This window comes from Piliocolobus tephrosceles, chromosome 12 (genome assembly GCF_002776525.5).
Source record: "Piliocolobus tephrosceles isolate RC106 chromosome 12, ASM277652v3, whole genome shotgun sequence".
In the NCBI taxonomy this organism is placed as follows: Eukaryota; Metazoa; Chordata; class Mammalia; order Primates; family Cercopithecidae; genus Piliocolobus; species Piliocolobus tephrosceles.
Window position 1 is genome coordinate 120,598,033 of NC_045445.1, and position 72,089 is coordinate 120,670,121.

At 36.1% G+C, this 72,089-nt stretch overlaps 1 pseudogene; it reads right to left on the reverse strand.

Moving 5' to 3' along the window:
• Positions 1-21,088: 21,088 nt before the first annotated feature.
• Positions 21,089-58,453, reverse strand: LOC111535953 (annotated as a pseudogene).
• Positions 58,454-72,089: the final 13,636 nt, after the last annotated feature.

Consider the following 72,089-nt stretch of genomic DNA (forward strand, 5'->3'; position numbering starts at 1 on the left):
TTTAAACTACAGACCTAATATAATGCTGTTAAGGCATAGGACATTCAAGAAATGTTGGCTTAGTAGAAGGAATTGAGTAATTAAACCGAATATGTCTAATTACTCGTGTCTTTACTGCTTCATTGCCATGATGCCTGGCTTCTCTCTCTGATTTCCTTGTCCTGAGAAAATAGTGATGTCTCAGTGGGCTCCTAATAAATACTCAGTTTCAGTTGATGTTTTCTTATCAATCTTTGAGCCACATTTGTGCTTGACAGGTTTTGAGTTAATAATCCTCTTAACTCTTTTTCTATCAGTTAGGCTAAAGCTATCTGGATTATATGACAACATGTAAATCACATATAAGGGATCATCTTTTAGAAAACGCAGAAGAGGAATAAAACTATTATATTGGAAATAGTTTTACATTAAAATTTTAAATTGGTTACCTTAAGGTTTTACCCACTCCAAAAATAGGTTTCATTGAGTTCATACAGTGTTTAAAGATACTTTACCCTAGTTACCAACACTTAAAAATTCAAACTTCAAGATGTTAAATCACACATAAATGGAAAATGTAATATATTTACTCTTATATGGTGAAGGGCAAACTTTCCTTTTGCCCTCTAAAGGTTCACTAATAAATTAACTGACTAAAATAAAATTAATAGAAAAGGCATACAAATGTATTAATGTGCTGTAGAGTCATACAAAATATAAGAACTCAAAGAAATGGCCAGATAGTTGCTTTTCTATCATCTTGAGGTTACAGAAAGAATGGAGGCTTGGATCCTGGCAAAACAGCTTATGGTGGCAAAAGAGGATATAGAAGGGAGAGAAGAGGAGGCCTGACTAGCAAAGGTGGTCTTGTGATGTAGAGGCAACCTCACAGGTAGCAGCTCTCAGAGATACTAAATGATAAAAATTACTTTCAGACTTTTAAAGGTGTCAGACTCTCACTTAATTTTTCATAGATCAGTAAAAAAGGGGGACCACAGAGAAAACCTGGCTGTATCAATGCAGATTTTCTCTACAGATACAAATCTCTCTCACAAAAGACAGCTTTGTAGAGCTACTTCTGTTTTCAGGCCCTCTGAATAGCCATCTCAAAATATGTCAAAGAAGTATATTGTTGGGGGTCAGAAAACAATACCTAAAATGAAGGCCTCCGAAGTATCTCGGAAGTTTTTCTCTGACCATTTCCTGCCCTCCTATCTCAGTCCCATTCTCCACAGAGGTTAGCCATAGAAACTAGAATTCCCATTCTTCAAGGCAGGTCATAGACACCAGAGCTCCTTTTCCCCAAAGCCAGCCATGAAACCTAAAAATACTATTCTAACTTTCCCTCTGTCTTTCTGTGTTGAACTTGGCCATAAAGAAATTTTCTGACCTATCTTGTTTGACTTTAGGTCATAAGACCCCCATTCCAAAAAGGGTCCCCCCCCCATACCCAGAAGGATAAAATACAGGCTCAGAGAGGCCAAGAATGATCCAGATAGGCCATTTTTTTCATGGAATTAGAAAAAAACTGTTCTAAAATTCATATGGAATCAAAAAAGATCCTGAATAGCAGTCCTCAGTAAAATGAAGAAAACAAAGCCTCACGCTACCCAACTTCAAACTACACTACAAGGCTACAGTAACCAGAACAGCATGGTACTCGTACAAAAACAGATATGTAGACCAATGGAATAGAATAGAGAACTCAGAAATAAAGCTGCACACCTACAACCATGTGATCTTCAACAAAGCAGACAAAAATAAGCATTGGGGAAAGGACTTCTTATTCAATAAACAGTGCTGGGATAGCTGGCTAGCCTTATGCAGAAGACTGAAACTTGACCCCTTCCTTTCACCATATACAAAAATCAACTCAAGATGAATTAAAGATTTAAATGCAAGGTCACAAACTATAAGAATCCTGGAAGAAAACCTAAGAAACACAATTCTAGGCATTGGCCTTGGCAAAGAATTTATGACTAAGTCCTCAAAAGCAACTGCAACAAATACAAAAATTGAAAAGTGGGATCTAACTAAACTAAAGAGCTTCTGCACAGCAAAAGAAACTACCAACAGAGTAAATAGATAACCTACAGAATAGGAGAAAATATTTACAAACGTGCATCCAACAAACCTCTAGTATCTACAATCTATAAGGAATTTAAATAAATGAACTAAGTGAAAAACAAATAATCCCATTAAAAAGTATGCAAAGGACATGAACAGACACTTCTTAAAAGAAGATATACCTGCGGCCAACAAACATATGAAAAAATGTTCAACATACTAATCATCAGAGAAATACAAATCAAAACCACAAGGAGATACCATCTCATACCAGTCAGAATGTCTATTATTAAAAAGTCAAAAATCAAAATGTGCTGGTGAGGCTGCAGAGAAAAGGGAAGGCTTATATGCTGTTGGTGGGAATATAAATTAGTTCAGCCACTATATAAAGCAGTTTGGAGATTTCTCAAAGAACTTAAAACAGAACTACCATTTGACCCAGTAATCCTATTACTGGGTACATATCCAAAGGAAAATAAATCATTCTGCCAAAAAGGCACATGCACTCATTCATTAATTGCATCACTATTCACAGTAGTAAAGACATAGAATCAACCTAGATGCCCATCAACAGTAGATTAGATAAAGAAAATCTGGTACATATGTACTATGGAATACTATGCAACCATAAAAAGAGAATGAAATCATGTCCTTTGCAGCAACATGGATATAGCTGGAGGCCGTTATCCTAAGTGAATTAATGTAGTAACAGAAAACAAAATACTACATGTACTCATTTGTAAGTCGGAAGTAAACACTAGATACACACATGGACATAGAGATGAGAACAAGAGATATTGGGGACTACAAGACAAGGGAGAGAAGGAGGGAGGCAGGGACTGAAAAACAACCTATTTGGTACTATGCTCACTTTTTGGGTAACGGGATCCTTTGTACACCAAACCTCAGCATCATACAATACACCCATGTAACGATCCTGCACATGTACCCCCTGTATCTAAAATAAAAGTTGAAATTATAAAAATAAAATAAAATTTTGGACTGGCACAGTGGCTCACGCCTGTAATCCCAGCACTTTGAGAGGCCGAGGCAGGTGGATTACCTGAAGTCAGGAGTTCAAGACCAGCCTGACCAACATGGAGAAATCCCATCTCTACTAAAAATAAAAAATTAGTCAGGCATGGTGGTGCACGCCTGTAATCCCAGCTACTCGGGAGGCTGAGGCAGGAGAATTGCTTTAACTTGGGAGGTGGAGGTTGCCGTGAGCCGAGATCACATCATTGCACTCCAGTCTGGGCAACAAGAGCGAAACTCCATCTCAAATAAATGAATAAAATAAAAAACAAAAAAAAATCATTTCAGTGCAAAAAAATATATAGACAGACATTGCTGAAATATATAGACAGACATTCAGACCCCACTCAGTCTGTTAGCATTTGATCATACTCTTTTTGTCAGATCATATTTCTACATGGCTGTTCATGCTTTGTTGAAACCAAACATAAAAACTGACAATTTCCTCTGTGCCTTTGGGTCTTCATTCTGAATGGTCCCATGTATACATACTAAATAAACTTGTATGCCATTTCTCCAAATAATCTGCCTTTTGTGAGTTTATTTTTCAGTGAAGCTTCAGAGAGCTAAGAGGAACCTGCAGCCCTTGGCTCCTACAATATTTTGGGATGAAATATTTTGGTTTCCTTCACTCTCATGACAACAATGGATAGGTGTTCCCTGGTTCACCATAGTCCTGGATATTCTTTATTGTCTTACATCTAATCTATTTCTTCGTGTGTGTATTAATTTTCTAAATTGTTATTATTTTTAATTAACACATAATAATTGTACATATCATGGGGTACTTACTATGTGATATTAATATTTCAGTACATGTACACAATGTGTACTGATCAAATCAAGGTAATTAGTATATCCATCACCTCAAACATTTATCATTTCATTTGTGTTGAGAACAGTCAAAATCCACTCTTCCAGCAATTTGAAAATACGCAATAAATTTTTATTATAGTCATCCTATAGTGATATAGAACACTAGAACTTATTCCTTCTATCTAATTGTACTTATATATCTGTTAACCAGCCTCTGGCTTTTCCCTTCACCCCCACACCCTTCTTAGCCTCTAGTAACCACTATTCTACTATCTACTTCTATGAGATCAGTGTTTTTAGCTTCTACATAAGTGAGAACATGCAGTATTTATTGTTCTGTGCATGCCTTATTTCACTTAATATAATGTCTTCCAAGCTCATCCATGTTTCTTTTTTAAGGGACCTGCTTGGCTGCTTCTGCATTAGAACCCTTAAGATATACTGGGAGCATATGGGCAGGGATCATATTCCATCTATTTCCAAATCCTTAGCAATTAGCACAGTATCTGCCAAAATAGGTGTGCTGTAAATGTTTGTTAAATTTACTGTTTAGAGAGAAGGAAAAATGTCTTTTGGAAAATAATGTACTTTTCAACTCAAAGTAAGAGAAGCCTATAAAATATCCCAACTGCAGCAGAAAACTAGGCAGCAGTAAAAAGGATGGCACAATTGAGAGTTGTAACAGACAAGAGGTTTGTGACTTTCAGTGTCAGTGTCAGTTCTGGTATCACACAAACAAGTGCAACAGCGATTAGGAAGAGAAGTAGTAACAGTGATTGACCTAGTAGTACAGCTGATTAATTCTGTATCCAGGAAGAGAGATTTTAAGGACTGAAATGAAAGCAACTGCAAGTAGAAGGACACTGACAAATGACCACAATTAACATTTCTGATAGCCTAAAGCAACTAACACAGCATGATAAAATGTGGAACACAGAAAGTACAACAGGTGAGAGCTACAGGCTTCAATAGAGGCTTGAGACCTCAATCTAGATAAAGGCTCTACATATAGTGCCTTCTGGACGTTGGCAACACCAACATCCCTTAACAAAGAAGAATTTGTTTAAATTTCATGCCAGATATATATTACATAATTTTCTGCACTTAACTAAGATTAACTTAACTAGCTAACTGTATCTGTGTGCATACACACAGACACACAATGTAGATTCTCTCAGAAAAAAATTTTGATGATTTAATTTTCAAATAAATATTGGAAAGACTGCCTTCAAGCATTGTTAGAAAGATATAATTTAAAAAGATGAACCCAAATGTATGTCGTATTCAATATTTAGGTGTTAAATAAGATAGGTTAGGAAGTACATCACAGACAAAAAGGCACCATACTATCAGTCCATTGACTGTCTCTCCCTCTAGTTTTTGCTTTGTATTTTATTTTCTCTCTGCTTGTACTGAATTACTTTTCTTTTATCTAATCATCTTCTGCCATGGGTCAATCAATGTTTTCAAGTCATAGCCAAGACCAAGTTGCCTGTTTAGTTTTCTATTCATTTTTGAAGCTCTTCTTTCCCCCAAGAAAACCCCATAAATTTCTTAATCACACACAGGCAAAAACATTTTTGATATAAATCAAATAAATTTTCAACTTAAGAGGAAGTTCATCACTATAAATAATAGGTATGGGTAGTATAAAAGTCAGTGCTGGCGGGGCATGGTGGCTCATGCCTGTAAACCTAGTACTTTGGGAGGCCAAGGCAGGAGGGCAATTTGAGCCCAGGAGTTCAAGACTAGCCTGGACAACAAAGCAAGACTCTATCTAACAAAACAAAACAAAAGTCAGGGCAGGTTGCTCAGTATTGGTATCCTTTCAGGTATAATTAGGATTACATTTCCCTGACACTGCTGAAGTTCGGCTTAGATTTTTGCATTTATTTGGGCAATAAAATGTGAAATGTAAATGAAATATGTCTCTTCTGTGGCAGATTTAAGGGACAGTAAGTGATTTTCAAAAGTCTCTTCTCTCTGTCAAGTCTATCATGGAAGAAGTTGTTGAGAAAGTACTTTTATCAGCCTGGGTCCCTGAGTGTTTAAATATGAGCAAAGCCTTTAGTTCCTTGTCATATAGCATGAGTAAAAAATAAATTTTTGGGCCGGGCACAGTGGCTCACGCCTGTAATCCCAGCACTTTGGGAGACCGAGGCAGGCGGATCATGAGGTCAGGAGTTTGAGACCAGCCTGGCCAACATGGTGAAACCCCGTCTCTACTAAAAATACAAAAATTAGCTGGGCATGGTGGTGCACACCTGTAATCCCAGCTACTCAAGAGGATAAGGCAGGAGAATCACTTGAACCTGGGAGGCCAAGATCGTGAGCCAGTGCACAAGATCGTGCCACTGCACTCCAGCTCAGGCAACAAAGCAAGACTCCATCTCAATAAATAAATAAATAAACAAACAAACAAAAAATGTGTTGTCTTAAGCCACTAAGGCTTGGGGTTTGTTTGTTACAACAGCATAATCTACATAATCTAGCCCATTCTTACTGATATGACTAAATTGCAAAGAGTTGTGGTAGTAAAACTCCACGGTGGTATACAGGTAATTAAAAATATTATTTGATACCTCAGCTCAGAATTTCTGGATGACAAACATGTAAACTAGAGGGAAATTTGCATACAAATAACACTGGGCCAGATGACCCAGGAAAGTGAATTTCAAACTGTTCCAAGGTGATGTTTAAGGGTTTCTCTGAATCTCTTCAGAGATCACCTGAGGGGACTGGGGAGGGGGAGGGTTCTTTGTAGACCTTAATCACACAAAACATCTGTTTCTGGGATTATCTGAGATAGTTTGTTCAAAAATACGGTTTCCAAGTATTATTATAGTTGAGCAAAGGATCATATGGTGAAATAATATTGGGAAAAACATTCTTTTGGGGATAATGGATAACATAAAATGCTGTTGGTAATACATATCAATTTCTCACCAGTTGCTAAATATGCCAAGCTTATCCATACCTCAGCATCTTTGCATGAGCTGAAACATGTTTCCTCTCCTCACCAATCTCTGCCTCACATATTCCTTTGCAATCTTTAATATGCAGAAAAAAATTCTGCCTTCTCTGTAAAAACCAGCCCAGATGTATGTGTGGAAATACATGTGCACACACACTAGAACATATGCCACTTTTGAAAATCCCCTATCATGTTCCTTCATCAGTGCATTTACCACATTATGGTGTAATCAGTTTGTAAATCTCTCTCCTTTGCCAGATTATGAATGGCTTACAAAGACTCTAGAAAGATATAAGTAGTTTGAAATGGCTAAAATTATATTTAAACAATAAAACATAATTTAGCTTCTCAATTCATTTTGCTCTATTGTTTTAAGCAAATTGTCAAACTTTAACTAGAATTCCCAACTCTTTACCATATTCTGTCATTAAATATTTAACATAAAATCCTCATAGGCTGTAAAATTAGATGCTATGTAAATGATTTACTACCACACTTTTATAGTTGATTTTTTTTCTATTTCTGTGTTTAAACTATAATTAACAAAGGAAATAAACAATCTGAAATAACATAAAGACTTTATTCTTTTTTTTTTTCTTTCTTTTTTTTTTTTTTTGAGATGGAGTCTTGCTCTGTCGCCCAGGCTGGAGTGCAGTGGCCGGATCTCAGCTCACTGCAAGCTCCGCCTCCCGGGTTTACGCCATTCTCCTGCCTCAGCCTCCCGAGTAGCTGGGACTACAGGCGCCCGCCACCTCGCCTGGCTAGTTTTTTTTTATTTTTTAGTAGAGACGGGGTTTCACCGTGTTAGCCAGGATGGTCTCGATCTCCTGACCTCGTGATCCGCCCGTCTCGGCCTCCCAAAGTGCTGGGATTACAGGCTTGAGCCACCGCGCCCGGCCAAGACTTTATTCTTTATGATTTCACATGTGCTCTACCCTTTCCTACCAACAGAAAGACTTCTAACCAATCCTCTATTCACTTTTGTTTTGACTTTTACAGGTTGTTGCTCTTACTGTAAATTCATTTTTTATATGTTCAGTAAAAACACAATTTTTAAAATATGCCAACTATACAAACTATCACATTGACTCCATTTACAGAACACCTCTACCTGTCAATAAAAATGTTTACAGTTAGCAAATAGCAATTAACAAAAAACCTCTTATTTTGGGAGAGGGTACGAGAAATAATTGTAATTTTGATATGTATTTGTCAAATGAAAAAAGCAATAAACTGTTTTGGTTTTTATTCCCAAGTACTTATGTGAAAAGAAAAGGCATGAGGATTCCCTCAAAGTGATAGATGCAGGTGGCAGATAAGGTGGAGGGTCCCCAGAGAATCTCTGACCTGCCTGTGCACTAGGAGAATGGGGTGGAGCCATGGGATGTTCATGCCTTGTGCACGGGGCTTGAGCTGGGCCTCTTCAGCTCATGTATGGTGGCCTGGAATTTAGTCTGTGAGACAGGAGCCCACTGGCAGAATCCCCTCTCACCTTGCTGAGAGTTTTTTGTGTTTTTTTCCTATTTTTCCTTTCCGCCCAATCAGTTCTGCTCTACTCACCCTTCAATGTGTCCACACACCTAGTCTTTCCTGGTTGTGACAAGAACCCAGTTTTAGCTGAACTAAGGAGTAAAGTTCTGCAACAAAAGTTTTCTTTTCATTTCAAAATATAGCAACTAAAAATAAGGTGGCCTATACTATATCGTCCTTAGAGATATAGTGGTGTAAGTGGTGGAAATTTTTATATTCTATTATTTCCATAAAGAACTGAGAAGTATTAAGAAACTATATTTTAACTCTTAGTTTCAAACAGTAACTAACCATTCCAAAAGAGGAACACTAGAAACCTAGCTCACCTTATAAACAATCCTGACCAAGGGCCAAGCTTGAAGTACATTGGTCAAAGTAGAGCATTTAAAAACATAGCTAATTAATTTCTTAGCTCATTTATTTATTAATTAGTTGGGTTTGGTTCCTCAGTAGAAGTAAATAGAATGTTAAACGAATAAGAATTTAAAAGGTGATAAGTACATTTTTGTAGAAGGTAATATTCTATCTGGGATGTCATATTTATGAAGGTAGTATTTTTATAGTATAACAACAATGACAAAGATGACTTTTAGTAAGAATGTTTAAATAATGATGATATTGGAGATCAGTAATTATGTATGTCCTTCAGAACAGAATGTAAATTTTTCCCAGTAACAAATTGCATTGACAAAATTCTACAATTCAAAATACTACATCTTATTTGTTTTTTATATTAATGAGTAATACGTAACTGTGTTTTTATTTCATTATTTCAATATATATTTGTGGACTCCTACTATGCCTCACTCAGGTACAGTAAACATTGGAAACTTAAAGATCAATAAGTCTCTTTTACTTGCATGAGCTCAGTAAATAAAGATAAATAAATATCTGAAATTTGGTGTTATTTGCTTTATAGTAAACATACGCACCAGGTCTGATGGTGTCTCAGCAGAACATAGAACAGTATAGCACTCTGGAACCATGAAGTTATTCAGGATGACTCCAGAAGAATATGAGGAAGGGGAGGGGTGAGAGTAGGACGAAAAAGCACAAGGTACCCCTAGGTAGGCAGAGGCCAGGCTGTAAACAGCTATGAAGCCTTGCCAAGGTGTTAGAGGTTTTCCTATAGCCAGTAGTGGGCTACTGAAGAATCTTCGTCAGGGAAATGGTATGACACGATCAGAACTGCTTTTTAAAGTCATCACTCTGGTGACAGTGGCAGTAAATGGTAGCAGTACATGTCATAATTATGATGGCAATGTGATAAGAGATGATTTAATTTTTCTTTTTTACCCTAGAGTTCTCAGATTTTTGACACTGAATCTGTTACTTGGTAATATAAATAGATGTGTTCTTTAAGTGAAAAAGATAACTTACATCTAATTGTCTACTTTTTCCAATAGAAAGCAAGCATAATCAAGACTGAGTATAAATACATATAATTATGATTTTCCAATTAAAAATGTTAACAAAAAAAGACTGAGCTACGTACATCTTTTTCACTGCTCTAGTCCCAGTGCCAAATATATAGGAAATAAATATTTGTTGAAGGAATGAATGTTAGTTTAAAGACTAGAGAGATTAAAGTATTTTCTGCATAGAATTTGGTGACTACAACTTAGGATGCTACTGTGTTTTCTACTGCAGTGACCGATGCAATCAATAAGTATAGGAACACAAAAGAAGCAATTGGGTTTCAAAAGAAAAATAACATGTACAGCTTTGAACATTTTCAGTATAAATTCTCTATGGAAAATTGAGATGAAAGCATCCAGTAAGAAACTGGTTAAAAGAGTAGGGAACACAGGGAAAAATCTGGGCTTGAAATATAAACTTGGGAATCCTTAACTCCCAAAGTGGTAGTGTAAGCCACAGAACTAGACGTTATTAGTTAGGGAATGTATAGACCAAAAAGACCAGAAACCCTAGGGAAAATCAGTGTCTTCAAAATCGCCTGAAGAAGTGCTTCTAATATCACAGAATTCAGTATCATCAAATTCAAGAAATATGGCTTTTCAAGAGAAGAATTGGTGAACAATGTCAAATGTGAAAGAGAAACCAAGTAAAATAAAGGCAGAAGATAAAACTTTGAACTTGGAATTATTTTGTCATATAATTCAGGCTTAGAGCAAAAAGAATGTTAAGTGTTACCCAAACCACCTTTACCTGGATTTCCCAAATGTTAAATTTGGTGAATAAAAACTACTTTGTTATTCTCTACTTATTTGTATGTAGGTATTCATGCACGTATATATGTATCTATCTACATATTTTTGAACTATCTGGGACATTTGAGAATAAGTTGCAGTTATGATGCTTCTAAATACTTACAATGTGTTTTCATAAAAACAAGAACATTCTCTTACATAAACATAATACAGTTATCAAAGTCAAGATAGATATTGACATTAATGCAAAAACAGTCTTTTTTTTTTTTTTTTTTTTAGACAGAGTCTCTCTGTCACCCAGGCTGAAGCACAGTGGTGTGATCACGGTTCACTGCAACCTCCACCTCCAGGGCTCAAGGGATCCTCCTGCCCCAGCCTCCCCAGGAGCTGGGACTACAGGCCTGTGCCAACACGCCTGGTTAATTTTTGTGGGTTTTTTTGTAAAGAAGGGTTTTCGCCATGTTGCCCAGGGTGGTATTAAACTTCTGAGCTCAAGTGATCCACCTGCCTCGGTCTCCCACAGTGCTCAGATTACAGGCCTGAGCCACTACATGCTGGGATTACAGGCCTGAGCCACCACACCCAGCCTGTAAACACTCTATATTCAAATTTTGCCAATTATTCCTTAACATCTATTACAGAAAATAAAATTCGGTCCAGTATGCAATTCAGAATTACCATTTGAACTTAATTGTTCTGTCTCACGCATTTCCTTTAATCTGGAAGAGTTTCTCAAGCTTTAAGTATGTTGATATTTTTGAAGAGTATAAACTATTTTATACCATGTCAATCAGTTCAGGTTTTTTGTCTTGTTTAGATTGACCTTGTGCATTTTTGTCAAGAATACACCAGATATGATGTATCACTTTCAGTGTATCATAGCATAAAGTACATAATGCATATTTAACTCACTAATGACAAAGTTAACATTAATTATTTGGTGAAAGTGATATGTGCCTGGCTTCTTTATTATAAGGTGGATATTTTGTAATTAATAAATATCTTAATACTATGTAAATACATTTCCCCATTTTTACTAATCTAATTACTTTTTAAATTTTAAAAATGTTTTCACTAATTTTTTTGTAGAGATGGGGAATCCCATGCTGGGGTGCAGTAACATGATGATACATAGCTCACTGCAGCCTTGAACTCCTGGGCTCAAGTGATCCTCCTTCCTCAGGCTCCCGAGTAGCTGAGACTAAAGGCATACGCCACTAGGCTTGACTTACTTTCTTTCTCTTTCTTTCTTTCTTTTTTTCTTTTCTTTTTTTTCTTTCTTTCTTTCTTTCTCTTTCTTTCTCCTTCTCCTTCTCCTTCTTTCTTCTTTCTTTCTTTCTTCCTTCCTTCCTTTTTTCCTTCCTTCCTTCTTTCCTTCCTTCCCTTCCCTCCCCTCCCCTCCCTCCCTCCCTCCCTCCCTCCCTCCCTTCCTTCTTTCCTTCCTTCCTTCTCTCTCTCTCTCTCTCTCTTTCTTTAACTTTCTTTGAAACAGAGTTTCACTCTGTTACTGAGGCTGGAGGGCAGTAGTTCAATCTTGGCTCACAGTAACCTCTGCTTCCCAGGTTCAAGTGATTCTCATGCCTCAGCCTCCCAAGTACCTGGGATTACAGGCACGCGCCACCACACCTAGCAAGTTTTTTGTACTTTTAGTAGAGATGGGGTTTTGCCATGTTACCCAGGCTGTTCTTGAACACCTGACCTCAAGTGATCCTCCTGCCTCAGCCACCCAAAGTGCTAGTGTGAGCCACCAAACCCAGATCCTGACTTTGCTAATTAAAAATAAATTTATTATTCACAAATAAATAAATATGGGTCTCACTATGTTGCCTAGGCTGGTCTGGAACTCCTGGGCTCAAGCAATCCTCCTGCCTGAGTCTCCCAGTAGCTGGGATTACTAGTGCAAGCCACTGCACCTGGCTCCTACATTGATTTTGGTATCTGTTGATAATTCCTAACAGAAACAAGTACTGCTGTGATAGCTACCAAATAGTGATTTTTTTACTTCCATCATCTCTTATATTTATAACAATGAACTTTGCTTTCTCCATCATTTACTTATTTACTCTTCCATTAATAGGATTCATGGATTATTTTTCTGTATGGTTTATAATTCACTGCTCTCATCATTTATTTGGATTCTCAAATTGTCTCAGATTTGGCCAGTGGAAGCCTTTTCAGATTGGTGCCTGTGTCCTTTTGAAATGTGCCTTTCAATTATCTGTGCATTCATTTACTTTATGGCACAGTGGGATGTCCCAGGCTCATCTTACACTTTCCCAGTTCCAGTGCTGCAATCTGCCATTTATCTAAGGAGCTCTTATTCCTTTTAGAAAAGAATAGTATTTAGAAACCAAGATATGACTGTAGGTGCACTCATTGCTACTACCCTGGGTGTGCTTATTGTCTCACTAGAGCAGTCATTGCTCTGGACTCACTCAGTGGAAATTATTAGGATATATATATATATGTATGTATCCCTCTATCTGTATTAAAATTACATATTTATAATTTAACTTTCAGTTCTTTGATCAGGTTAGCAATATAACATCTCATGATAATGTTAGAGCTGAGCTACGTTCAAGGCTTTTTAGCTAGTGACTCATCCTTTGTGATTAGAATTCTTTTCCATACATGGTGCCTAGAGACATCTAGGTACACAACGCCCGTTGTCTATCCCTAGCATATATCCCTGAATGCATGAACTATAACTTGAAAATAAGTCTCCCATTATGGCTTGTACTTTTTATGGCCTTAAGGACCAGAGGCTATTCTCAAACACATAGATGGAAAACAGATGTAGCCCCTCAAATACTGGATTATTTATCCTTGTCTTTTGTTTATATCCCTTTGATTAAGGCATTGTTACTGCGGGTATAATGTTCTCTATTTCTCAGACAGTTTTTGGCACTAGGAAATCAAGGAAATACATTTATTTGCAGATTATTTTGCATAAACTATTCAAATTTTCTAGTGCTTTTATATTTCCAATTTTTATTGTTGGTGCATTAAAGGAACATTTTCTGAATGGCCATATTTTAATGGAATTAATTCAACACATGTGTTCTGATATGGTTTGGCTTTGTGTCTGCACCCAAATCTCACCTTGAATTGTAAGAATCCCCACGTGTCATAGGATCACTGGGGTGAGATTTTCCCATGCTGTTCTCATGATAGTGAATAAGTCTCACGAGATCTAATGGTTTTATAAAGGGGAGTTCCCCTGCACATGCCCGCTTGCCTGCTGCCGTGTAAGACATGACCTTGCTCCGCATTTGCCTTCCAAATGATTGTGAGGCCTCCCCAGCTATGTGGAACTGTGAGCCAATTAAACCTCTTTCCTTTATAAATTACCCAGTCTTGGGTATGTCTTTGTTAGCAGTGTGAGAACAGACTAATACATGCTCATTCTTATACACTTTCAGAATCAGCCACAACATGTCCGGTTATGCTACCATAACAAAAACCCCACAAATCTTTGTGATTTAGCATAAGAAATTTTAGTTCTTGCTTATGATACATGGCCAATACTGGTCATCAGGGGAGAAATGGGAAGTCTGCATTCACTAAGCAAACCAGACTTCAAGACTCTCCCTCTCATGCTAAGCTTTCATGATCACCCCTGCAGGAAGGAGAAAATGTCTAGAATGATAGAGTATTTCTTGTCTTCTGCCCAGGGGTAGCATATATCACTTTCACCTTCTTTTCATTTGCAAAGCAAATAATATGACCATACCTCAATTCAATGAGTGAGTGTAATTCTACAATGTACCTGTAAGGCAGAAAGCAGGAAATATTTGGTGAACCGCTCAGGTGACTACCACAATTCACGTTCTGGACAAAACATCAACTTGTCTCCATCCTGTAGGCAAAGTGGATTTACTCTTTCCTTGAGGAACAACACAGGTTTTTTCAAGTCCAGTAAAACTTAAATACAATTACCTCTGGCTGAAGATCAGTAATCTCCACTACACCAGATGATGTGCAGTAGCCCACATCAAATCCTGATTGCTCCTCTTGATTTGAAAACTTATGACCAAAAGTAGGATTATCTTCTCTACACTCAACCAATATATACTGTGGAACTGGAACAGGGACAAGATATATACAATAAGTTCTCTTGTATAGAAAATAGAAGAATGGAGGGGGGTGGGGGGGTATACAGCAATAATTTATCCATTTTAATTCTATGATCTTGCTGGGAAGATCTTGCAAGGGACTTCTGTACATTGGGTAGATAATTTTTTTTGTCGAACTCCAATTCTGCTCCTTAGGATATTGTCCTTCTCAGCAATTGGTTCTTCCCCTGAAAGGCCCTTCCTTTTCTGTTATTCATTTTGTTCACACCTACATTGGCCATCTGAGAATATGTTCTCTTTGTCCAGTTATTTTCAAACTGCTTTCTTTTCATATAAAATGGGAGAACCAAATGTGATTTTGTCTGTTAGTCTCTTTTATTCCAGGCTCTTTCCAAAAACAATCAGCAAGCTTCTATTTAATTTCACTAAGTTGTCTGTGCCAATGGTCACACTCATTTTTTGCTTAACGAAATTCTTCCATTTGTTATTGTTCCTTGATTTTTAGACCCTGTCCCTATACCTGTGAACTTAATTCTGTGTACCATGATACTACAATGTTGTTTTCTTTTTCCCAAGATATTTTGTTTAGCTGAAGGGAGTTTCTTTGTATCACAAGCTTTATTGTGAGGTTCAGATACTTTGAGATAATTTGAACAATTCATATGTTTCAACAATTTGTGTGATTACCAATTCTTGATTTAATCCTTCATGCAATTCACTTCTGAGTTTTAATCAGCCCATTGTTGCTCAAAGAATTGCTTATAAATATCTATTACTATTTGGCTTTGAGAATCACTTGACTTTTCAACCCTACATGTACTTAAATTTAACGATTTTCTATAGACTTTTCATTCTTGCTTGTAAATCATCTGACTATTCTGTGTGCTTACCAACTTCTTGTAACAGCTTGTAAACATAAACAACAGCAACCAACACTCATTACTAACATTTTATTCTTTCTTTTCTTTCCTTGGGGCTGTAAGTTCATTAGGTACCTGATCTAATTTTTATGTTATTGCAGTTGAGAGTTTTGCCAAATATTACACTGGTGCATATTATCAATCAGCTTCCTTTTGTCTTTCAGTAATAATTTCTTAGCCCTTCACTGTCTTGTGTGTAGGCTATTTTAGGGGTTTTGCTATAGGAGAGCCATACTCTTTGGAGAAGTTCAATGCCGTCCAGGATGGGCAAGATTATATTGCAATAACAATAATCCTTGCTACTGGAAGAAAATAAAGTTTATTTCTTACATATGATATATGTCAAATGTAAATTGACAGGGGATCTTGGCTTATTGTAACTAAACAGGGACCTGAGATGACAGAGGCACCATCTACTTTTATGATCACTTTAGCAAGGGAAAGATAATGTGGCCTACAATTCCTTAGCCCTTCAAGCTTTCACACTGAAGTGTCACATGGCACTGTTATATTTCATTGACCAAAACAAGTCATGTAATCATAGGGCAGGAAAGTGAGCCTACTATAGGGCCGGAAATTAGGTAACAGGATACAATTGCACTAGCGATTACAAAAGCACTAGTTGTTATAGCACTTTCTTCTACTAGTGAATTCACTTTTAAAAGTCAAATTCTTGCATACACATTGACGCAATCATGCATAGTACTATACCTAATCGAATGACACTCAGTTTATTTAAAGGTGATGAGAGGTTAAATGGAGCCACTAGGTTGATCAAAATAAAGCACTGCAGTTCAAAAACTGGAAAAACAAAGAGTGTTGTTAAAAGATCCGAGTGTCATTTCCCGAGAAATAAAGAATAATAGTTGTTTATTACTGGGGTGCTAACTTATTATTGCTAAGATATAAGATATTTTTCACTTCAGTTTTATATTCAATTTCATTTGCATTAAAGTCATAAACATTAAACTTGTACATATATGTAAACATATATGTGTATATATATACACATAACCACACACATACATGTATATATACACATACATATATATGTAAAACAGAATTTTATGAGAATCCTTGAGAGGAAGAATGTTGTTGAAATTAATGTTTTTAGAAATCAAAATACTATGATGTTTAAAACTATCACAAAGAAAGTAAAAATAATTTGAGAAAAGTACATTCTGGTATACACAAGAGCATAGTAGACAAAGAATACACTAAGGTGAATAATAAAGATGAGCAATGGTCTCAATAATTTCTCAACCAACACATTGTTTCTTGTAGTAAATTACATTTCCATTCTTCATTTTTTAATCAGACGGAGCAAGTGACTCCTTTGAACCACAAATGTTTAATAATTCCAAGCACTAGACCTGGCACAGTGGCTTATGCCTGTAATCCCAGCACTTTGGGAGGCCAAGATGCACAGATCACCTGAGGTCAGGAGTTTGAGACCAGCCTGGCCAACATGGTGAAAACCCGTCTGTACTAAAAATACAAAAATTAGCCAGGTATGGTGGCGGGCACCTGTAGTCTCAGCTACTTGGGAGGCTGAGACAAAAGAATCACTTGAACCCAGGAGGCAGAGGTTGCAGTGAGCTAAGATCCTACCACTGCACTCAAGCCTGGGCGACATGAGCGAAAAATAAAAAAAAAAATTCCAAGCACTGTAACATTTAACCATCAAATGTTAAATACATGTATTATGGGAAATTATATTGCTTTAGTTATTGTAGACTCTAGATTCTAAGGACTATGTTTGTCATAGAAAATTAATCTTTTTCAATATTCTTTAAACAAAATAATTAGCCTTTGGATAATTAACCCACTGCTATACACACACAAACACACACACACACACACACACTCAGTAGACAGAAAGCTAGCTAGATAGCTAGATGTTGACAGATAGATATATTACATATTTATATATTGTATGTATATTAATTTGTAAATATAATTTAGATCATCTTACAGGCTGTCTTGCCCAGCAGCATTTATTAAGATTTAAAAGCAGAGGATCTGGAAACAAGCTGCCTAAGTTCAATTCTGATGCCATTAAGTCTTAGCTGTGTTGTTATCCTTCTTGTGGTTCAATTTCCTTATCTGCATACTTCGTATCATAACATCCTTCATTTCACTTTTGTAAGGAGCAATTAGAAAAATAACAATTTCACAGGAAGCATTCAGTATCTGTTAGTTAATATCATTATTATTTATGCAAAAGCTACAGGCAGTTTATGTCTACTTTTCTCTGAAATCTTCTTAAAATAAAGGATATCTTTAGCATACTCAATGAAAATACACTGAAAAGCCTTGTTCTTCTATGATGTTCACTTGTTAAGGTCAATGAGTACATGAACGGGCTAGTAAGTGCAAACATCAGTCATGAGTCTGCTGCTTATTTCATCATTGTTCATGAGTACAGGTTAAGCATATCTACTTGCTTCATGTCAATACTCAATGGATTCTACTAAAAGAGGAAATAAAATGAAAAAATGCTACAGACTACTACATTTGCTACAGACGGCTACAGACTGCTACATTTGGGCATTAAGAAGAAGGGAATTCTGTCATGCATTACAACATGGATGACATGTTTTGAGGACATTACGCTAAGTGAAATAAACCAGTCACAGAAGCACAAATGACGTATGATTTGTCAAATTCATAGAAACAGAGTAGAATAATGGTTTCCAGGGTCCGGTGATGCAGGAAATGCAGAATTGCTTTTTGATGGCTATTAAACTTCAGTTTATTTAAAATGAAGAAGTTCTAGAATTTTGCTGCACGTTTGTATATAGTTAATAGTACACTTAGAAATTGTTAAGAGAGTAAATCTAATGTTATGTGGTTTTCTTTCCACAATAAAAAAAAATTATAACAATAACCGAAAGAGCAATAAAGTATGACAAAACGAAATGAGAGGAAAAACAAAACACATGCACATACATACACATACATGTACACATACAAAAATACACACTGGGGGCCAGGCCTGGTGGCTCACGCCTGTAATCTCAGCATTTTGGGAGGTCGAGGCAGGTGGATCACCTGAGGTCAGGAGTTCGAGACCAGCCTGACCAACATGGAGAAAACGTCTCTACTAAAACTACAAAATTCACCCGGTGTGGTGGTGGCACACACCTGTAATCTCAGTTACTCGGGAGGCTGAGGCAGGAGAATCGCTTGAACCCGGGAGGCGGAGGTTGTGGTGAGCCAAGATTGTGCCACTGCACTCCAACCTGGGCAACAAGAGTGAAACTCCATCTCAAAAAAAAAAAAAAAATACATACTGAGTTCCAAACACTACTGTTTCTGAAATATTTATCAGGTGAAGAGAAGCATTATTTGGCAAATTTGCATAAAATATTTCCCAAACATATGCCCCCTTTCAGCAAAACATGTCTTTACAAAGAGATTTCCTGAAATCTATTATCCTGCATGTATCAGTAGCAACATTAATCCACTTAATTTACAAAAAAGGCAAATATTATGTTTAGTATATACATATACACTTTTTTCATTCTAATAAATATAGACGCATTTCGTAATTCTAAAGTTTTACTCGTTAGAGGTTTTTATGGAAAATAGGAAAAGTATGTGTAGTTATGAATGTCAAAAATAAGACATTTGTTTTTCATTTCCTACAACTGCGAGATGACGAAAAATGAATTTATATATAAATATATTCATGGTGTATACTATATTTATAAAACTCCACAAAACATCAGTCTTTAACTAAATAGTGAAACCATGTGTTCCAATATTTCACAGCGTTCTCCATAGTTTTCTGTGCAACTGTCGAAGTGTTCCTTCTTTTATCTTCTGTTGAAATGCTTTATGGAGATTAAAGCTTAACTTCAGAACTTCAGAGTAAGCAGCAGAGAATGAAATAGCTTGGAAGAGACAGAGATGTGCAAAATCATAAGCTGTATGGAAAGCACAGGATTGAAAAATGAAGTTGAATGTGGCAACTTAACAGACACAGAAGAGTTTTTCTTTATACAGTACATCCAAATTTCTTTTAGAAGATGTTTTTTGAAAGAATTCTGGTGACGGAAAAATTATTTGAAACTTGGAAATAAGGCAAAAATATGGGCAGCAAGTCCACTCGATGTCACATGGTGATAATGGCCATCTGAAGATTATGTAAAGAAATGTATTTAATTTGTATTAAATCTTAATGAATTTATATGTATATATAAGAAAAATGAGTTGAATAAAGTTTACAGTTATTGTTTTTATAATTTCATAATTTCATAAAACACTTGAATGTACCTTTTGGAAACTTATACTTACACTGCCAACTGTTATGGGATATTGTGAAAATATTCATATGGAAATAAACTGTTTACTCCTGACAAATCCAGTATATTCTTAGGCACATGTCTTTTAGGCACATGTCTGCCTGAAAGTTCTCATACTTTGAGAATAAAATCTGATTGGATTAAATTCACATTCTCTGGGAAAGAAATGGCCTACAATTCTTGACACCTTTATTTCTGAATTTAGATAGATAACAATAGAGACATATTATTCAGCTATTGACACAATTTCTTAACATCTAACTTTATCAGGGCAAAAGGTATTTCTTTATTATTTAACAGATAGGATACTATTATATACAGCCTATCATAGACTTGCAAGGTCAGAAATGGACCTTTGTATTTTATTAATGTTTTGGACACTTTTTTATTTGAAGATAGGAGAAATTATTCATTCTGTCAACTTAAAAGACATAATACAGCAGTACTGATTGAAAATAGAAGACATTTGACAAAAGATAAGAGTTAAAACAATTCATACCTTAATTTAGGCATTTCTCAAACTTTCAAAATGCACTAATATTATTTGACAGAAATCATTTAGTTCTGCACTTGCCATTGATTACATTGAGGTTATGAAACTTTCAAAATGCACTAATATTATTTGACAGAAATCATTTAGTTCTGCACTTGGCACTGATTACATTAATGTTCTCTACAGCTTTTTAAATCTCTCAATATAATTCTAAATATAAACCTCCTAAATAATGAATATTGGGGTTTAATATTCATGACGTTAATCTCCTCCCAAAATTGAACCTTGAAATCAAGTTGTCTCCTTTCAAAAGCATTGTTAGGAAGTTAAAAATTTGACCAAATAAAATAAATTGATTTTTAAGACAAAATAATGGTCAATTTGATTGAAGTTTTACAGTGAAACATTTGTTTTGTTGTATTGATAGAATTTTCCAAGTGAATACAATACATAAGATAGAGAAATAGTAACTAAATGGGAAGAATGGTATATTTTTAAAAATCAAATTTTATATAAACATTGGAATTTTATCTTTCATCTAATTTATCAGTATTTTAATGCATCTTACATTTAGCAATTTGGTTTTACCAATTTAATATTTCAAAAAATGTATATAATTAAAACATCATAAGAAAAAATTTGTTCACACAGCCTTTTTCATTTTTTTTTGAAATTTATAGAAGACATGATAATTGTTCATATTTATCTTTAAAAAAATCAGATTAAAAACCTCAGATTGGTTTCATCTATGACTTGAGCTAATGCTGAACTTAATGCCTGAAGTTGCTTCTTGACACGTGCATTTCTCTATGTTTCTGTTACACGTTCTTCCTCGCTTCAATGGTTCATTACCCCTTCATTTGATAATTCAGCACTAGCCTCAGCATTACTCTCATCATGTTCACCATGTTCGTTTTCTGTCGGAGGCATGACTGGTGATGGAGGTGGAAAGGGGGTAGACATCACAGTTTTTAACTCTTCTTTGGTCTTTTCCAAGTCTTCCTGGGTTGCAAAAGCTTTGTGTTGCCACTCAGTAGCTTCCTCTTCCTTTTTCTTCTTGGCTTCTTCTAGAAGTGCAATCTTGGCAGTGAATTCAGCAAGTGCTGCTAGCTGCTCCTGATTCTTCATCTGGTCGGCAGCTTGTTTTGCTATGGCAGACTTAGCCTCTTCAGCAGCTCAATGCTCCTTTTCAAGCCGCTCTGCTTCTTATTTTGCTCGTTTTCATTTTTGATCCAGTTCTAGAGCTTTTTGAGTCTGTTCTTCTAGTTCTTTCTGGGCTTTAATTGTCAGTTCGTCAATTTATTTTAGACGTTCCATTAGCTCTTCCTTTTCATGTTCTATTCTTTCCTTTTCCTTTTCTGCTATTTCTCTTTTCTTCTTTTCATTCTCTAATTGTGCCCTTTCCAACTGCTTCTGATGTTTCTCCTCCCTAGTCTGAGCCTTCATCTGTTGTACTTTAATAGTATCAGGCTTCCTTCTTTGCATGTATAGTTTATAGTTTCCCATACATAAGGCCAAAATCCCCTTATTGATTCTCAGACGAGGTGCATAAAAAACAAAATCAGGTGCCTTTTTGTCTGTTGGCTTTACAACAAATTTTTTGTCATTAAATGAAATATTTCTGATTTCACTCCAGGGAAAACCAATTTTAGGTGTTAACTTGTCATCATGCTCATAAACATTCAGACTCAAAGCATCAACACCTAGCCACAATTCAGTTCCCTTTCTATTTTTATTCTCATATTTATTATTATTATTATTATTATTATTATTATTATTATTATTATTATTGAGATGGAGTCTTGCTCTGTCACCTAGGCTGGAATGCAGTGGCGTGATCTCGGCTCACTGCAACCTCCACCTCGTGGGTTCAAGTGATTCTCCTGCCTCAGCCTCCTGAGTAGCTGGGATTACAGGCGCAAGCCACCAAGCCTGGCTATTCTTCTGTATTTTTAGTAGAGACGGGGTATCCCTCATGTTGGTCAGGCTGGTCTCGAACTCCTGACCTCGTGATCCGCCCGCCTCGGCCTCCCAAAGTGCTGGATTAAAGGAATGAGCCACCACGCCCGGCCCCCTTTTTATTTTTTATTTCAAAATAATTGACACCATATATTTCTAGATCTTGTGCAATCTTCAGCTATTCCATCAAAGGATCCTCCCTTAGCGTTACTCTATGTTCTTCATGCCCGTTCTGTATTCTTTCTTTCCACTGTTCTTTTGTTAGTTTGTGTTGTTCCAATACGCGCTGGGGTAGGAATCTATCATTAGCCAGGTAGCCTGGCTTATGAATCTCTTTATTATAATCTCCATACTTGGCTTGGACTGCACAGGAAGCCAAAATAACTGCAGTTTTTGGCAGGCAATATATTTCATCCTTTAAGATGGCTTCTTAAACTTGCAGGAAGAGTCTCTGGATTATTTCTTGAATTAATTCCTCAGAAACATCTTCAGGAAAAATTTAGCTCTAAACTTGAACTGTAAACGATTCTCTTTCTTAACATCTTGCTGTGTCACCTTTTTATTTAGTTTAAGCCATGTAGGATAACCTTTGCTGTCTACATACAGCAGCCCAAAAAAACAGACCTCACGCTAACCAACTGTTTTCACCACCTGGTCAAAAAGTTGTTTGCCAGTTGTATTGGGCACAAAATGACGTTCTTCATGCTGAGAATGTTAAAGCAGTTCGTGATAAGTACAAGAGTGTGCAACAGATTCGACAAGGCAATACAAAGCAGTGTATCGATGAGTTTGAAGCAATATGAGAGCTGTTATTTTGCATATATGTTCTGTATAAGCTGAACCACCAACAGAGAAAAGCAGGCCTTTGCGGATATGATGGAATGCATCCCACCTTGTCAAAGCACTTACACCAGTTTGACTGTGCTAGCTAAAAGACAAATTTAAGGGGAGCTCTTCAGCATTAAGGCAGTATGAGATCATGCTTGGTTTTCTTTTACTTTTGGTCCAGGGAATGGAGAATGGTGTTCTATTGCCTCCTTTCACATTCTTTCTTTTTCTTTTTATTTTCTGTTGAAGATTAACACTAATTAGCATGTCTGACAAACGCGTATGTGTGGTTTCAGTTCTATGTACATTTTAAAGGATAATGGTGAACATTTTAAGGGGTTTCCCTTGCCTCTTTCATATTTAACCTGTATATATTTCCCACATTCTGTCTCACTCACATTTTCTCAGTGTGCCCTTCTCATATCTGCCATGCCCATAGCCGTAATTCCACCATCATACAGATCAGGCAGTGTTTAAAATGATGGTAGGTAGCAGAGTGGACAGTCTTGGATCATTATGTAGAATAAGGCTATGAATCATGAAAGAGATTAGAACATTTAATAATGTATGTACAGCTGGTGGTTAGTTTTTTAAATCCAAATTTAATTACCTAATTGGATATTTGATATTTGGTTATCTAATCACAGTCATCTTTAACAGCTACACTGATTGGTGGATTATCTCCTGTAATCCTTTGATGACTTTTTTTGCCTACCGTTTCACAGAGGTTTGGACAGCAGTAGTAGTTCCCTAGGACAGTTTATTGATGAAACAGTCTCTGCAAGAGTTTTAAAGTTTTGTTCTTTTGTAGACTGATTTAGAAAAACAGATGATAATAAAAGAAAATATACATTTGTTGGTAACTGATTTTAATTATTTTTTAAAACCTGGACCTTTCTGGAAGGGCAGCATATAAAAATGTCAGTCCTGAGGAGGGAACAACAATACTACCTCACTACTACACCCGCGATGACTGGTTGTTCAAACACAATGGAGTGTGTAAGCTATATGTTTTAAAATTCATAATGATAGTCTCAATCACCGAGAAATACTTTTGAAATTTCATTTTTCCTCAGAATATCTTAAGAGTGCTAAATTTTTAGCTGCCCTTTTATTGAGCCAAACTGTGGGATTCTGATTTGCGTTAAAATTGTAAGCTTCTCACTGGTATACTACCATCCTGGAGGGGTGCTATATGGCTGAGGAAGAGTGAGAGACAGAATAAGAGAGAGAGAGTGTGTGTTTATGCGTGTGTGTGTGTGTGTGTGTGAGAGACAGAGAGACGCTAATCTTGTAGCATATGAAGAATGTCTGTACCTTGATATGATAGTTACATAATCAATTTAGTATATTTGGTTTCTAGATCACTGTGCTTATTTTTTTCAATATCTAATTAAAATATTTAAATTTGGTTTGCTAATTCTATTTTAGAAATTATAATTTTAGTTTATATTAATTTCAATTATATCTTACTGAAGAAATCTTTCCAGTTAGGAGGCTCTAATATTCACATGTTCTAATACTTGGTTTATTGTAAAACAGCTACATTTGGAGACACGTAAAGCCTTGTTTACTCTATGTGGTTCAGCTACTTTCCATTTAGTATTACACACTCAAATTTACATTTATCTATTAAAATTGCCATTTTATTAAACATTTTCATGCACAGTAGATTCAAGTTGTGTCTGAAAATAACGCTTGTGCTTTTTTGATTTTGCTGACTTTGAAAGGATTAATCTGGGCAGACATTATGAAAAAGAAAGTTTGCATTTAATATATTTTTTGAATTTTGTAGAACAAAACATAGCTGGTGAACCTTGAAGTAACTTGTACCACGGTTGTGCATATGCTTCAGAATCCTATGGAAGAGAATGTTTTTACTTGCAGTACATCAAAGGAATGGATGGTGGACCCTACTATTTGTGTTTTGAAACATAAATGTTCACTTTAAAGAAATTGCCATAATAGATAAAAACCTGAACTTTCATTGGATTTCCTCATTTTGAATTATGTGCATTACCACAGCTACATCAGTTTGATATAGTATTGAAAAATTATCAGATATATTTTGCTGTTTATGGTCTATTTGTAGATTAGGATTAAAATGAATTTAATCCCTTTTTTAAGGCTGTGTGAATTTTTCTAAACAAGAACCATTTGCAATATGGATTTTCTTTCGTTCGTTTGTTTGTTTGAGACGGAGTTTTGCTTTTGTTGCCCAGGCTGGAGTGCAATGGCATGATCTCAGCTTGCTGCAACCTCTGCCTCCCGTGTTCAGGCGATTCTCCTGCCTCAGCCTCCCAAGTAGCTGGGATTACAGGCATGTGCCACCACCCCCGGCTAATTGCAATATGGATTTTCAAAGAGATTAAACCAATTATAACTTATTATTAACAGTCTCGAGCACATGTTCATACAGTCAATGTAAAAATGCACTAATGAGTATTTGGTAAATCCCAGTAGGCTTTTACCATTAGCATAATTTTGTGTTGTACAATTAAGTTACAATAACAATAAAGTGACAAAAGCTTATGCCAAAAAAAGCCTCAAATTAATTGAACATATTTATGGTGTACAGTATGATGCTTCAATGTGTGTATATATTATATAACAATCAAATCAGGGAAATTACAATATCCATGACTTCAAACATAATTTTTTTGTGGTGACAACATTCAGTCTTCTATCTATCTTGAAATATATGCTGTATTATTATTTGCTGTAGTCACCCTACTGTGTAATAGAACACCAGAATATTCTTCCTGTCTAACTGTAACATTGTATCCATTGACCAACCTCTTCCATTCCCCCTCTCCTTTCTACCCTCCTCAGCCTCTAGTAACCACTATTTTACTCTCTAAATCTATAAAATCAGCCTTTTTAGATTCCACATATGATTGAGATCATGTGGTATTTGTCTTTTTATGTCTGGCTTATTTCACTTCATATAATGTCCTCCAATGTTCATTCGTGTTGCCACAAATGACAGGATTTCATTCTGTTTTATGGCTGAGTAGTATTCCATTGTGTATGTATGTATGTGTGTGTGTGTATATATGCACAAATCAGGGAAATTACCATATGTATGTATGTACATATACACATTTTCTTTATCCACTTATCTATAGATGGGCATTTATATATTGGCTATTGTGAATAGTGCTGCAACAAGCATGGGAATGAAAATATCTCTTCGACATACTGATTTTATTCCCTTTGGATATATACCCAGTAGTGGGATTCCTGGATCATATGGTAATTCTATTTTTAATTCTTTGAGGAACTTCCATCACCAATGGTGTTTCAGAGTTCTCTTTTCTCAATGGCCTCACCAGCATTTGTTATTTTTTTGTGTTTTTGATAATAATCATTTTGACTGGGGTAAAGTAATATATCAATGTGGTTTTGATTTGCATTTTCCTTATGTTTAATGACGTTGAGAATTTTTTCATGTTATCTGTTGGAAATTGAAATGTGTTATTTTGAAAAATGTCTATGCAGGGCTTTGTTCTTTTTTTTTTTTTGACTTAGTCCCGCTCTGTCACCAGGCTGGAGTACAGTGGCATGATCTCAGCGCTCACTGCAACCTCCACGTCCCAGGTTCAAGAGATTCTCCTGCCTCAGCCTCCCCAGTAGCTGGAACTACAGGCGCATGCCACCACACGCAGCTAATTTTTGTATTTTTAGTAGAGATGCAGTTTGACCATATGTCCAGGATGGTCTTGATTTCTTGACCTCATGATCCACTCGCCTCGGCCTCCCAAAGTGCTGGGATTACAGGGGTGAGCCACTGCACCCGCCCTGACTCATTTTTTAATCAGATTATTTAGTTTTATACTATTGAGTTGTTTGTGTTCCTTATATATTCAGATATTAACCAGATACATAGCTTACAAATACTTTCTCCCATTCTGTAGGTTGCCTCTTCACTCTATGGATAGTTTCCATTGCTCTGAAGATGCTTTTTAGTTTGATGTAGTCCCATTTGTCTATTTTTGCATTAGGCGCCTGTGCTTTTGAGGTCTTATACAAAACATCCTTGCCCAGCCCAATTTCATGAAGAGTTTCCTCTATGTTTTCTTTTAGTAGTTTCATAGTTTTGGTTTTACATTTAAGTATTTAATCCAATTTGAGTTGATTTTTGTGTATGGTGAGAGATAGGGATCTAGTTTCATTCTTCTGCATGTGGATATACAGTTGTCCCAGCACCATTTATTGAAAAGACTGTCTTTTCCTCCATGTCTATTTTTGGCATTTTTGTCAAAAACAAGTTGGTTGTAAATGCATGAATTTATTTCCAGACTGTCCTCTCTGTTTTATTGGTCTGTGTGCCTATTTTTATGCCAGTACTGATCTGTTTTGTTTACTGTAGCTTTGTATATTTTGAAGTCAGGTAGTGTGGTGTCTCTAGCTTTGCTTTTTTTTTGTTTTTTTTTTTTTTTTTGCTCAAGATTGCTTTGGCTGTCTGAGGTCTTTTACAATTGCACATGAATTTTAAGATTGTTTTTTCTGTTGCTGTGAAGAATGACTTTTTTTTTTAAGAGTCTCACTCTGTTGCCCAGGTTGGAGTGCAGTGGCATTATCTTGGCTCACTGCAACTTCCGCCTCCCAGGTTCAAGCGATTCTCCTGTCTCAGTCTCCCTATTAGCTGGAATCACAAGTGCCCACTACCACTACCACACCCAGCTAATTTTTGTAGTTTTAGTAGAGACAGGGTTTCACCATGTTGGCCAGGCAGTCCTCGAACTCCTGACCTCAGGTGATCCACCTGCCTCGGCCTCCCAAAGTGCTGGGATTACAGGCATGAGCTGTCACTGGTATCTTGATAATGATTATATTGAATCTGTAGATTGCTTTGGGTAATGTGAACATGTTAATAATATTAATTCTTCCAATCCATGAACAGGGGATATCTTTTTATTTATTTGTGTTCTCATCATTTCCTTTATTTTCTGAGACAGTATCTCACTCTGTCACCTAAGGTGTAGTGCAGTGGCATGATCACAGCTCATTGCAGCCTCAACTTCCAGGGCTAAATCGATCCTCTCACCTCAGCCTCTTGAGTAGTTGGAACTACGGGCATGCACCACTATGTTCAGCTAATTTTTTTAAAAATTTTTATGCTTTTGTGGAATCAGAGTCTCACTATGTTGCCCAGGATGGTCTCAAACTCCTGGACTCAAGCAATCCTCCACCTCAGCCTCACAAAGAGTTAGGATTCGATTTCTTTCATCAATGTTTTATAGATTTCATCATAAATATCTTTTAGCTCCTTGGTTAAGCTTATTTCTAGAGGTTTTTTTGTTTGTTTGTTTTCTTTTTCTTTTTCTTTGTAGCTACTGTAAATGGAATTGCTTTCCTGATTTATTTCTCAGATAGTTCACTACTGGCATAGAGAAAAGCTACCAGTTTTTAACCACTCTTCACTTCACAGTTGGGAAATAGTTTTTACATTCATTGTCTCCATCTTTATCTACTTAAGTTGCCTATGAGATAGTTTGGACAGGTAAAATTATCGCCACTTTTACATTTTGGATAAATAATCTCAGGCACAAAATATATAAATGACTTTCCTCAAGATTGCTACGCAATCAAGTGGTGGAGTCAGAACTTATTCTCCAGTTCAGATCTTGAATAGAAGGCCCTGGAACACACAGTTTATGTTTAGAAATAGTTTGTTATCATAACACAACACCTTCTTTAAAGCATTGATTAATTAACTTCCTTCTAATTTATTAGAGCTTGTAGTTTTTCTATGTTATTCAATTTACTAAAATATTTCATAAGTGATAACTAAGATTTTATGTGGAGTCAAACTGTTCTGTTCCTCTAATGCTTGGAAAAATGAAATATGACCAGCTGTCTGAATGTACACATGAAAAATTTCAATGTGTGTATAAGGGAAAATTCTGGTGATTCCAAGGATGAGATAATTAAATCAATTTACCTTTGCAAAGGGAAACTGCTCTGGGAATTATTTAAGGTGGTTAAATTGCATAGCTTTCCCTCCACAAGCTGTCAACACTAAAGAGATTAAGACTTCATTTGCAAGCTTTATTTTTAATGTAAAATGACAGCAATTGACATTTTAAAACTGTATGGTACAGTACTCTACATGACACAAGCAGAAACTTGTACAGCTTTGGAGCCTAGCTCTTGTACATATTTGCTCCACTTGTCTATTACAAGATCTGGGGTGTTTTTAGTAGTTGAATCTTTTAAATATTATCTTCCCTATTAGAATGCAAAAACACTGCTTGTGATGATACTAAGGAAAATCAACTTAAGGACACAGAGTACACATTACTTTTGACTCCTGATCCTCCTTTAAAACTGAAAGAGCTTGTACTCTCAAAGTGTAATACTCTATGAACCACTTGCCCATTTGCATAATTTGCTTTTCAGTGCAAAGTATTAGGCCCTGACCCAGATTACCTCAAAGTGAATTGTCAGCAAGCCAATAAAATATTGAGCAGATGGATGTCATTTTTCAAAATTAGGCTTTCTTTAACAATAATCATTCTTGATGTTCTATGATAATAAGAATCAGTAGGAAGAATTCATCAAGCATTTCTTTATGTAGACAGGTATATAGCTTACATAGAAACCAAAAGATGACTGACAAAAAGCAGAAAACTCTTCCTAATTTCAAAAAAGAAATGTGGGTACATACATATATATAGTAATACAGCTCCTTGAAGACCAAAAAGACAATATATTTATCTTTGCTAAGCATATTACAGAATCCTTCCTTTTTACTCTATATGTGAGTCTGGGAAGTTTTCATGTCCATTCCCAGTTTCTATGCATTGTAGTTTTGAAGGCATAAAAAGATAATCGTATTTTATAAAGAACAATCTGCCTCTTCAATTAATGCCCCATGCTAAATTTGAAATTTACATCCTACACACCACTCTGGTTACAAAATAATTAATTTGATTCAGATGTTTAATTAAGCATGACAAGGAGGCTTTAGTTTTAAGTTAAGAGAGAAAAAAAAATGAAAGAGTTGCCTTGGAAAAGCCTAGAGCATATTTTGCAGAGCATCTTGGAACAAACAGTTTTAACTGAAAGACTTAGCCTATTCCTTTGATGACTTCATTAACAAGTCAAAATATTCAGACCCATGAGGCCTATGACAGAGAATACTCTAGTAGCTAGATGTAGGACACACAGAATTTGGGTTTTTTGATCAAATTGTAATAAATATATTTAATTAAGCAGACTTTGCCTGGGGAATTAAAAGAAAGAAAAGAAAAGTGCCTCTTATTTATTTTTTGAACCAATGTTTCCTCATTCTATGTCAACTGAAAGGATCTTTTATTTATAGATATTATTATGACCTCCATAATACATCCATTATACACATATTCACTTTCTTTTTGCTCTGTTTTATTGTACAAACTCTTTTTGTTGATGTTCAAAACTGTAATTAAAGCCAAGTCTTCATGTTTTCCCCTTTACTAACACATTTTGTTGTAAGCAAAAGAACAAAAGAGTAAATCTTATCATGGTGATTTATTTGATTCTCAATTTTAGTAACATGTACATCTGTACCCACATAGAATAGGAAGAAATCAGTGAACATTCACAGAAATGGCATAAATGCAAACTTGAATTTTTAAAAATGCAATATTCATCAGACAATCTGCAATTGTTTTTTGTATTTTTTAAATTTTCATTTACAACAATATTTCCTGTAGAATTATAGTCACTATTAATAAGTTACAAAATGTCAAATTGGCTGATGAATGCTCTCATATCTCAGATTTACAGCAGTAGCTATGCTCAAAGTTGAAAGATGTTTTTAAACAGGCAGCGGTTTTATACAAATCCTTACAAATAACTCATGGATACAAAGTCAGGTGATGAACTTCATTTAATCATATTCAACTGAGGGAAAGGAGGGAAATCCATGGTAGTCGCAGATGTATATGGCATGATGTTGAAATCTCAGCTCTGGGGAAGATGTTTCAAATCCCAGAGTTTCTGATTTTCTCATATGCTCTATTTCTCCTCTCCAGCCCTCCTAAAAGCCAGTGAAAACCCACCACTGTTACTAGTGGCAGAATGTTGTATCTATCACCTAATATCTGATAGAAAAAATCCACTTAAACTATTGTTCTATTGACATAGTATTCCTGGTGTAAAGTAGGTTGTGTGACCATTCTCTCTCTATCTTCAAAAATGTCTTAGGATTTGAATCTAGTCCAATCTTACCTGCAACATTAATTCAAGGAATCATGGGTGTGTGCTGGATTCTATTAAGTCCTTCTGAGTACTGGGAACTATAGACTAAGCACCTATATTTCATTGTCAAAGTGTGTGGGGAAAAGAGAGATCAGCCTGTTACTGTGTCTATATAGAAGGAAGTAGACATAAGAGACTCCATTTAGTTCTGTATTTGAGATGCTGTTAATCTGTGACCCTACCCCCAACTTTGTCCTTGCAAGAGACATGTGCGAAGGTGATTTAAGGTTAAAAGGATATTGGGCTGTGCAGGATGTGTCTTTGTTAAACAAGTACCTGAAAGAAGCTTGATGGTTAAAAATCCTGCCCGTCCCTGGGCAATTCATTTTTGTGTGCTTTGTTTACTGAGTAAGGAGAAAACCGCCTTTAGGAATAAGGTGGGGCTTGCTGGAGCAATACTGCTAAAAGGTTTATGGAGATGTTCGCATATGCATCTCAAGGCACAGCATTTTCCTTTTAACTTATTCATGTTACAGGGATTTTTGTTCTTATGTCTTACTGCTGATTTCCTCCCTACAATGATCCTATTTTCTAGCTACTCCCTTATCTTTTTGATGGTAAAGATAATTATCAATAAATACTAAGGGAACTCAGAGGCCGGTGCCAGTGTGGGTCCTCTGAAAACACAGCACTGGCCCCCTGGGTCCCGCTTTTCTTTCTCTATACTTTGTCTCTGTGTATTATTTCCTTTTCTCAAGTCTCTCGTCCCACCTAACGAGAAGCACCCACAGGTGTGGAGGGGCAGGCCACCCCTTCAAAAGTGGTTTATCAAGTGACGAGTAATTAGTATTGATGAGATGCAACTGCATCAGAAAATAGATACCAATTTTGTACTCTGAAGGAGCTATGTGACTAGCAAGGTATGAAAGTTGAAGAGACTTCAGAGCCACTCAGTTTCTGGAACAGAAGTGGTCTGTGCCAATCCAATCTCATCTAGTAAGATCACACATATTTTAAGGATGGAGTGACTGGGGCATGGGAATTTGTGCTTATGAATCATAAAACGATGATTATGTTGTTGCTGTGCATGCTGTGTTGCTGCCTGCCCTGTATTCCTTCTTCAAATTAATAAACTTGATGTTGGGTGAAGTCTAACATCTCATGAGTTTGTCAAGCCGAACTTAGAGCACTCTTTCTGGTTTATCAGAGTGGACACTGTATACATCTATTTCATTGAGCTTCTACTTCATATTAAAAGTGTATCTTTGGCTTTCCCATTTGATTTTAGTTTTTCCTGCTTCTCATGCTATTCTTTTGCTTTCAATTCAAAAGCCCTTGCTCCTTCTCCCATCCCTTAAACTTGGAAATTTGGCACTGAAGTGAATGGATCAAATTGTTAGATTTACACAGATCTGGATGTGCATCCTAGCTTTGCAACTCAAGGGCAGTTTTAGGTAGTGAAAATTAGTTAACCTTTGGAGATTCAATTTCTTATTGGTATGCTAGGTCCTATATATCTCATAATTTTATTTAAATTGTATAACACTTATAAAGTTATTTTAAATGGATAAATGGCTTAATGAATGAGAACAAACCAGTAAATATACTTACATGAACTTATATGTTGCAAAAATTAAGAGTAACTGCCATCTATCTTTGTATCTTGTAATACCTGACATGGAGGAGCCCTGTATCTATTAAGGACATATACTGTGCCATATATTTACATAGATTATATTATACAAACTGTCACTATAAACACTATATTCATTTTATATAGGAAAATTAGAAGCTTTGAATTTTTTAATAATCTGAACTTTATTAAATACGATTGCTAGGAATTGAGGACAATTTATCAATTTTATCAAGAGCATTGTGTCAATATAATCATATTTAATTTTCAAAACAACCCTGTAATTACTGTTATTATTCCATTTCACAGATGAAAGAAGTGGATATTTAAAAGAATTATTAGCATGTAATGGAGCAAGTATTAAAATCCAAGTGTGTATGACTCTAAAGTCTATAATCTTTCAATTAATAATGCTGCTATGAATGAATTCAGTGACTAGAACATAATATGGAAATGATATATATTTGATGAGTGACTACATAACACTTTTATAGTTTGCTCTTTAGGAGTAATATGATTTTATTCTCATTCTCTAGTGGGAATGCCACTTCAATCAACCTGTGGATGACACAAAAACATCTGGCAGATATTCCAATCACTTTATATTAACATTATTTATTATAGAGTTTTCAGCACCTAGAACCCCTAAAATAAAATTCAGAATGTCCTGTGTTTGTCTAAGACCAGGTATAACAAAGGAAAAATATTCTGATTTTACACGTAAGATTTTTAAGTGCTTCTTTTAGATAGAGACAAAACTGTTATTTTAGTGAATTATATTTAAAAACACCGCTACAACATTGATTATAATACCTTGAAAGGTACAAAAATTCAAATATTTCAGGTAAAATAGAATAGCAGACAATTACATTACAGAAAAGTGTGGGAGAACAGAAAGCAGAATTTCTTTGATTGACATAGAAAACTTTGAATGATGTAACAAAGCCAAAGATAGATGTTTAAAAAAGATTGTATAAGACAAAGGGGAAAAAATGCTATTTGTCATAGGATGAATTGTGTCCCCCCAAAAGATATATGAAGTCCTAACCCTAAGCACCTTGGAATGTGACACTACTTGGAAATAGAGTTTTTGCAGATGTAATCAAGTTAAGATAAGGTAATTAGGGTGAGCCTTAATCCCATATAACAAGTGTACTTATAAGAAAAGGGAGAATCGCTGGAACCTGGGAGGCGGAGGTTGCAGTGAGCCGAGATCGCGTCGCTGCACTCCAGCCTGGTGATAGAGCGAGACTCCTTCTCAAGAAAAAAAAAAAAGAAAAGAAAAAGAAAAGGGAAATGTGAACATACTCATGTACAGAAGAATGCCAACTGAAGACAGATACATGAGAGACGACAGCCATGTGAAGATGGAGGTGGAGATTGGAGTTGTGCTGCTACAGTGAAGAAACGCCTAAGGCTACCAGAAGTTGAAAGAGGAAAGGAAGAATTCTGACCCAGAGGCTTCAGATGGAGTGTGGCCTTGCTAATATCTGATTTCAAACTTCTGGCCTCCAGAATTTTAAGACAATAAATTTATCCTGTTTTAAGTCACCAAGTTTGTGAGACTTTCTTACAGCCACCCTAAAAACTAACACAATATTTTTAAAAACTTCATTGTAAAGAAAAATATCTCTACACTTATCTGTTCATGGACCAGAGTGTACAGAGTTATTTTGGAGTGGAGAGTTGTGAAACTCTCAATTTTCACTCTGTAAATATCTTAACATGGGTATGTTCTCATTCTTGACAAAAATTTAAAGTGAGAATGAAATTTTTTTCACTGATTTATAAATGTGTGATAACATGATTTTTCTTTGTCTTCAATGATAAATATTTTTTTCTTATTGCTCTGTTTATTCGAATATTGATCTACTAAGAGCAAAGAAAGGTTATGCTAATCTATATATTCCTCTGAATTACCAAGGTTATTTCAGGCCTCAGCCTCAGTTATTTGATGATTCTTTTAAATTCACATTTCATTTTGATGTGTGGTCCTGACCAGAGAATATGACCAGAACAGAGTGGTTTAAATAGCATGAATAACTTATTTGTGTAAGTTACTTATTGCTGTGTAACAAATTACCCCAAACTTTAATGGCTTAAACCAACATGCATTGTCTCACAATTACTGTGAGTCAAGAATCCAAACATGACTTAACTGGATCCTCTGGCTTTAGGCTGCTCTCAAAGCTGTAGTCATCTACAGACTCAACTGGGGAGGATCTGCTTCTTACTATATGTGTGTGTGGTTGTGGCAGGATTCAATTCTTTGTGGGCTCTGAGATTGAAATTCCTCATGAGCTGTTGGTCCAAGTTTTTCCTTGTTTCCCTCACATGTGGACCTGTCTTTAGAGCATCTCACAACATGGCCACTTGCTTTATCATCAAAAGGGCAAGAGAGAATAACAGCAAAAAATAGAGTTCCAGCAAGGTGGAAGGAACAGTCTTTTGTAACCTAATCAGACCAGTGACAACTTTTCACTTTTGTCATATTCTATTCATTAGAAGAAAATCACTAGGTCCAACCCATATTCAAGGAAAGGAGATTACACAGGGGATATGCGTACCAGGAAACAAGGATCACTGGGAGCCAAACCTACCATACTCTTGTGTGATCAAATGATAAATATGCCTAATATGATTAAATGATACCTATGTATTGAAATAAAAAATAATAAATAGCTCTTTATAAACTGAAATCAATAAGTAGGTATAATTTTCTTATGGAATACTTTTTAATAAGTAACACAAGAATTACATAAATTGCAATGAAAAAGTGAAAGAGACTGAATAAGAATTGCAGGTTGGAATTTTGGCAAATCACATATCAATGCCAAGCATTTAGCCAAGAGTTTTATATATTCTGTATTGCATGAGAGCAAAAGCTTTTAAGTCATACATCTATGAGTTCATATTCAGGGTCAACCACCACTTACTAGTTGTTTTTTCATCTATAAAGTGAGGGTCCTAATTCCTGCACATCAGATATTTAAATCTGACCTCACATATAAGGTACTTAACCTGCTTAAATAATTTCATGAGAATTATTATTTTAAGATGATTATTTGCTCTATAATAAAAGACTTGGGAGAATGGAGTTATTTAAACAGAAGAGGTGTTTTCATATCAGTTAAAATAACTATTAATGTCAAGAGTAACACTGGGCAGAGGTAGAAGCCTCATTTATGTCAAACAAAGATGCTAAAAATCATTATACAGGTCAAAGTTCTGCCAGAAACTGAAACAAATGGAGCTGAAGGTAAGGACAGGAAACAAGTTTGGGGAGTTGACATTTCATTCAGGTGTAAAGAGATAGAATCGTGACATGTTGCAGTGATCCTGACAATGATGTCCTTCTACCTAGGGATTGGTTTTATTGATGTTCAAATACAAGACAGTTTTTGGCTCATTTCATCCTAAATATTCACCTTGAAATCAGGTAGATTGTTTGCCTCCACGAGTCAGTCCAATTTTTCATTCCTCCCGTATCCACTCCATGAGTGGTTTCTTTCAGTGGTAAGAAGTGGAACATTGGGGATGCGACACAAATTTGGAGTGATGAGATAGTGCCAGAAAAGGACTTCTATCCATTTCCCTTCAAATGTTTCCCTTATTTGGTTCTTCATGGACTCACTGGCCCATGGACATAAGATCCTTTGAAAGAACAATAAGTACACATGTCCTACTATTTGCCAGGCATACTCATGAATAACACATGTACCATATTACTTATGACTTTATGAGTCAGTGAGTATATCATTTGTATAGAAGCGAAATCTGAATATGAGAGGAGTTAGGAGATATACCTAAAATCACATAACTTGCCATTAACAAATATTGGGATTAAAAGTAGGTTTTCTTGCTCCAAGGAATATGAGTTTCCACTACAATCCTTGTACTTATAAAATGCTAGAATCAGGGTCAGATTTGATTGATTTAAGAGATAACAAAATCATTTAGGTTAAAACAATTTTATTCAGTTAGTGTTAATTTGCATTTGATTTACATGTGTTTCCATGTTGCAATTTTTTCCACCCAACACAATATAATTAATATTGTACACTAATTTTCGCAACTTGCATGGCGAAGCCAGAAAATTCAAACTTACAAGCACCATCAATCACTAGGTTGATGTTTCCTTATGCACAACACAATAAGGAAGAGAATGCCATCATATTTTTTTGTTTCCGAATACGTTAAAACTCTAAAAAAAATAAATTATATTTTCTCTTTTTTATATGTCTAGTGTGTTCTTTTAGTAAAACCACAAATGAGGAGTCTATACAGGTATTTAATCTTATAAAATGGCAAGGTAGATAACCCACAAGCACATAGCTACTGGAGCTAAATAGATAAGCTAAAGAGAACTAGAATAGCTAAAACAAATTTGAGAAAAGAAGTAGCTTAGAGAACTCATACTACCTGATTTTAAGACTTGCTATATAAATATAGTATGATACTGAGAGAGACAGACACATAGATCAATGGAACAAAACAGAGAACAAAAAAGTAGACTCACACCAATATGTCCGATTGATTTTTTTTTTTGCAAAAGTGAAAATGCAATTAAATGGAGGAAGGATAATCTTTTCAACAAATGGTGTATGACAGCCCTAGGTAGAAAAAGAACCTCAACCTAAACCTCAGACCTTATACAAAAATTAATTCAAAATGCACCACAGATGTAAATGCACCCAATGTAAAACTAACAAACATTTAGAAGAGAATATCAGAAAAAAGTTTTATGACCTAGGGTTAGGCAAAGAGTACTTAGACATGACACTAAAAGCACAATCAATAAAAGGAAAAAAAATGGATAAATTGAGCATCACCAAATTAAATTTGTTGGCCCTGCAAATATCCTGTCAGTAAGATTAAAAGAGAAGCCTCAGACAGGGAAAAAAATTGGAAAATCATATTTCTGACTAGGACTATTTAAAAAATATATAAGGGACTCTCTGAACTCAACAGTAAGAAAATGAAAAATCTAACAAGAAAATAAGCAAAGGCTTGAACAGACACTCCACCAACAAAAATGTTAGACATGGACGTAACTGACTAATGAAACAGAAGATAAGGATTTCGAGAAAATATTTGTTTTCCTGCTATGGGCACCACCCTCTTTTTTCTCCTCTTTCTTCATATTCCTAATCAGAAAATGTATGCAGTGTTTGGAAGTACAGTATCCACCCTGAAATCAGAAAGACAAAACTCACTTGATTAGGATGGTGGACCAAGAAGACAAAAGAAAACTGATACTTTGATGATACCGAGTTATTGTTTCCCCTATATTTCCGCGTTATTTCTCCTGTATTTAGAGTTAAATTTCCTCTATTTCCCCTGAATATCTTTCCCAAAATTGTAGAAAATAAATACATCGGCAATGTGAATTTTCTGTATTGTTTGAGAACATTCAATTCTGCTCTAGGGGACAAGAAAACAAATGGAATAGATGAAACTTATATGAATTTTTAAACATAGATTTTAAGTTAAGCAAGTAGCTTATGAAATTAGGTGAAGATCATAGGATTTGTTAAGAATCAATAAATAAGTGTCTTACAAGCCATAGGCAAATTGCATAAGATGTGTTAACTTTACATATTAACTTAGTAACTGGTTGAAGAGTTCAACCCCTGGTTAAGAACACATCTGTAATTTTTCAGGTCTAACCATAGGCAATTATAAAGGCTTTAACTGAAAGGCCTTACTGGGGAAAGCCCCTCTCCCAACACGAGACTTGCTGCACAGTCAATATCTCTTTTCTTTTTTTTTTTTTTTGGACAGAGTTTCACTCTGTCACCTAGAATGGAGTGCAGTGGCACGATCTGGGCTCACTGCAAACTCTGCCTCCCAAGTTCAAGCCATTCTCCTTCCCCAGCGTCCCAAGTAGCTGGGATTACAGGTGCCTGCCACCACGTCAGGCTAATTTTTGTATTTTTAGTGGAGCAGGGGTTCCACCTTGTTGGCCAGGCTGGTCTCGAACTCTCGACCTCAAGTGATCCACCCATCTTAGCCTCCCAAAGTGCTAGGATTACAGGTGTGAGCCACCGTGCCCAGCCATATTGCCATTTTTGAAGGTAGTTGCAGTCAAGGTGTAAGCCCTCCTGCAGGTCATGCTCTTTCACATATTTATATTCCTTGTCCCAGTACCTTCATTCAGAGGTCTCCTTATCTAAGGCCTTGGGCAAAGACCTTCTTTAGACACTTCTGCTAAGGCCTCCTTATGGGAGTATGGAAGGGAAATCCTGAAGACACAATTCTCCACTATGATTCAGTACTCAGAACTTCCCACTCAGACCTTCCCCCTTGCTTCCTCTCAACCCCACATCAGGGTCCATAAAACTGGAGCCTTTTGTCCCAGGCTTCCTCAACAGTGAGATGATGCCCACATTTACTCCTGTTCACCTGACCTTTGATTGGTGTGCCAATCATGGAGAGTTGGTGATTTCTCCAGGTTTAGTCTCTTGCTTATACAATCACAGGAAGCAATTAAAGAGCTTAACTCTCATTTTGGGCTTATTTCTCTAATCAGCTACTTGGACACCTAATCAGACACCTCAATGGTCAGCACTCTCTTTCTCCTAATACTGGTAAAACATATACACATGGAATATATAATGGAAACAAGAAAGTTACTTATAGATAGAAAGGGATGGAAAGGCAAAGTCATAATAATGTCAAATTTGAGCTTATGTATGTGTTATCCCTAATCAGTCACCCAATATGCCCCCATTCTGACTCCACATGACATCTCCTTAAGCAACACACACATACACACACACACAGCAGAGGAGGAGAAAAGAAGAGGTGGAGGAGGAGGGGAAGGTAGGACAAGGAGGAGTGGAGGGCAGGGAGAGAGAGAGAAAGAGAAAGAGAGAATGCCTCTTTATAAGGCTAATTGGTGAGCTCTAGCTGATGGCCAGGTATATGTATCTGTCCTTACACAGCTTCTATAGAACAAGCATGTATCTGTCACAGGAAATTTCTTTTGACTCATTTACTCAAAACTCAATGATTGTCCTCATAGCCAACTTTCAGAGGAAGGGAGATACAGTAGATAGAGAAAGGCATATGAACATTGCACAAACCATGATTCAGGCAGCTTCTGAAGGTGGAAAGAAGTCCTTCCTCTCCCATTTCCTATCAAAAGTATGTTAAACAAACTCCCTTCTCTCAGTGTTAACTCTATGATTTAAGTGGATTTACTTAAATGTGATTCAGGTACCATAATTTGGTCTGTTAATCTTTTGTTATTATGGGACATCTGGTAAAGCTAGCCTGGTATGTATGTGGATGCAACTATTGCACCAGGGCTATTTCCCAGGTAATAACAGTTAATACAAGAAACTTTCCTTTGAGACTTACCTTGTTTTTATATGTAGAATATTAGCTGCCATTCATTAATTTTTTTTCTGCAGTTACGATTTTAATAAACTTTTTAGCCCAAAAGTAAATTAGAAGACTGTGTTTCTCTCCTAATTCCCAGGCTGCTATATTGAATTTTGCTCTTTTCTTGAAATGTTCAGGTTTAAGATAATCATGGTCACAAAAATTGATATATCTACTACTTGGAATTTATGTCAAAGCCCTGTGTGACATGCTACATGGCCGATCTGTGAAAATTCCAACACTGTATAAAAAATTATTTCTTTTTCTAAATACTATTTCCCTCCCCTTTCCTTTATTTCTCTCAATAAATGAAACAATAATTTCAATGCTCTCTATCTTTCCTATTTTTACCAGTTGGCATATTGATTTGTAAATATTGATGTTTCCCTTGATTGCTTAATTTTAAATTTCTTGCTGTATTTGTAATAGATTATAGAGGCACAAGTCTTTTATTTTTTGGTGGATTACACTATTTTAATTAAAATTTGTATTATGGGACAATTGTAGACTCACAAGTAGCTGTAAGAGAGAGAGATCCTATGTTCCCTTTATCTATTTTCCTCCAATGTTAACATCTTGCAAAGCTACACATTAGAAGAACACATAGAGGAAAAGCCCATGAAACTGGATTTGGCAAAGATTTCCTGTATATGATATCAAAAGCACAGGCAACAAAAGTAAAAATACACAAATTGGACAACACTAAACTAAAAAATTTATCCACACCAAAGGAAACAATCAACAAAATGAAAAGGCCATCCACAGAATGTGAGAAAACATTTGCAAAGCACATATCCAATAAGGGATTGATATGGTTTGGGCCAGGGCCCCGCCCCCCTGCCCACCACCAAATCTCATGTTGAATTGTAATCCTCAGTGTTGGGGGCGGGACCTGATTGGACGTGATTGGATCATGGGGGAGGATGTGGTGTCTCCCCTGCTAACTCATGATAGAGCTGTCAGGAGAGGTAGTTGCTTAAAAGTGTGTAGCACGTCCCCCTTCGCTCTCTCTCTTCCTCCTGCTCTGCCATGTGAAGAAGGTGCTTGCTTCCCCTATGCCCCACTGCCATGATTGTAAGTTTCCTGAGGCCTCCCCAACCATGCTTTCTGTACAGCCTGCGGAAATGTGAGTCAATGAAACCTCTTTTCTTCATAAATTACCCAGTCTCAAGTAGTTATTTATAGCAGTATGAGAACAGACTAATTCAGGGGTTAATATCCAAAATATACAAGGAACTTATACAACTTGATAGCCAAAAATAAATAATCTGACTTTAAAAGGGCAAAAGACCTGAGTAGGCATCTTTCCAAAGTAAGACATACAAATGGCCAACAGGTATATGAAAAGGTGTTCAACTTCACTAATCACCAAGGAAATGCAAATCATAACCACAATGAGATATTATCTCATAACTATGAGGATGGCTGTTATCAAAAGTCAAAAGATAACACGTGTTAGTGAAGATGTGAAGAAAGGGGAACCCTCATACACTGTTGGTGGGAATGTAAATTAATGCAGCCGCTATGGAGAACAGTATAAACATTCCTCAAAAAATCAGAAATAGAACTACCTTATGATCCAGCAATCCCACTCCGGAATACATCTCTAAAAGAAATAAAGTCATTATTTTGAAGAGATTTCTGCACTCCTATGTTCACTGCAGCATTATTCACAATAACCAAGATATGGAATTAACCTAAGAGCCTGTTGATGGATGAATGGAAAAAGAAAAGATACACACACACACACACACACAGTGTACACACATACACTGGAATATTATTCAGCCTAAAGAGAATGAAATCCTGCTAGTTATGACAGCATAGATCAACCTAGGACATTATACTAAGTGAAATAAGTCAGACGCAGAAAGACAAATACTACATGATCTCATTTATATGTGGAATCTAATAAAGTCATACTCAGATGCAGAGTAGAAGGGTGGTTACCAGGAGTAGAAGATAAGGTAAATGAGTAGATGTTGGTCAAAAGGTACAGACTTGAAGATATGAAAAGAACAAGTTCTAGAGACCTAATGTATAGCATGCTGGCTATAGTTAATAATAATGTGCTGCATATTTGAAATATGCTAAAAGAGTAGATCTTAAGTATTCTCACCACAACAAAAAGAGTAGCTAAATGTGTTGTTGATGGCTATGTTAATTAGCTTGATAGTTGCAGTAATTTTACAATATATATGTACAGCAAAATATCATGTTGTACACTTTGAATGTGTATTATTTCTTTGTCAATTTTACCTCAGCAAAGCTGAAAAAAGCACAATGAGATATCACATCATACCTCCCAGAATAGCCATTATCCAAACAAACAAATGAATAGAAAATAGTAATTGTTGGTGAGGATGTGGAGAAATTGGAAGCCTCATGCACTGTTGATAGAATTTTAAAATGGCACAGACACTATGGAAAACGTTCTGGTGGTTCCTCAAAAAATTAAAAATAGACCTACTACATGATCAAGTAATTCTTCTTGTAGGTATACACCCCAAATAATTGAGCAAGGCCTTGAAAAGATATTTGCACACTTATTATTTATAGCAGCACTATTTAAAATAGCCAAAAGGTGGAAGCAACCAGTGTTCACTGAGAAATGAATAAACAAAATGTGATATGTATATATATATATGCATACACACAATGGAATATTATTTAGCTTTAAGAAGGAAATAAATTCTGACATATACTACAACGTGGATGAACCTTGAGGACATTATACTGACTGAAATAAGCCAGTCACAAAAAGCCAAATTCTGTATGATTTCACTTACATGGTATACCTAATCAAATCCATAGAAACAGAAAGTAGAGGCCGAGCTCGGTGGCTCACGCCTCTAATCCCAGCACTTTGGGAGGCCAAGGCGGGCGGATCACGAGGTCAGGAATTTGAGGCCAGCCTGGCCAATACGGTGAAACCCCGTCTCTAATAAAAATACAAAAATTATCTGGGGGCTGTGGTGCGCGCCTGTAGTCCCAGGTACTTGGGAGGCTGAGGCAGAAGAATCGCTTGAACCCAGGAGGCAGAGGTTGCAGTGAGCTGAGATCGCCCCACTGCACTGCAGCCTGGGCGACAGAGTGAGACTTCAGGAAGGAAGGACGGAAGGAAGGAAGGAAGGAAGGAAGGAAGGAAGGAAGGAAGGAAGGAAGGAAGGAAGGAGAGAGAGAGAGAGAAAGAAAGAAAGGAGAGAGAGAGAGAGAAAGAGAGAAAGAAAAGGAAAGAAAGAGAAAGAGAGAGAGAGAGAAAGAAAGAAAGAAAGAAAGAAAGAAAGAAAGAAAGAAAGAAAGAAAGAAAGAAAGAAAGAAAGAAAGAAAGAAAGAAAAGAAAGGGAAAGAGAGAAAGAAAGAAAGAAAAATGGTGTTTGCCAAGGACAAGAAGAATGGGGAAATGTGGGAATGGGGAGTTTTCTACTGGTACAGAGTGTTAGATTTGCAAGATGAAAAAGTTCTGGAGATTGTTTGCTCAATGATGTGAATATATTTAACACTACTCAACTAACACACTTAGGAATGATTAAGAAGGTACAGTTTATTTTATGTGTTTTTCATCATTAAAAAAACCCTATAGTACAATACCACAACCAGTATCTTAGGAAACCAACATTGTTATAATCCACAGTTTTACTTATACTTCGGTAGGGGCGAGTGTATTTAATTCTATATAATTCTTTCACGTGAAAGTTCATGCATCTACTAAGAATCAAGATACAGAACAAAATAATCATCATAGATATCCCCTATTTTGCCTTTTCATAAGCACACCCACCTCCCTCCCAAAGAAGCTTCTTTCAGTTCCACCACCTTATCACACTCCCATGGAAAACACTAATTTATATTCTACTCCTGAAACTTTGTCTTTTCAAAAGGTTAAAAATGGAAACTTACAGAAAATAACATTTTGACATTGGCTTTTTTCAGGCAACATAATTCTTTAGATATGTATCCAAGTTGTATGCATCAATAGATTGTTCCTTTTCATAAATGGTAACTTTCAAGCCTTTCCAGTGAGAACGAAAAAAGTTGCAGTCACTTTAACAGGAAGTTTTTCAGTTTCTTAAGATGTTAGTCATTGACTTAGCATAGCATTCAGCAATTACAAAACTAGATTTCTACAGAAGAAATGTGAAAAATACATCCATCTAAGACTTGTAAGTTAAGGAGTGTAGGATCATTATACATAATAAGTAAAAAGTGGGACGATAGGGGTGTCTTTCAAATTCTGAATGGTTAATCAAAAGGTGGTTTGTAGACAGAAAGGGATATTGAGAAGAAACGTTTTGATACATGCTGCAAGGCTGATGATCCTCAAACACATGCAAGTGAAAGAAGCCAGCCAAAAAGGACCACACATGACATGAATTCCTTGTATAAGAATTTTCAAGAGAAGGCACATCAACAGAGGTAGAAAGCAGATTAGTGATTGCCCAGAGTTAGAGGTAAGAAGAAAATGTGGCAGTGAACAGGAACAAAATTTCTCATGCAACTACATAATTTCTAAAAGTTAGATTCTGCTGAGGATTTCACAGCTTGGTGTATTTACCAAAAAATCATGAAATTGTACATTCAACATGAGCAAACATAATGCAAATCATCTCATTAAAGTTTTTTTAAAACATCAATTGCATTTCTATATAATAACAATGTATAATCTGAAATTGAAATTGAAAAAAAAATTACCATTGACAATAGCATGCGAAGGAATAATTGATTTAAAATTAATATGAAATGAGGAAGACTTGTACACTGAAAACCACAAAATATTACTGAGAGTAACAAAAGATGATATAAGTAAATGGAGTATCATTCCAGATTCATAGATTCATGACATGGCATACATATCAATACTCTCAACTAGATGTACAAATTCAAGGTCATCATTTTCAGAAAAGCAATCATACAAATGACCAAGACACAGGAAAATATGCACAGGAAATACAAATTTAAAAGACAATGTTAACCACTTTCACACAGAAAAATTGAAATAATAAAAACCACAGGAAATAAATGTGGTCAAAGACACGGAGTGAATATCATCCTCACAAAGTTGTGATGGGGAAGAAAATTATAGAAGCAATTTGACAATTTCTAATAACGCTTAAAAAGTAGTCTTATAGGAAACAGCAAGAGCACAACTAATAATATATACAAAAGAAATGAAAACAATTCACATGATAACATGTACACAAAGATCACAGCAGCATTATTCATGATGTCTAAAAAGAGAAACCACTGCAGGTCCTTCAACTGGGGATCAGACAAAAAAATAAAATGTGTATTTATAAAGTGCAATACAATACCATGGAATACAAATTCATGTTAATGGATCAGAAAATTCAATACCGTGAAGATGCCAACAGATTTAGTGTATCTACAGATTCAAAAACATTGCTATTAAAATCTCAGCCTCACTTTTTCAGAGAAATGGAAAAGCTGATATTAAAATTCATATGTAAATTGCAAAGGTCCTAGGAGAGCCAAAACAATCTTGATTTAAAAAATAACTAAGTGAGAGGATGAAAAATTCACAATGTCAAAACTTAGTACAAAGGGACAGTAATCTATAGGGCATAGTATTGACATTAGGATGGCAATATCAACCAGTGCAACAGAATGCAGAGTTCATAAATACATCTATTTATTTTTGATCAGTTGAAGTTTGACAAAGACTCCAAGACAATTTAATATAGAATGTTAATCTCTTCCACAAATTATACTGGGACACTTGGATATCCATACTCAAAGAATGAATATAGAACTTTAGTTTAACCACGCTACAACGACAGATAACAAACAAAAAATACACATAAAGGTATATGCCAAAACTCTAAAACCATAATAAAATAGAGTAGTACATTTCTGAGCCCCTGAAACATGCAATGATTTCTTACAAAACACTAAAACAACTCATGCAAAAAAGGATCAGAATCCCAAAATTAAAACATTTTGAACTTCTAATGGCCACATGTATAAAGAGCAATAAAAATTAATATAAATAAAACTATGTTTGCAAATTATATGTGAGGTAAACAATTTATGAATATAAAGAACCATTTCAATGCAAAGAGAACAGAACTAAAACTGTATGCAAAGGATTTGTTTTTTTTTTCTTTTTCAAGAATTTTTTAAATTTTATTATTATTATACTTTAAGTTCTAGGGTACATGTGCACAACGTGCAGGTTTGTTACATATGTATACTTGTGCCATGTTGGTGTGCTGCACCCATCAACTCGTCAGCACCCATCAACTCATCAGCACCCATCAACTTGTCATTTACATCAGGTATAACTCCCAATATGCAAAGGATTTGAATAGACATTTCACTTAAGAATATACCAGTTGTGAGCAAGCCCAAGAAAAAATGACCAATAGCATATACTTTTAAGAAAATGCAATGACAAATGCCAAGTCATAACCACAAAAGCACAATTATTTTAAAAGCACACATGCACATACTCTTAGAGCACAGAAAATAACAAGTGTTTTCAAAGATGTGGAGAAACTAGAACTCTCATATCTTTCTGATGGAAGTGAAAAACGTTGTAGCCACTTTGGAAAACTGTCTGCCAGTTTCTTAAGATATTAAACTATTAAACATCAAGTGTGCATAGGATTGAACAATTGCAAAAGTCTTTTTTTTTTTTTTTTTTTTTTTAGACAGAGTCTTGCTCTGTCGCTCAGGCTAGAGTGCAGTGGCACAATCTCGGTTCACTGCAACCTCCGCCTCCCGGGTTCAAGCGATTCTCTTGCCTCAGCCACCTGAGTAGCTGGGATTACAGGTGTATGCCACCATGCCTGGCTAATTTTTGTGTCTGTAGTAGAGATGGGGTTTCACCATGTTGGTCAGGCTGGTCTCGAGCTCCTGATCTCACGATCTGGCCACCTCGACCTCCCAAAGTGCTAAGATTACAGCCATGAGTCACTGTGCTCAGCCGCAAAAGTCATTTTCTATATAAGAGAAGTGAAGCAAAATTCCACCCAAAGACTTGTAAGTGAAGGTTTATAGAAGCATTATGTATAATAACCAAAAAGTGGAAAAATTTGGGATGTCCTTCAACTGGTGAATGGATAATCAAAGGTGGTGCATAAAAAGAAATAGGATTCTACATTAGAAAGGAACAAAATTATGAGACATCTTACATGCCAATCATCCTAAAAAATCCTACAAATGAAAGAAGCCAGAAACAAAAGCCCACAAACTGCAGAAAAATCAAATTAATATAACCAGAAAATAGATTAGAGGTTACGTTGCCAGGGGTTAAGGGTGGGAAGCATGAGGATGACTACTAACAGATTGGAGGGTTTTCTTTCCTTTTCTTTTCTTTTTTTTTTTTTTTTGTTGTTGTTGTTGTTGTTATGATTTTGAGACGGAGTCTCAGTCTCCCAGGCTGGAATGCAGTGGTGCGATCTCAGCTCACTGCAACATCTGCCTCCCAGGTTCAAGTGATTCTCCTGCCTCAGCCTCCCAAGTAGCTGGGACTGCAGGCGAGCACCACCACACCTGGCTAATTTTTGTATTTTTGGTAGAGACAGGTTTCGCCATATTGGCCAGGCTGGTCTTGAACTCCTAACCTCAGGGGATCCACCTGCATCGGCCTCCCAAAGTGCTGGGATTACAGGCATGAGCCATTGCACCTGGCCTAGAGTGTAGGGTTTTTTATGCAGTAACAATTCTAGAAATTACCTGTTGGTGAGGTTTCACAACTAAGCATATTCATTTAAAACTGTTGAATTGTACATTTAAAATGGGCAAACTTTATGTTATGTAAATTATCCCATAAAGATCGTGTGAAAACATCAATCTCGTTTTTACATAATGGCAAAATATAATGTGAAACTGAAATCGAGACAGCATTGCCATGTAAAATAGCATACATTGGAAGAGAATAATTTGTTATAAAATTCAGAAGAAAAGAGTAAGATTTGCATACTGAAAACTACAAAGTATTACTGACATAATAAAAGATGATTTAAGTAAATAGAGTTGCGATCCGTGTTCATGGATATGAAAGGTCAATATGGTTTCAATATCAATGTATTCCAAATAGATCTATGGATTCAATTTCACTGTTCTCAAAATGTCACAGACAGTGTGGTGATTCCTCAAGGATCTAGAAACAGAAATATCATTTGATCCAGCAATCCCATTACTGGGTATATACCTAAAGGATTATAAATCATTCTACTATAAAGTCACATGCACACGTATGTTTATGGCAGCACTATTTACAGTAGCAAAGACTTGGAACCAACCCAAATGCCCGTCAATGATAGACTGGATAAAGAAAATGTGGCACATATACACTATGGAATACTAGGCAGCCACAAAAAAGAATGAGTTCATGTCCTTTGCAGGGACATGGACGAAGCTGGAAACCATCATTCTCAGCAAACTAACACAGGAACAGAAAACCAAACACCGCATGTTCTTACTCATAAGCGGGAGTTGAACAATCAGAACACATGGACACAGGGAGGGGAACATCACACACTGGGATGTGGGGCAAGGGGAAGGAGAGCATTAGGACAAATACCTAATACATGCAGGGCTCAAAACCTAGATGATGGGTTGACAGGTGCAGCAAACCACCATGGCACGTGTATACCTATGTAACAAACCTGCATGTTCTGCACATGTATCCCAGAACTTAAAGTTAAAAAAAAGTTACAGAGTTTTTGCAGAAATGGATAAACTAAATTTCATATGGAAAAGCAGAGGAAGCAAAATAAATAGAACAACTTGAAAAAGAAGAATGCTGATAAAGCTTCCTTTTTCAAACTTCCAGATTTCAAAATATACTACAAAGCTACAGTCAATTTAAGAACATGTACTGGCATTAAACACTGGCCAATATTAGGAATGAGCAGTAGTAAGTTATAGACCAGGAATACTATTTGTAAATCATATATCAGATAGCAGGATGTGTATCCTGAATATATAAAGAACCCTTTCAATATAAGATGTATACGAATAACTGAAATTCAGTGTGAGCAAAATAGATGAATGGGCATTTTACCCAAAGAAATTTAACAAATTTCCAGGCGGCCCATGAAAAGATGTTGAAAATCATTACTTCTTAAGGAAATGCAATGTTAAATGTTATTTTACTTTTTAATTTAGTTTAATTATTTTTAGACAGGGTCTTGCTGTGTCACCCAGACTGGAGTGCAGTGGTATGATCAGAGCTCACTGCAGCCTTGACCTCCCACGCTCAAGAGATCCTCCCACGCTCAAAAGATCCTCCCACCTCAGCCTTTCTGAGTACATGGGACTACAGGCATATGCCACCACACTTGGATAATTTTTTTATGTTTTTTTTTGTGTGTGTGCAGACAGGGTTTCACTATGTTTCCCAGGCTGGTCTCTAACTCCTGGGCTTAAGAGATTCTCCCACCTTAGCTTTCCAAAGTGCTGAGATTACAGGTGTGAGACACTGCATCTGGCCTAAATGTTGTTTTAGACTAACGAAAAAGTTAATAATAAAAAAAACAGAAAACAACAAATGTTTTCTCAGGATGTGGAGAAACTGGAACTCTCATACTCACCTGGTGGAAATGAAAAGTTATAGCCATTGTGGTAAATAGATGGTCATTTTCTTAACAAATAAAACATGGAGCCGGGCACAGTGGCTCACGCCTGTAATCCCAGCACTTTGGGAGGCTGAGGCGGGTGGATCACCTGAGGTCGGGAGTTTGAGACCAGCCTGACCAACATGGAGAAACCCTGTCTCTACTAAAAATAGAAAAAATTAGCTGGGCTTGGTGGCGCATGCCTGTAATCCCAGCTACTTGGGAGACTGAGGCAGGAGAATTGCTCGAACCTGGGAGTCGGAGGTTGCAGTGAGCCGAGATCACACCATTGCACTCCAGCCTGGGCAACAAGAGCAAAATTCCATCTCAAAAAAATAGAAAACAAAACAAAAAACATGGATCTAGCAAAGGATTCAGCAATTGCAAAATTAGGTTTCTACAGAAGAAAAGTAAAACTTAGGTCCACCCAAACATAGTAGTAGGTGATGGTTTATAGAAGAATTACATGTAATAGTCGAAAGTTGTAAACAATTGGAATGCCTTAAACCAGTGAATAGACACACAAACGTTGGTGTGCCCATACAATGGAGTGTGCATCCACATTAAGGAGAAACAACATTGTGATAAAGGCTACAGGGATGATGATCTTCAAAACCATCGTGATAAGTGAAGGAAGCACAAAACAAACGATCATACATTGTATGGTTCTGTTTAGAAGAACTGTCCAGAAAGACAAAGCAATTGAGAGAGAAAATGGATTTGTGGTTTGCTGGGCTGTAGGTGAGAACAGAGTGCCTGGAAACAGGCCCAAGGTTTCCCTTTGCTCTAGCGGTATTTTTGAAAATCAGATTTCGGCAGTGGTTGCACAACTCCGAATACTACGGAAATATGTTGAATTTTTCACTTAATATGGATGCCATTTTGCTATGTAAATTGTATTTCAATAAGTTGAAATTTTAATTCCATTTCTCTATAACATTATCATTGTTAATGACATGAAAAAGAAGAGAAGTATTTGGTAGAAAGTTGATATCAGTAAAGCAAGATTTGCACAATGAAAGGAAAAAAAAAACACTGAAAGTAAGTAGAGATAATCTAAGTGCATGGAATAACATTCCATGTTCATGGATTTGAAGAGCGTTTTGTTAGAAGTCAATACTCCTCAAAGAGATTTGCAGTTTCAAAATCATCATTCTCAAAATGCCTGCCACAGTTTTTTACAGAAATAGACAAGCTAAACATTGGACGGAAATGCAGAGTAGGCAAAATGGCTATAATAATTTTAAAAGGAAAAACAATGTTAGAAGAACATTCCAGATTTCAAAACATACTACAAGACTACACTCATTTACAGAGCATGGTACTGGCACTAATTTAGACACATAGATTAAGAGAAGAGAATTGAGACTACTGAACTAAAAGCCATGTTACCAAAGAAATTCAATGAGGAATTGGTAGTCTTTTACAAACCAAAAGAATGCCCCACTTGAATATCCACATGCAGAAAGATAAATATGGACAGTTCACACTGACAAAATATTAACTCAAAATAGACCATAAACATAAATGGAAGAAAATATCTGTACAATATTCAAGAAAATCACCAAGTAAATGATTTAGAATAAAACAAAACAGTACAAATCAAAAGTTAAAAGCAAAATATTTTTAATAAAACAAAGTACAAACCAAAAGTTAAAACATACTTCAGCAAAATTAAAAACTTTTGAACTACAACAGTTTACATGAAGGAAGTTCAAAGATAAGCAATTCAGGGGAAATAATATCTGCAAAGCACATAACAGGTAATGAAAGTGAGTCCAGGCTATATGAACATTATTTTCATAGCTCATGAAGGTAACTTTTATATAGTCTGGATTTATTTACTGCCTGTGTTCACTTCTCAGTGAGATAAACAACGAATACACGTGACCATACAGAGAGGAACAGTAGACATCGGAGACTTCAAATGGTGGGAGGGTGGAAGTTGCTTGAGGGATGAAATACCAACTATTGTATGAAATGTCTAGTATTTGTGTGATGGATACACTAAAAACTAAAAGCCTGGCCAGGCACAGTGGTTCACGCCTGTAATCCCAGCACTTTGGGAAGTCAAGGTGGGCAGATCACAAGGTCAGGAGTTCAAGACCAGCTTGGCCAATATGGTGAAACCACATCTCTACTAAAAATACAAAAGTTAGCCAGCCGTGGTGGCGGACGCCTGTAGTCCCAGCTACTCGGGAGGCTGAGGCAGGAGAATCACTTGAACCCAGGAGGTGGAGGTTGCAGTGAGCCGAGATCACGCCACTGCACTCTTGCCTGGGCGACAGAGCAAGACTCCATCTCAAAAACAAAAACAAAACAAAACAAAAAACAAACCTAAAACCCCAGGTTTCACCACTATGCAATATATCCATGTAATACAACTACACTTGTACCCCTACATCATTGAAGTATTTTTTTAAAAAAAGCCAAATTATGGTCAGAAACACCCCACCTCAACAAAAGATTACTTTCAATTGAATAAGTGGAACACAACCACATTTTATAAATTGGCAAAATTTTAAGAGACATTTCATAAAAGCACAAAGATAAATGACAAAGAAGCACATGAAATGTCCAGTCATTAATTAATACCAAATGCAAAACAAGGCCAGGAGCAGTGGCCTCCCATCAGTTTGGGAGGCCAAGGTGGGAGGACTGCTTGAGCCCAGGAGTTTGAGACCAGCCTGGGCAACATAGTGAGAACCCCTCTCTATAAAAAATTTAAAAATTAGCTGGGTGTGGTAGTACACACCTATAGTCCTAGCTACTCAGGAGACTGAGGTGGGTGGATGGCTTGAGATCAGGGATTGAGGGACAATGAGCTATGATTGTGCCACTGCAATCCAGCCTGAGGAACAGAGGGAGACCCTGTCTCAAAAAAATAATAATAGCAATGCAAAATAAAATGAAAGGAATATAACATTTTTGCTCTGAAGAGCTGCTATAATGAAAAACACAAGTTTTTTATTGTCCACAAGTGTGGACAAAATGTGGAGTCACAGTAGCCCTTCCACACTGGTGAGGGGAACGTAAAACTTTACAGCTACTTCAGAAAACAGTTTGGCAATTTCAAATAATGATTTCAGACAAGATACAGGAAAAGCAGGATTAGTAAACTACACAAAAGACATGCAAACTTCACACAAATAACACGGACATGAAGGTTATGGGAGCATTATTCATAGCATCAAATAAGTGAAAAGAATCAAATGCCATTCAACTGGAAATTATATATATATTTTTAAAAGTACATCAATACAGTGGAATATAATTCTGTGGAATGCAAATTCATGTTCACGGATTAAAAAGTTTAATATTGTTAAAATGTCAATGGAATCGAGTAGCTCTACAGATTCAAAACCATCACTATTAAAACCCTACTTGAGGTCGGGCGCTGTGGCTCCTTCCTGTAATCCCAGCACCTTGGGAGGCCAAGGGGGGTGGATCACGAGGTCAGGAGATCGAGACCATCCTGGGTAATACGGTAAAACCCCCGTCTCTACTAAAAATACAAAAAGAAATTAGCTGGGCGTGGTGGTGGGCGCCTGTAGTCCCAGCTACTCGGGTGGCTGAAGCAGGAGAATGGCGTGAACCCGGGAGGCAGAGGTTGCAGTGAGCCAAGATCGTGCCACTGCACTCCAGCCTGGGCGACAGAGCGAGACTCCATATAAAAAAAAAAAAAAAAAAAAAAAGTACAAAAAATTAGCCGGTGTGGTGACGTGTGCCTGTGATCCCAGCCACTTCGGAGGCTAAGGTGGGAGGATCGCTTGAGGCTGGGAGGTGGAGGTTGCAGTGAGCTGAGATTGAGTCTCAAAACAAACAAACAAAAACCTATTTGAATTTTTTTGCAGAAATTGACAATATAATGTTAAAATTAATATGGCAATGTAATGGTCCCAGAAGTGCCTCAAGAATCTTCAAAATGGGTGGGACACAGTGGCTGATACCACTAAAACTAAAAACTTGGACTTTACATTTTTAGTGTATCCATCACACAAATCTCAACACTTTGGGAGGCCAAGGTGGGAGGGTCGCTTGAAGACCAGCCTGGGCAACATAGCTAGACCTTGCCTCTACTTAAAAAATAATAATAATAATAATAATTAGTGGCTCATGGTGGCATGTGCCTGTAGTCTCAGCTACTGAGGAGGTAGGCAAGAGGATAGCTTGAGCCTGGGAGATGGTGGCTGCAGTGAGCTGTGATCATGCCACTGCACTCCTCCAGCCTGGGCGACAGACTGAGACCCTGTATTAAAAAAAAAAAAAAAAAAAAAATCTTGAAAAGCACCAAGTGGGAGGACAAATACGTGTGTACATCTTTATTCCCCTGACATTGCAAAGATTGCTTACACACAATATGAAAGCACACTAAAAAAAAAAAAAAAAAGAGGTAATTTTGGCTTCAACAAACTTTTTAAAAAAGCCTTTGTGTTTTAAAACCATACATCAAGAAAGTGCAACGGTAATTTACAATACAGATACAACATTTACAAATCATATGTCAAATAAATGGCTTGTCTCCAGAACATGAAAATACTCTTTTGCCTCAGGAAGAGCACAGATAACTCAAATAAATATTGGCAAAATAATTTAGTAGACATTTTGCTCAAGAAGATATACAAATGGGAAATAAGAATATGAAGGAATTTTCAACACCATTTTTTAGGAGGGGTAATGCAAGGTAAAATGCCATGGAGATACCAGATAATACACACTGGAATGGCAATAAAGCATTAAAAATAGCCAGTATTGTTGATGATATAGAAAAACTGGAACCCTCAAACATTGCTAATGTAAATATGTTACAACTACTTTGGAAAATTGTTTGCCTGATTCATAAAATATTAAACAAATATTTAGGACAGGATTTCAAGATTGAAAAACTTAAATTTCTATCCAAGTTAAAGACTTCCACCTGAAGTTTTATAGCAGCTTTATTCATAATAACCAAGTCCAGAAAAGGCAAATCACTAGAGTTGGAAAGTAGCATGAAACTACCAGAAAAACATTGAGATAAGTGACTGAAGTCACTCAAAAATAAAAATTACGTGAAATGCCTGGAGAAGGAAAATACACTGGTTGGCTAAGGCTGTGAGTGTGAAGGAGAAGTGACTGGAAACAGGTTCAAGTTTCTCTTTGCTGTGATAGTATTGTTAAAAACTAGATTTTTGAGATGATTTAAAACTTTGTATATTTATTAACATTTTACACTTAAAAACAGTGAATCATACTATATAAATTACAAATCAATAAAGTTGCTAAAAATCAATTCCATTTCTCTACATCAAAAATGTAAAATCATGGCCGGGTGCAGTGGCTCACGCCTGTAATCCTAGCATTTTGGGAGGCCGAGGTGGGCGGATCACTTTAGGTCAGGAGTTCAAGACCAGCCTGGCCAACATGGTGAAATCCCGTCTCTACTAATAATACAAAAATTTAGCCGGGTGTAGTGGCACCTATCTGTAATCCTGGCTACTCGGGAGGCTGAGGCAGGAGAATCGCTTGAACCCGGGAGGCAGAGGTTGCAGTGAGCCGAGATCACGCCACTGCACTACAGCCTGGGTGACAGATTTTTGCTAAAGAATTTCCATCACTAAAAAAAAAAAATCCTGCTCAATTGAATGAAGATTATGGAGGGTTTATCCTACTGTCAACACATTCATTTTAATAGAATGAATTATTTTTAAAAACCTTGTAATATTTCCTAATTGGCCACATATCCCATAGTGACTTCAAATATTAAAATATGAGATAATGCTTAATACATGTAGTTCTGATTAGCAGTAACAATTAATTTAGGATTTTTTGGTGTCACATAATTATGATTTAACATTGCCTAAAATTATTCGTGTAGAAAGATTAAACTAAATTAATGATGACCAGAAGATTAATCTTTACAACGGTTTATTGATTCAATCTATTTTATCAACTTGTTCATTTGTATTTTTAATCGTACTATAGAACAATGAAACATTTTGAAGTATTTCTACTTTATTATTTGGATGCCAGATGATGATAGAACCACTACAGGTAGATGTAATACAGAAGGATACTTAACTTCAACCCTAATTAATTTTTAAATCAACTACCTAAGAATGAAAGGACTGGCCGGGCGCGGTGGCTCAAGCCTGTAATCCCAGCACTTTGGGAGGCCGAGACGGGCGGATCACAAGGTCAGGAGATCAAGACCATCCTGGCTAACATGGTGAAACCCCGTCTCTACTAAAAAATACAAAAAACTAGCCAGGCGAGGTGGCGGGCGCCTGTAGTCCCAGCTACTCGGGAGGCTGAGGCAGGAGAATGGCGTGAACCCGGGAGGCGGAGCTTGCAGTGAGCTGAGATCTGGCCACTGCACTCCAGCCTGGCTGACAGAGCCAGACTCCGTTTCAAAAAAAAAAAAAAAAAGAATGAAAGGACTTAGCTGAAGGAACCTCTCCCATGGCTTCCTTTTTCAGTGGTTGTGTTTTCTTCACCATCCCTTCTTCATTGCAGCTCACCAGTACCCAAGGGCCATAATATGAATTGTACTGAAATATGTGGAACTTTTGTTTACAACAACATGCATGCAAACAATTGAATGCATTCAAATATTAGCAGGAGAGTTTTATTCAGCAAAGCTTTTTTATGTAGTTTTATTTTTCTAGTTCTAATCCCAAGACTGAGAATACCTATGTCTACGTCATCTTGTGAAAATCAGACACACAATATACTATATAATCAAAGCGTTGGTAATTAAGGAAATTATATGTGATCATTTCCATTGCAGGTTCTACACAATAATTTCACTTATTTCCTCATTATGAAAATCCTAAGTGTTCATGACTTAAAACCCTTCAAATATAAACTGCCTTTTTAGTCAAATTAGGTTATATCTCCATTTCAGTTCTCTTTGTAAAGACACAACTCAAACTCCTACTGATGTCCTTATTACAGATTCTTTTTCAATGGTTTTACATTGATACCTTTCTAATCATTTTGCCTTTGTTCATACTTTCTCCCCTGCCGCCTTGTATGAGTTTCCTCTCTTCTTTCTCCCTCAATACATAGTTCACTACACGTTAAGATTTCTTAGAATTGCTTTTATATATAATGCACACACTGTATGTCTGTGTGTCTAACATAAAAATATGTCTTGCACAAAAGGGAATTATCTAAAACATACCCATAATTTGAAAATAATGTTTTATGAAAATAAAGTATAACTTACACAGTATTCTCAGCATAATTAATTAGGTACTCATTGTTTCCAAATAAGACTGATTTGATTCTAATTATTAATATCTATAAAGAATAAAGGAGATATTTTATTTAGCAATTTGGAAATATTAGTCATTGACCATCAACTTAGGGATGGGGAATTCCTAATGTCAGGGGTCAAATTTTCTGATCTTTTCAAGTTAATACTATAAAGATTTTACAACTTTTATTTTATTATTATTATTTAATCAGCTTTCTCAGGTTGAAAGATTTTACAACTTTTAAATATAAAAGGATTTGTGGATCACTGGAGAAGGATTTGAATTTAATCTGAAAGCCACTATGAGAACAAAAATAATTTTTAAATGTTTGAATTTTATTGAATACTATTTCAGGCATTGTCAAGAGATGTGTATACACTATACAAATGTCTTCCTATATCTATCAGCATTTTTGCTTTTTTTGCTGTAACTGATAGACAAATAATGTTTAATAATCCTCCAACTCTATTTGAAATCGCTAATACTTGCTGATCTGCAATGCTAAGATACTCAAATCCTTTAATACCATTATCAAAAAACAATCTTTAAAAGAATGCACCTAGATGCCAACAATATGCCTATGCCCTTGAAATAACATCTAGAAATGCCAAACATCAGAAAGGTCTGCTTGAATTTTCCTATACATTCATTTAAAGTCTAACACATTCTCAGTAATTTTTCTTATTCTGAAGTATTCAACAACAGAGCTTCTAAATCCATGAAGGCCACAGATCTTTTCCTTCACAACCCCTATGCATTTTCCTACTTGACTTAGGTCTATCCATTTGAAGCAGAAACACACTGTTTCGTGGAGGTTGTCTAAAGAAATGACATCTCAAAACTTAAAAGTGGTGAATAAGGAGGAAGGAAGTAAGGAAACCTTTATTGTTTGTAGCTAGCCACAACTTCCACTTAAACACCCAAACCATTACTGTGCACAATAACATTCCCTGTCAAGCTTTAAACCTAAGTAAACAAAGCCCAACTGGACAAAAGTAAAGTGGAAAGAAAGCTATTCAAATATTGATAAAGATTAATTTTTCAACTAAATTTCATAATTTGATGTACTATAATTTAACACCAAAGTACCTCTTAAACAGTTTTGTTAAAATTTTTGCTATTTAAGCCATTCAGTTAATCTTTTGTTCCCCATCACGAATTACAGAGCATTTTCCAAAAATGTAAGCAACTTTTATTAATTTACTACTTGAAAAATTACCTTTTCGTTAAATTGTGAACATTCCAGGCTCGTGTACATGTTTTCTTTTCTAAGAGGACATATTATCTTGTCTTATGCATAGAGATGGTTGGGCAGTTTACTCTCTTCTGTTTGAGGTTGAAGTTGAACACTACCACCTTTTATTGATATGATTTTGCATTTGCCATCCATAAATGTTTACTAAATTTGATATGTTAAAGTGTTATAAAATGTTTAGGGTAAAACAAGTAAAGATGTTCGGGTCAATGCAATGTTGTTTTAAATGCGCTCTACAAAAGCAATTGCTAGCTTACAGATGACAGCTACTTGTGGTTTTATGTTACCACTGAATTAATGAAAACACATATATAATGAAAATACAAAGAAAAACACACAAGCAAACACAAAACAATACAATTTTGAATTACTCCTTCAGGAATAGGGGACTTGCTTGTAACATAAATGAGAAGCTATTGTAAATATGGAGTAGTAATCTCAAAATAACAGATTATCTTATCTTGACAGATACTGTTTTTGACATAAAGAAAAGAGAAAAGAGTTTAGAACGTTAATGAGGTGAAAATGACATGCGAATTTATCTAATAACTTGCAGTCAAGGGAGGTTATCCTCTACATTTTCGAGTTCTTTCTAACGTTTCAAAAAAACCCAAAATAAGGTTATTCTAAAATAACTTTTAGTATTTTTTGTAAAGGAGCCTTCTCAAAGTACCAAATATAACATATTCAAAGGTCAGATTTTCCTTTTTGGTATTGTGGAAGTTGCTGAATATCTCTAGTGACTTGATTCAGATGGATGTCCACATTTTCATTCCCTATACTTTGACAATATTACAATGTCATGATTTAAAGGTGAGTTTTGAAGGAAGAATAAGGATAAGAGGAAATTATGTCAAGAACTTTAAATGAGCTGTCTTAAATGAGCTTTAATTAGCTCATTTCCATGGAATCTAATGGAGGTTATATTTTCTGAGCACTTAAGTTTGGAATTAGCATTTGACTCATTGAATTACCTCTAAAATGTAAAAAATATTTGATGTTCTCTTCTCTGTCTTACCAAAATTTTAATATAGGATCACATTTACCACCACAACTTAAAAGATTTGTTACATTTCTAAATTCAATTTGCAATATGATTAAAACTTTTAGTCTGGAAGGGGAAAATTTGGTATCATTTAGAAAGGCATAACTCGATTTAAATTTCCTAAACATTATTAACCATCTAGTAAATGTGAAGGAATGTGGGAAATAAAAACACTAAGATGAATAATAGAATCTCATAGAAAATTAAGTTTTCAAAACTAAGTTATTTTAAAGATTTTAGAATGGAAATGCTTACCTTACATTCATCTAAACAAGATCACAAATGACATATCTATAATATGTCCAAATCAACTCTTTGCTAGTTGATCACCCAACTGAGCAAAAGTAAAATAAATCCATTTCAGGTTATTATGAATTATAAATCAAATCCAGTTATCCTAACACACAGACTTTCCCATTATTTTTCTGAAGACATTCAAATTCAATAGATCCAAAATGAACTTTTTATTCTTTTCCCAAATTCATTCTTTCTCTAGTTTTTCTAACTCAGTGAATGAATAATAATTCACCTTTTGACAAAAACCAATCATTTATGTCACCTTCCTTTACCTGAACTATCCCTTATCCAAAGCATCACTAAGTCATTTGAGTAGCTTTACAGTTTTACCCAGCATTGCCCAAACTAGCATCACTTTTTTATTACAATAGCCTTTTGGCTATTATACCAGCGTCTACTTATACTTCTTTCTAGCTCATTCTCCACATGTTATAAATGTTTAAATACAAATTTTAAAGTACATATTTAAAAATACACACAGCTGAACATTGCTCAAAATCCATGAAAGACTTCCCGTTGCTCTTATGATAAAGACGAAAATTCTTTTATTTAATTAATTAATTAATTTATTTATTTATTTATTTTGAGGCAGAATCTTGCTCTGTTGCCCAGGCTGGAGTGCAGTGGTGTGATCTCAGCTCACTGCAACCTCCGTCCCCTAGGTTCAAGCGACCCTCCTGCCTCAGCCTCCTGAGTAGCTGGGATTACAGGTGTCTGCCACCACACCCGGCTAATTTTTGTATTTTTAGTAGAGACGGGTTTTGCCATGTTAGCCAGGCTGGTCTCGAACTCCTGACTTCAGGTGATCCGCCTGCCTTGGCCTCCTAAAGTGCTGGAATTACAGGTGTGAGCCACAGAACTCGACCAACACCAAAATTCTTAAAATGGACTAAAGCCCTGTAAAATGTGGCATGTTTTGTACTTCTCCTCAAGGCATTCTCTAAATTGCTCTCCAAACTTCAACAACACCGACCTTGAAGTTTTGGAAAATCACAAGCACATAGTCTTCCTGAAATGTTATCTTGTTTGTCTAACCACTTTTTGACTTAGTTAATACATATTCATATTTCAGACTTCAGCTCAAATCTAACTAACATCTTCAAGAAAAGCCTTCCTGACACACCCCTTCCCTAACCAGTTTGAGTGGCCTAGTGTATCAGTTAGGGTCCAGTAGGTCAACAGAAGGAATGTAATACAGAAGGCAAGTTATGAAGTTGTTAGATGAGCTGAAAGAATAAATAGAAGATGAAACACTCATGAATTTGCACCTGCAGGAATTTGCCACCATGACTAGACCTAGAATAAAGTCTAGGGAAGTAACGGTGTTACCAGATGTCAGGAATTGAGGCCACCAAAGGGATATCTGAACCAAAAAGGTAGTAGCTGTCCAGTCGAAGCTAAAGCCAAGGAGGAGACAGAGCTACCACCAACAGACCCACCTGAAGCAGAGAGAAAATTATCCTGACCTGTCTCTGCCTCAGACTCTCCAATTTTCTGTCCATGCCTTCCATTAGGCAAGCTCATAAAGTAGCCAGATAGCAAAGGAGCACGTGTGATGTTGTTTGCAGCATCAACCTTTGTCATGTAAACCAGACCAAGGAAGGAGAGAATGAATTTGAGAGCAAACAAGCAAATAACTGGCACACCCACTTTTATACTTCCAAGCATTCTCCAATTTTCTCAGAACTCTTCATGATTAATATCTATTTTCCCACTAAAGTATAAGCTCCTCAGGAGAAGAATCATAAATGTCTTTTTAGTGTTGTACCTCTAATATCTTGCATGATCCTCTGTAAATGTGTTGAAAAAATACATTTAAAAATCATTTAACCAATCAACTAACTGTTGTTTCAGTCAAAACAATGGTTTAGCCACTAAAACACAGTTAATGTGGTGGTGTGTTCCAGGAACTCTTAACATATTTGGAGACCATGAGCTTTGTTTAGTGTCACATGAAAAGTCATGAACTCTTTCACCAGAAAAATGCACATAAACACAAAACATTTTACACTGGTTTTTTTTGGCTCATAGGCCATCCAGAGATTTCTTGTACTTCTAATCTAGAAACAATGTGACCCTCTCTAGGTGGGTGTGGAATTGTTTGGGTGTATTTTTGTTTTCACAAGGTCTGAGACCCACTGCTGTCATTTAGTGAAAGGGGACTGGATAATACAAACTTGCAGAGAAATGTTATCCCATCCGAAATGCTAACGGTGAATCCAGAAACCTCAGATTAAAATTATGCTGCAGAGGAAAATTATTTGTCCATCAAATTCAAAATTATGTTTCCTCTTTGGTGACAAAGAAATTCACCATGAATACCACTTCCTTTTAAATTGGCTACTGGAATTATATACAAATTCCATATTTATAAATGTTTAATTTATGTAACAAATTTCACTGAGTTTTGATAAATTTACACATAATGGAAATGTAAACACAGAAAATGCATATAGTAGTGAAGATTTGTTTAGGACTTTATTAGTTGCCTATTTCTCCATAGCAAATTACCCCAAATCTAAGTGCCTTAAAACAATACACAATTAATTGCTCAAAGTACCTGTGGATCAGGAATCCTGGTGCAGCTTACATCTATCCGCTGGCTCATGGACCACTAGGCTAAAACAAAGGTGTCAGTGAGAAATGCGACTGCATGTGAAAACTCTACTAGAGGAGGATCTGCCATCATGCTTACTTATTGGACTCAGGATGCAGTTCCTCAGGAGAACTGTTTGACTGAGTGCCTGTTTCTTGTTGGCTGTTGGTCAGAGGCTACCTTCAATTTCTGGCTACATAGACCTTTATATGGCATCTTGATTCATCAGAACAAGCAGGAGAGAAAAGCCAGAGAGTGCCAGAAAGAGAGAGTGAAGCAGAGAAACAGAGAGAGACAGAGAGAGAGAAAGACAAAAGTCACAATCTTTTACAGCTTCACCTTGAAAGTGACATCCCCTCACTTTTGTCATATTCTATTCTTTAATCACCAGGTTAAACCCATATGCAAATAAAGAGGATTATACAAAGACATAAATACCAGGAGAAAGGATCACTGGGAGTCATTATAGAAGGCTCTTATCACAGTGATGAGACCACAATAGCAAAAGGAAATAACTTATGGAAAAAAATGTAAAAGTTGCCTAATTTTAGTTATCTTTTAGATGCTAAACAATCAATGCTTTTATTCCTAATTTTTTAAAAATTGAATTTCCTCTTCATCAGAAAACAAAAAATGTAAAATAGCACATAGGATTTCTTTCCACTTTGGCTCTAGTAATTCCTAAGTTCTCTATATCTTAGCATTCTTCTCATGGCACATTTAAAAAGAGGGAATTGGCCAGGCGTGGTGGCTCAAGCCTGTAATCCCAGCACTCTGGGAGGCCGAGACGGGCGGATCACGAGGTTAGGAGATCGAGACCATCCTGGCTAACACGGTGAAACCCCATCTCTACTAAAAAATAAAAAAAATTAGCCGGGCGAGGTGGCGGGAGCCTGTAGTCCCAGCTACTCGGGAGGCTGAGGCAGGAGAATGGCGTAAACCCGGCAGGCGGAGCTTGCAGTGAGCTGAGATCCGGCCACTGCACTCCAGCCTGGGCGACAGAGTGAGACTCCGTCTCAAAAAAAAAAAAAAAAAAGAGGGAATTATGTTTAACATTTTATGATAAAATAAACTTGAATGAGTTATTACAGAATAGTTTGTCTATTTTACCCTTGGGAGTGATAATACAATTTTACTTTTGAGAAGACCTTTACAACTCATTAGCTTATGAATTTTGTATCTTTCACACAAAGAAAGCAAATGTAATCCAAACTCTTTATGGGTGAGACATTCTTTATTTCTCTTAAATCTAACTAGAGATGCCTTCAGATATTTCATTATCCTTAAAGAATTAAATAGCTCTAGTGAAAGCCAACTTTCTCTTCTTAGCAGGCAAATTAAAAAGCACCTTTTATGCATAAAACTACTCTGCAGCTTGTATATGCTTTAAAAACAAGAGGGTTACATTTACATTTTTAAAATGATCTTTAATCATTTGCATCCTACATAATTAGAACTGCTACTGTTCAAAGTAGAGGTGAGTGTTAATACTTTACTTTAGTATGCAATTTCTGCCTTACCTGGAGGTATAGAGTTAACAACATTTTAAGCTCTGCATAAAACTGGAAGAGAAACTGCTTTCTTGGATATCAAGCCTAAAAATATCCATCCCCAAAATAAGAGAATGACATAGCAGAATTGGACACATAAGACTAACGATTCATTGAGAATCATAGTTGGGAGTTAACTCAATTAAATCAATGGGGTCATGGCAACCAGACCACATATCCCTACTTTTCCATATTCTAGGCATTTTCATTCTAAAAAGAACTGAAAGATATAGTATAGAAGGTTTACTTGAAGTTTAAGATGTAGAATAATTTTGAGGCTTGTTAGTTGTCTTTGAATGACTGTCCCCTCTCATTTCACATTACTTACAAAAAGCCCATAGAGTTTCCTCCTCCTTCCCTATACACTGTATCACCCCCTAAAATACAGTAGATGCAGGATTTGATGGAAAAAAGGGTTTGGAGAAGTTCTGGAGTAAGGGTTTAAAAGAGCATTGGGTGAGCAGTAGAGGACTGGGCAAATGCCTGCACAGAAAGAAGTCAAAATAAAGTCTAAGTAAGGCAGCTAAAGAGAAACACAGAAACACTGAAAATAAGTCTTTTTTTTTTTTTTTTTTTTTTTTTTTTTATCAATTTTGCCTAGAATCATTCTTGTTCAGAACAAGGAAATCAAATTCCAGACCTGTCCAAGTCAATCACCATGCTATTTTAATTCTACTTAATGAAAGCAGGAAGTGGTGTAGTATACATCTATTCCTTTCAGGAAAAGAAAGGCAGAAGATCTGGGGAAACAAGTCCAGCTTTTGTTCATCATTATTTCTAGGAATTGAAAGGTAATGAGAGAACACAAAATCTATCATCCTTCTTTCAATGAGTTATCTACTTTCAACTTGTCCTAGGAAGTAACACTGTATGCAGTAGAAAAAAGAGGAGTGCAACAATTCTCAATTTGGCCATCCACAACTTATAAAACACAGTTTTTATCTGTTTATATATTGGTAAAGATTTTCCAGAATTAAACAGAGACAAATCTAAAAAGAAAGAAAAACAATGCTGCAAGAGAAAAAGTAGCACAGAAGGTAAAATTAATGTAACTTGCCAATTTTGCAGTGGTTCTTTCTTATTGGGCATTGATAACTCTCTTTTTAGCCTTGAGAGTTACCTTAAGCTTTTCCAGTGAAACAGCTCCATGGCATGAAAATATTCAGTCCATCATTTCTAAAGTCCCTCCAAATGCTCTCAGCAGATCATCAGTAGGTCACATTCACATAAATGGAGTGAAAAGATCAAATAACCATTGTACCCTACCACACCTCTATTATTATGATATTCTGTATATGTACCTCAATCTCAATTCATCCAAACTAAATTAGTCTTTCCCCCTAAATATGCCCTTCTTTCTAATTGAAAGACATCAGCATGTACCAAGTTGGTAATTTCCTTGTATTGTGTGTCTACTTGCCCTGCTCACCTTCTTTCTAATCAATCAGGAAGTTCTGTTAATTAAAACCTTTAAATATTTCTTGAATTTTTCAACTTCTCCTTATCGTCACTGCTAACATTGCAGTTCAGATCACAACCATTTCTCACTAAGATTTCTATAACTTTTTTATTAAGACCCCAACTTGTTTTCCTTCTCCATTCACCACAGAGTGCCCATAGGATACTGCCATATTCATTTTCTCAAGTAGTCTCGGTTGCATAGTTTTTATGATCTAATACCTGTTTTTCTTTCCTCTCTAGTTGCAATCCCTTCTCCTCTTGTCCCTTTTATACCCGCCTCCCCATCCCATACACATCTGTAATACTAATTATTATACTTCAAGTCACAACTTAATCTATTATCTTCTCTGGGAAGACTTCCCTGATACGTTTAGGTTGTCCCATGTGCCCCTATAATGCGCTTGTCTCCCTTCCCAGGCATAAGATTTGAGAGGGACAGAGGGTGGGCATTCATCTTTGCGTTCACCAATGAGTCACCAGCAAATTTACTGCCTCATAGGAAGCAGTCAACAAATACTCACTGGATCCTTGAAATAACTTCATTTAACTTTCATAAATATCCGTTCCAGTTTTAAATGTCTAATCATCAACAATGTGTTGGTTTGCATATAAACACTACTGCAATTAATTTCATTAGTTGAGCATGAAATCCATTTTCTGGTATTTTCAGCACTTGTATTGCAAAATTTAGATGCAAAAATATTTTAAATTTTATTTTCCAAGTATAGTATCAAAAAAGAAGTCTTATTATTATTCCAGCCACAGCACAAAGGAAACTGAGGTAAAAGAGGAGTTAGATGACCTGTTCAAGTGACACACTAATAATCCATAACAAATCCAGGACTAAACCTCTGAGTATTACAAACCCAATATGATTGATTAGCTGCTGATCTGTGCTCTTCAACCTTCATAGGGGAAGAATGTACTTTGCAAAATTGTTAGAACCTTGAAAATGAATGTGACATTTGTTTATAAGAGACATGTAAATATCTTCAAACATAAATTGGCTCTAGTCTGGAAACAACTAGCAAAATCGTAAAATTTTGAAAAGTGAATTAGTAACTAAAAAAATTATATGTGATTTGGGAAACTTAACTTTGGTGATCAAAATGTACTTGCAGGAAATTTCCCAACTCAAAGTAGAGTACTTACCTCTAAGGGAAGTGAGTGATATAATTCTAGTGTCCTCAGCAATTTAAAGTCATTTTGTTTAAGTAGTAACTCATGAAAAAATTGACTCTGGCCCCAAGCTGTAAGTGAAATCAAGTGACTTGACCTATTTTCAAAAGAAAACCAATTAAAATCAGAGACACTGAAAAGTGGCAAGATCACCTGGAGTGCCATGGTTTCTTAAGGAGGACTCCTATTACATAGCACTCACTGTCTTGCTCTAAAAGGAACCTTAGAGCAGCCCCTCTTCCAAAGCCTCCAAGGCCCAGAGCGAGTCATAGAGTCCCTTTTTTGAGGTTCTCCTTTACTGCCTTCACTTCATATAGTGCCTGGGCCAGACAAGTAGGTAGGAGTCATTGGTCACTCCCTCAGAACTCTAAACAGTGCATAAACACATCCCAGACTTGATAAATGTGAATTTAATATCTAACCATTGAACCAATAAGAACAAAAAGCCTGTAATTTCTTGGACCCATTTTCCTTTAAAAGGAGTATAATACATTAAAGAACATTTTTGTTGCTATTCAGGTGTAAGATTTTAACATGAACCAACATGTTTAAATAATAACTTCACCAGTAACCATTGTGTTTTATACCTGTTACCTCTTCTAATCCCATAACAACCAAATGAAGTAGGTAACAGTTCCACTTTAAAGATGCAGAAATTGAGGCAAAGACATAGTAAGAATATTGTTCATGTCACATTACTAGTGCCTGATACAGTCTGAGTTTCAACTCAAGGTATCTATTTTTGTGTTTGGGCTCCTAACCACCAAGCTTGCATCCTCTCACAGACACAGATAAGGACAGAAATGTGGAACTGGATATGTATGCATATGTGGGTGGGATAAAAATATGGAAGCAAATGTAGATATAGATGAATATAGCTATAAGCCACTATATCTATATTTATCTTTTGAATATAAAATAAATAGTAAATATGTATCATTGCACTTTTTTCAATGTGCTTTTTAATTTTCATTTCCTTGTAAGCTTTCTTCTTTCGGTCCCTTGTTTCACTAACTAGGTTTCTTCCTTTCTTTCTTTGAACTATTTTCTGCCTGGGGATAATTGCTTCTTGTACAATGAGCAACTGACACTTCCCTGAAATAACTGAAAATACCCGAGGGACACATTTATAGTCAGAGGACTTAGGTGTTAAAATACCCTTGGGACTCCAATCGAGCCTGAACATTAGAGCCCTAGGGAATGGATATGCCTTATCATTTTTCTTTGCTTCCTTTTGCTACTTATTCTAAATAAATGGCAAAGACTCCCATAAGTATACGCCCAGAGCAACCTCAAGAATATTGCAAAAAACACATATTCTTTCTCTCTTATTTCCATTGTTGAATTAAAGTGAAAAGCAGGCTAATATTGCTGAAGGCAACAGAAGTACACATGGCATTGAGATTGGATAATTAGATATGTACAATTTTAGAATAATGGGGATTTCTGTAAAGATATTTAGAATTACTGTATATTAGAATGATATTTCTCTTTTAGATGTGCAACTAGAGTTAGTTGTTGTGAAGATAAAAAAAATGCAATCCCAAAAAGGTAGATTAATAGTCAGTTACCAAAGAAATTATAAATGCCATGGTAAGGTCAGATATGCTTGGCCTGGAAAGACGAGCACTTAACTTCTGATGAAAGAAAGCAATTTAGCATATACGTGAGCTCTCATTTTCTGACCCTGCCGTTGGAAAGAGAATAGGAAGAAAGTAAAACAGGAAGGTTTATTTAAGAGAAAAGGCAAAAAAAAAAAAAACAAAAAAGAATCTTACTGATGTAAGTTGAAGGATATTAGAAAATGCTGTCTGTGGAAGTTGTTACATCTTCATACCAGAGGTTTTTAAAATTAAAGCAAAAAGAATAACTGTTCAGGATAATAAAACCAGTTTAGGCAATCCAGTTATAGCTGTGGACGGCATTTGCTTATATGTGTGAGAGCAAGAACAAAGTTATCAATTAGATAATATCAAATAAAAAATTTTAGAAATGGTTTTTCATATACAAAATTTTTAGAAATGGTTCTTCCTATGCATTAGAAGTGATATCGTGTGAGTGAACAGACTGACATGTTCCATAACGTAATTATCACAAAGAATAACCCTATTAATAAATACAAGCAACAAATTGCTATGAAAACTACGTCTACAAAGACTTCTTATGAGTTCAGAGTGGGAATAAAATATAGAAAGAAAAAACTACGTTTGGAAAGAAAAAGTGTTGCAAAAAGCAAAAGGGTCAAGATAGTACTGAAGGTAAATTAAAATAGCACACAGCTGTGCAACTAATCCTTCAAATAAAGCTTATCACAGTCAGAGGCATGAGAAAAAAAAGGAGAATAAACTTTAAAGTCAGTTCACCTCTATTTAAAGCAAACATAACAACTAAAATGCCCATTAATGATAGACTGGATAAAGAAAATGTGGTATATATACATCATGGAATACTATACAGTCATAAAAAGGAACTAGATCATGTCATTTTCAGGGACATAGATGAAGCTAGAAGTCATCATCCTCAGCAAACTAACGCAGAAACAAAAAACCAAACACCACATGTTCTCACTCATAAATGGGAGCTGAACAATGAGAAAACATGGATACAGGGAGGGGAACATCACACACTGGGGCCTGTCAGCGGGGGAAAGAGGAGTGAGAGCATCAGGACAAATAGCTAATGCATATGGGGTTTAATACCTAGGTGACAGGTTGATAGGTGCAGCAAACCACCATGGCACACATTTACCTATGTAACAAACCTGCAGGTTCTGCACATGTACCCCGGAATTTCAAGTAAAATTTTTAAAAAAAGAATAGTTATACTTTGAGGGTAAATATTTTAAGGAAAAGAGATCATGAAGTAGAAGCACTTTATATTTAATTGTCCTCTATGTGTACTATTAAGAAGAAAAAGATGGGTATGGGGGATAGGAAGAGATATATGGAGACATATATTGCCTGTCCAAATGCTTAAGATTCTAACTTGATGATTTTATAACGTAGACATATAATGTGGCTTCAGTACCTATTTAAAGAGAAGGGAAAGAGAATGATGATATGTCTTGTAGCAAGGAGCTTACATACACAGGTTCTTGAGTCTGACTGCCAAGGTTCAAATCTAAGCTCAGAATATTTACTCGCTGTGGAAATTCAGATAAGTTTGTTAACCTCCTTATCCTCATCCAGAAATAAGTTTAAGAAAGAACCTGAAAAAAAACAAGTTAATGAAATCAGATACCAAACTGATAGATTTTAATAATATGAGGAGGAATCAAATTCTTTTTATCATGAAATATTTCCACTATAACAGAAAGAGTGATTTTTACACATTCTTTGATGCATTCATTCATAATAGTCACTGAACGCTATTGTCTTCTAGATAATGCAATATAGAAAAAAGTAAGATGGGCCAAGACCTATCTTTGGCTTTTTTGGGCTGGGGAAGTGGGATGAGAGCAGAATAAGACAATAAAAGTAACTAAATGATGTGATAATTCTAGATTGAGAAAGTTCTGTTGAGAAACTGAAATAGGGTAATGCTAGAGTATGAAGAGAAGGAGTTGCTGCCTCAGATTTTGTGGGCAAAGACTTTTTTGAGGGACTGATTTTTTAAATGCAATGTGAACAATGAGGAAGGAGATATGAAAATATAAGGGCATGGAGTTCTGGTCAGCAACCCTTAGAAGAGAAAAAGATATGCAAGAAGGACAGTGAGCTGGAACAAGGTGCGGGGAGAAAGGTAGGAGATGGGGTGGGTGGGGCCTGATAGAATGCTAAATAATGTACATTTATAGAAAGGAGTATGCAAGCTCTGGGTGCTGTGAGAAAGGACTGCAGGAAAACAAAAGGGAATTGCTAAAACACAAATTCACTTCTAAATTATTTTTCTGGAGAAGGGCCTGATGATAAATGTCAAGTATTGTATTACTGTAAATATGAAGAAATCCTGATTAACAGAAATCTTGAGCCACAAAAATTCAAATAAGCTGGTTTTACTATATTAGACATGAAAAGAAGACCATACAATTTGTCTTTTGAGAGCTAGTTTTTGCATTTTAAAAACTTAGTTGATGATAAGAACTGAAAATTATTACTAGTAGTCATTCTCAACCAACTGTGATTTTGCCTCCTTCACCCAGGGCATATTTGGCCCTGACTGAAGATATTTTTGACTACCACAAACAGGGAATGTGGTGTTAATGACATCGAATGGGTAAACCACAACTACCCTGCTCTACCTACTCTCAGTAATCAACCAACCAATCAAACAACAAGCCCACAAACACAGGCATTTTTAAGGCATAAAATCTTCATCAAAATTCACTTTATAAGGTCACATTTTATGATAAATATAATGCTTAAGAGCCATCTAAAACATAGGGAACCAATGCAGTTATTGTACTTAAAAGGTCATGCAATATATATGAGTACTAAGAATTTTTATCTTGGTTTTACATGATACTGTATGTATCACCTATATGGCCCTGAAAGAGCCAATCTATCAAGAGGAATCCTGAGTGGCTAACTAGTCCTAAATTTAAAATAGAGCCAAGTGGCCATTTGCTCACTATAGACCCCACACATACTCTGAATTCCCAGAAAACCCATATGTCTGTTTAACTTTGGGACTTTCATAGCTGACTGCTTATGTTCACATGGCCTGAACCTACCAAGAGTATATGGCCTGCATCAATGGATCAAACTCAGAAAGTATTGACCAATTAGAGTTCAGCAGGGATCAATTAATCAGAATTAAGCAAGTTGGAATCCTTCATTTGCATAAAGGTCCTGAATAAGAACCTGGGTGCGAACTTTCTCTATGAAAGCCAAATCCTCCCTTTGTTTTTTACAATGCAATTTCATTTTACATTGAAGGCTGTATCTCCCTGGTTTGCAAGTTGTTCTTTGGATAAACTCTCTTTCCTCTAAATTCTCTTCCAGAGAACATTTGTTCTCACCTACATATTTGATAAACCCCTTATATTAGAAGTTTTAAAAATTATAATTTTAATTAACTATAAACAAATGTTTGATTTTTTTCTGAATGATTTTAATGTGTAATTCAAAAATACATTCTTACACTATGTCAGCCCTCATGCTTAAAAAAGTGATAGCAGATCAGGCCAGGCACGGTGGCTCACGCCTGTAATCCCAACACTTTGGGAGGCCGAGGCAGGCGGATTACCTAAAGTGAGGAGTTCGAGACCAGCCTAGCCAACATAGAGAAACCCAGTCTCTACTAAAAATAAAAAATTAGCCAGGCAGGGAGGCGCATGCCTATAATCCCAACTACCTGGGAGACTGAGGCAGGAGAATCACTTGAACTTGGGAGGCACAGGTTGCAGTAAGCCGAGCCATTGCACTCCAGCCTGGGCAACAAGAGTGAAAACTCCGTCTCAGAAAAAAAAAAAAAAAATTGCAATCTACTCATCTGACAAAGGGCTAATTTCCAGAATCTACAAAGAACTCAAACAAATTTACAAGAAAAAAGCAAACAACCCCATCAAAA